This window comes from Syngnathus floridae, chromosome 15, assembly GCF_059516105.1.
Source record: "Syngnathus floridae isolate MCC-2025c chromosome 15, RoL_Sflo_1.0, whole genome shotgun sequence".
NCBI classification, from domain to species: Eukaryota; Metazoa; Chordata; class Actinopteri; order Syngnathiformes; family Syngnathidae; genus Syngnathus; species Syngnathus floridae.
This window is the reverse complement of record NC_142427.1, coordinates 1,544,646-1,615,061: the sequence shown is the minus strand read 5'-3', so window position 1 is coordinate 1,615,061 and position 70,416 is coordinate 1,544,646. Positions and strand designations below refer to the sequence as shown.

General features: G+C 49.4%; 1 protein-coding gene, 3 long non-coding RNA genes and 1 pseudogene across 6 annotated transcripts; 1 reads left to right on the top strand and 4 right to left on the bottom strand.

Annotated features, from left to right (window-relative positions):
• Window positions 1-13,319: 13,319 nt before the first annotated feature.
• LOC148385869 (uncharacterized) lies at window positions 13,320-15,122 on the top strand. 3 transcript variants are annotated; one of them, XR_015863177.1, is made up of 5 exons: window positions 13,320-13,362; window positions 14,408-14,478; window positions 14,615-14,719; window positions 14,864-14,974; window positions 15,040-15,122. It is a non-coding gene; the product is annotated as an uncharacterized LOC148385869 (long non-coding RNA). The 3 variants fall into 3 exon arrangements; XR_015863176.1 differs by lacking the exon at window positions 13,320-13,362 and adding an exon at window positions 13,408-14,323; XR_015863178.1 differs by lacking the exon at window positions 13,320-13,362 and adding an exon at window positions 13,467-13,533.
• Window positions 15,123-26,718: 11,596 nt separating this feature from the next.
• On the bottom strand, window positions 26,719-29,057 carry LOC148385868 (uncharacterized). The gene is made up of 3 exons (XR_015862890.1): window positions 28,892-29,057; window positions 28,691-28,768; window positions 26,719-26,868 (listed from the first exon to the last, which is right to left on the bottom strand). It is a non-coding gene; the product is annotated as an uncharacterized LOC148385868 (long non-coding RNA).
• Window positions 29,058-36,111: 7,054 nt separating this feature from the next.
• Window positions 36,112-36,668, bottom strand: LOC148385867 (janus kinase and microtubule-interacting protein 3-like). The gene is made up of 3 exons (XM_088399092.1): window positions 36,609-36,668; window positions 36,326-36,388; window positions 36,112-36,239 (listed from the first exon to the last, which is right to left on the bottom strand). Exons 1-3 carry the CDS (start codon window positions 36,666-36,668, stop codon window positions 36,114-36,116), a joined length of 249 nt encoding a protein of 82 aa, XP_088255218.1. The 3' UTR covers window positions 36,112-36,113.
• An 11,885-nt stretch (window positions 36,669-48,553) lies between these two features.
• LOC148385866 (uncharacterized) lies at window positions 48,554-50,914 on the bottom strand. Its single transcript, XR_015862896.1, has 3 exons — window positions 50,749-50,914; window positions 50,548-50,625; window positions 48,554-48,703 (listed from the first exon to the last, which is right to left on the bottom strand). It is a non-coding gene; the product is annotated as an uncharacterized LOC148385866 (long non-coding RNA).
• A 5,806-nt stretch (window positions 50,915-56,720) lies between these two features.
• On the bottom strand, window positions 56,721-65,002 carry LOC148385865 (janus kinase and microtubule-interacting protein 3-like; annotated as a pseudogene).
• Between the last annotated feature and the right edge of the window lie 5,414 nt (window positions 65,003-70,416).

Genomic DNA, 70,416 nt, shown 5'->3' with positions numbered 1-70,416 from the left:
TCCAGCGGCCAGCACACTCGCACACGCCGCCCGATTCCACCTTGAGGCCGTGCGCACGAGCCAAGTGGCCGAAATAAGCTCCCATCTAGCGGATTGGCTGTTTATAAGCACCGCGGAGGAGATCCCAGAGCCTCATTGCACTTCCAGCGGCCAGCACACTCGCGCACACCGCCCGGCTCCACCGGGAGACCGTGCGCACGCGCCGTGGCCGAAATAAGCTCCCGCCTAGCGGATCGGCTGTTTATAAGCACCGCGGAGGAGATCGCGGAGCCTCATTGCACTTCCAGCGGCAAGCACACTCGCGCACGCCGCCCGGAACAACCGGGAGGACGTGCGCATGCGCCAAGTGGCCGAAATAAGCTCCCGCCTCTCGGAGCGGCTGTTTATAAGCACCGCGGAGGAGTTCGCGGAGCCTGATTGCACTTCCAGCGGCAGGCACACTCGCGCACGCTTCCTGGTTCCACCGGGAGGCCGTGCGCACGTGCCAAGTGGCCGAAATAAGCTCCCGCCTAGCGGACCGGCTGTTTATAAGCACCGCGGAGGAGACCGCAGAGCCTCATTGCACTTCCAGCGGCAAGCATACTCGCGCACGCCGCCCGGAACAACCGGGAGGCCGTACGCATGCGCTAAGTGGCCGAAATAAGATCCCGCCTAGCGGATCGGCTGTTTATAAGCACCGCGGAGGAGATAGCGGAGCCTCATTGCACTTCCAGCGGCCAGTACACTCGCGCACGCTTCCCGGTTCCACCGGGAGAACGTGCGCACGCACCAAGTGGCCGAAATAAGCTCCCGCCTAGCGGACCGGCTGTTTATAAGCACCGCGGAGGAGACCGCAGAGCCTCATTGCACTTCCAGCGGCAAGCATACTCGCGCACGCCGCCCGGAACAACCGGGAGGCCGTACGCATGCGCTAAGTGGCCGAAATAAGATCCCGCCTAGCGGATCGGCTGTTTATAAGCACCGCGGAGGAGATAGCGGAGCCTCATTGAGCTTCCAGCGGCCAGCACACTCGTGCACGCTTCCCGGTTCCACCGGGAGGCCGTGCGCACGCACCAAGTGGCCGAAATAAGCTCCCGCCTAGCGGACCGGCTGTTTATAAGCACCGCGGAGGAGACCGCAGAGCCTCATTGCACTTCCAGCGGCCAGCACACTCGCACACGCCGCCCGATTCCACCTTGAGGCCGTGCGCACGAGCCAAGTGGCCGAAATAAGCTCCCGCCTAGCGGATCGGCTGTTTACAAGCACCGCGGAGGAGATTGCGGAGCCTCATTGCACTTCCAGCGGCCAGCACACTCGCGCACGCTTCCCGGTTCCACCGGGAGGCCGTGCGCACGCGCCAGGTGGCCGAAATAAGCTCCCTTCTAGCGGATTGGCTGTTTATAAGCACCGCGGAGGAGACCGCAGAGCCTCATTGCACTTCCAGCGGCCAGCACACTCGCACACGCCGCCCGATTCCACCTTGAGGCCGTGCGCACGAGCCAAGTGGCCGAAATAAGCTCCCATCTAGCGGATTGGCTGTTTATAAGCACCGCGGAGGAGATCGCAGAGCCTCATTGCACTTCCAGCGGCCAGCACACTCGCGCACACCGCCCGGCTCCACCGGGAGACCGTGCGCACGCGCCGTGGCCGAAATAAGCTCCCGCCTAGCGGATCGGCTGTTTATAAGCACCGCGGAGGAGATCGCGGAGCCTCATTGCACTTCCAGCGGCAAGCACACTCGCGCACGCCGCCCGGAACAACCGGGAGGACATGCGCATGCGCCAAGTGGCCGAAATAAGCTCCCGCCTCTCGGAGCGGCTGTTTATAAGCACCGCGGAGGAGTTCGCGGAGCCTGATTGCACTTCCAGCGGCAGGCACACTCGCGCACGCTTCCTGGTTCCACCGGGAGGCCGTGCGCACGCGCCAAGTGGCCGAAATAAGCTCCCGCCTAGCGGACCGGCTGTTTATAAGCACCGCGGAGGAGACCGCAGAGCCTCATTGCACTTCCAGCGGCAAGCATACTCGCGCACGCCGCCCGGAACAACCGGGAGGCCGTACGCATGCGCTAAGTGGCTGAAATAAGATCCCGCCTAGCGGATCGGCTGTTTATAAGCACCGCGGAGGAGATAGCGGAGCCTCATTGCACTTCCAGCGGCCAGCACACTCGTGCACGCTTCCCGGTTCCACCGGGAGGCCGTGCGCACGCACCAAGTGGCCGAAATAAGCTCCCGCCTAGCGGACCGGCTGTTTATAAGCACCGCGGAGGAGACCGCAGAGCCTCATTGCACTTCCAGCGGCCAGCACACTCGCACACGCCGCCCGATTCCACCTTGAGGCCGTGCGCACGAGCCAAGTGGCCGAAATAAGCTCCCGCCTAGCGGATCGGCTGTTTACAAGCACCGCGGAGGAGATTGCGGAGCCTCATTGCACTTCCAGCGGCCAGCACACTCGCGCACGCTTCCCGGTTCCACCGGGAGGCCGTGCGCACGCGCCAGGTGGCCGAAATAAGCTCCCTTCTAGCGGATTGGCTGTTTATAAGCACCGCGGAGGAGACCGCAGAGCCTCATTGCACTTCCAGCGGCCAGCAAACTCGCACACGCCGCCCGATTCCACCTTGAGGCCGTGCGCACGAGCCAAGTGGCCGAAATAAGCTCCCATCTAGCGGATTGGCTGTTTATAAGCACCGCGGAGGAGATCGCGGAGCCTTATTTCACTTCCAGCGGCAAACACACTCGCACACGCCGCCCGGAACAACCGGGAGGACGTGCGCATGCGCCAAGTGGCCGAAATAAGCTCCCGCCTCTCAAAGCGGCTGTTTATAAGCACCGCGGAGGAGATCGCAGAGCTTCATTGCACTTCCAGCGGCCAGCACACTCGCGCACGCCGCCCGGAAAAACCGGGAGGTCGTGCGCATGCGCCAAGTGGCCGAAATAAGCTCCCGCCTAGCGGATTGGCTGTTTATAAGCACCGCGGAGGAGATCGCGGAGCCTTATTTCACTTCCAGCGGCCAGCACACTCGCGCACGCCGCCCGGAACAACCGGGAGGCGGTGCGCACGCGCAAAGTGGCCGAAATAAGCTCCCGCCTAGCGGATCGGCTGTTTATAAGTACTGCGGAGGAGATCTCGGAGCCTCATTGCACTTCCAGCGGCCAGCACACTCGCGCACGCCACCCGGTTCCACCGGGAGGCCGTGCGCACGCGCCAAGTGGCCGAAATAAGCTCCCGCCTAGCGAATCGGCTGTTTATGAGCTCCGCGGAGGAGACTGCAGAGCCTCATTGCACTTCCAGCGGCCAGCACACTCAAGGACACCACCCGGTTCCACCGGGAGGCCGTGCACACGCGCCAAATGGCCGAAATAAGCTCCCGCCGAGCGGATCGGCTGTTTATAAGCACCGCGGAGGAGATCGCGGAGCCTCATTGCACTTCCAGCGGCCAGCACACTCGCACACGCCGCCCGAGTCCACCTTGAGGCCGTGCGCACGAGCCAAGTGGCCGAAATAAGCTCCCGCCTAGCGGATCGGCTGTTTATAAGCACCGCGGAGGAGATTGCGGAGCCTCATTGCACTTCCAGCGGCCAGCACACTCGCGCACGCTTCCCGGTTCCACCGGGAGGCCGTGCGCACGCGTCAAGTGGCCGAAATAAGCTCCCGCCTAGCGGATGGGCTGTTTATGAGCTCCGCGGAGGAGACTGCAGAGCCTCATTGCACTTCCAGCGGCCAGCACACTCGCGCACACCAGCCGGTTCCACCGGGAGGCCGTGCACACGCGCCAAGTGGCCGAAATAAGCTCCCGCCGAGCGGATCGGCTGTTTATAAGCACCGCGGAGGAGATCGCGGAGCCTCATTGCACTTCCAGCGGCCAGCACACTCGCGCACGCTTCCCGGTTCCACCGGGAGGCCGTGCGCATGCGCCAGGTGGCCGAAATAAGATCCCGCCTAGCGGATTGGCTGTTTATAAGCACCGCGGAGGAGATCGCAGAGCCTCATTGCACTTCCAGCGGCCAGCACACTCGCGCACACCGCCCGGCTCCACCGGGAGGCCGTGCGCACGCGCCAGGTGGCCGAAATAAGCTCCCGCCTAGCGGAGCCGCTGTTTATAAGCACCGCGGAGGAGATCGCGGAGCCTCATTGCACTTCCAGCGGCCAGCACACTCGCACACGCCGCCCGATTCCACCTTGAGGCCGTGCGCACGAGCCAAGTGGCCGAAATAAGCTCCCGCCTAGCGGATCGGCTGTTTATAAGCACCGCGGAGGAGATTGCGGAGCCTCATTGCACTTCCAGCGGCCAGCACACTCGCGCACGCTTCCCGGTTCCACCGGGAGGCCGTGCGCACGCGCCAAGTGGCCGAAATAAGCTCCCGCCTAGCGGATGGGCTGTTTATGAGCTCCGCGGAGGAGACTGCAGAGCCTCATTGCACTTCCAGCGGCCAGCACACTCGCGCACACCACCCGGTTCCACCGGGAGGCCGTGCACACGCGCCAAGTGGCCGAAATAAGCTCCCGCCGAGCGGATCGGCTGTTTATAAGCACCGCGGAGGAGATCGCGGAGCCTCATTGCACTTCCAGCGGCCAGCACACTCGCGCACGCTTCCCGGTTCCACCGGGAGGCCGTGCGCATGCGCCAGGTGGCCGAAATAAGATCCCGCCTAGCGGATTGGCTGTTTATAAGCACCGCGGAGGAGATCGCAGAGCCTCATTGCACTTCCAGCGGCCAGCACACTCGCGCACACCGCCCGGCTCCACCGGGAGGCCGTGCGCACGCGCCAGGTGGCCGAAATAAGCTCCCGCCTAGCGGAGCCGCTGTTTATAAGCACCGCGGAGGAGATCGCGGAGCCTCATTGCACTTCCAGCGGCAAGCACACTCGCACACGCCGCCCAACTCCACCGGAAGGCCGTGCGCACGCGCCAAGTGGCCGAAATAAATTCCTGCCTAGCGGATCGGCAATTATAAGCACCACGGAGGAGATCGCGGAGCCTCATTGCAATTCCAGCGGCCAGCACACTCGCGCACACCACCCGGTTCCAACGGGAGGCCGTGCACACGCGCCAAGTGGCCGAAATAAGCTCCCGCCGAGCGGATCGGCTGTTTACAAGCACCGCGGAGGAGATCGCGGAGCCTCATTGCACTTCCAGCGGCCAGCACACTCGCACACGCCGCCCGATTCCACCTTGAGGCCGTGCGCACGCGCCAGGTGGCCGAAATAAGCTCCCGCCTAGCGGATCGGCTGTTTATAAGCACCGCGGAGGAGACCGCAGAGCCTCATTGCACTTCCAGCGGCAAGCATACTCGCGCACGCCGCCCGGAACAACCGGGAGGCCGTGCGCATGCGCTAAGTGGCCGAAATAAGAACCCTTCTAGCGGATTGGCTGTTTATAAGCACCGCGGAGGAGATCGCAGAGCCTCATTGCACTTCCAGCGGCCAGCACACTCACGCACACCGCCCGGCTCCACCGGGAGGCCGTGCGCACGCGCCGTGGCCGAAATAAGCTCCCGCCTAGCGGATCGGCTGTTTATAAGCACCGCGGAGGAGATCGCGGAGCCTCATTGCACTTCCAGCGGCCAGCACACTCGCGCACGCCGCCCGGAACAACCGGGAGGCGGTGTGCACGCGCAAAGTGGCCGAAATAAGCTCCCGCCTAGCGGATCGGGTGTTCATAAGTACTGCGGAGGAGACTGCAGAGCCTCATTGCACTTCCAGCGGCCAGCACACTCGCGCACGCCGCCCGGAACAACCGGGAGGCGGTGTGCACGCGCAAAGTTGCCGAAATAAGCTCCCGCCTAGCGGATCGGCTGTTTATAAGTACTGCGGAGGAGACTGCAGAGCCTCATTGCACTTCCAGCGGCCAGCACACTCGCGCACACCACCCGGTTCCACCAGGAGGCCGTGCGCACGCGCCAAGTGGCCGAAATAAGCTCCCGCCGAGCAGATCGGCTGTTTATAAGCACCGCAGAGGAGATCGCGGAGCCTCATTGCACTTCCAGCGGCAAGCATACTCGCGCACGCCGCCCGGAACAACCGGGAGGCCGTGCGCATGCGCTAAGTGGCCGAAATAAGATCCCGCCTAGCGGATCGACTGTTTATAAGCACTGCGGAGGAGATAGCGGAGCCTCATTGCACTTCCAGCGGCCAGCACACTCGTGCACGCTTCCCGGTTCCACCGGGAGGCCGTGCGCACGCACCAAGTGGCCGAAATAAGCTCCCGCCTAGCGGACCGGCTGTTTATAAGCACCGCGGAGGAGACCGCAGAGCCTCATTGCACTTCCAGCGGCCAGCACACTCGCACACGCCGCCCGATTCCACCTTGAGGCCGTGCGCACGAGCCAAGTGGCCGAAATAAGCTCCCGCCTAGCGGATCGGCTGTTTACAAGCACCGCGGAGGAGATTGCGGAGCCTCATTGCACTTCCAGCGGCCAGCACACTCGCGCACGCTTCCCGGTTCCACCGGGAGGCCGTGCGCACGCGCCAGGTGGCCGAAATAAGCTCCCTTCTAGCGGATTGGCTGTTTATAAGCACCGCGGAGGAGACCGCAGAGCCTCATTGCACTTCCAGCGGCCAGCACACTCGCACACGCTTCCCGGTTCCACCGGGAGGCCGTGCGCACGCACCAAGTGGCCGAAATAAGCTCCCGCCTAGCGGACCGGCTGTTTATAAGCACCGCGGAGGAGATCCCAGAGCCTCATTGCACTTCCAGCGGCCAGCACACTCGCGCACACCGCCCGGCTCCACCGGGAGACCGTGCGCACGCGCCGTGGCCGAAATAAGCTCCCGCCTAGCGGATCGGCTGTTTATAAGCACCGCGGAGGAGATCGCGGAGCCTCATTGCACTTCCAGCGGCCAGCACACTCGCACACGCCGCCCGATTCCACCTTGAGGACGTGCGCATGCGCCAAGTGGCCGAAATAAGCTCCCGCCTCTCGGAGCGGCTGTTTATAAGCACCGCGGAGGAGTTCGCGGAGCCTGATTGCACTTCCAGCGGCAGGCACACTCGCGCACGCTTCCTGGTTCCACCGGGAGGCCGTGGGCACGCGCCAAGTGGCCGAAATAAGCTCCCGCCGAGCGGATCGGCTGTTTATAAGCACCGCGGAGGAGATCGCGGAGCCTCATTGCACTTCCAACGGCAAGCATACTCGCGCACGCCGCCCGGAACAACCGGGAGGCCGTGTGCATGCGCTAAGTGGCCGAAATAAGATCCCGCCTAGCGGATCGGCTGTTTATAAGCACCGCGGAGGAGATAGCAGAGCCTCATTGCACTTCCAGCGGCCAGCACACTCGCGCACGCTTCCCGGTTCCACCGGGAGGCCTTGCGCACGCACCAAGTGGCCGAAATAAGCTCCCGCCTAGCGGACCGGCTGTTTATAAGCACCGCGGAGGAGACCGCAGAGCCTCATTGCACTTTCAGCGGCCAGCACACTCGCACACGCCGCCCGATTCCACCTTGAGGCCGTGCGCACGAGCCAAGTGGCCGAAATAAGCTCCCGCCTAGCGGATCGGCTGTTTATAAGCACCGCGGAGGAGACCGCAGAGCCTCATTGCACTTCCAGCGGCCAGCACACTCGCGCACGCTTCCCGGTTCCACCGGGAGGCCGTGCGCACGCGCCAGGTGGCCGAAATAAGCTCCCTTCTAGCGGATTGGCTGTTTATAAGCACCGCGGAGGAGATCGCAGAGCCTCATTGCACTTCCAGCGGCCAGCACACTCACGCACACCGCCCGGCTCCACCGGGAGGCCGTGCGCACGCGCCGTGGCCGAAATAAGCTCCCGCCTAGCGGATCGGCTGTTTATAAGCACCGCGGAGGAGATCGCGGAGCCTCATTGCACTTCCAGCGGCAAGCACACTCGCGCACGCCGCCCGGAACAACCGGGAGGACGTGCGCATGCGCCAAGTGGCCGAAATAAGCTCCCGCCTAGCGGAGCGGCTGTTTATAAGCACCGCGGAGGAGATCGCGGAGCCTCATTGCACTTTCAGCGGCAAGCACACTCGCACACGCCGCCCAACTCCACCGGAAGGCCGTGCGCACGCGCCAAGTGGCCGAAATAAATTCCTGCCTAGCGGATCGGCAATTATAAGCCCCGCGGAGGAGATCGCGGAGCCTCATTGCACTTCCAGCGGCAAGCACACTCGCGCACGCCGCCCGGAACAACCGGGAGGCCGTGTACATGCGCCAAGTGGCCGAAATAAGCTCCCGCCTAGCGGATCGGCTGTTTATGAGCACCGCGGAGGAGACTGCAGAGCCTCATTGCACTTCCAGCGGCCAGCACACTCGCGCGCACCACCCGGTTCCAGCGGGAGGCCGTGCACACGCACCAAGTGGCCGAAATAAGGGTTAGGGTTAGGGTTAGGGTTAGGATTGGATTGTGAAGTCCAACCCCTACCAGGGACGGGGAACTGATGTCCCCCCCTAGCAGAAGAGGACAACGCACGGTCCATCCATCCGTGGCCATACCTCGCCACCCGCTCCCGCCCCCGGGTTGCAGGCTGGCGCTGTCGCCCCCTACGGACAACTGTCCATTCCCCGTTGTAATTAATTGACATATTAATTTTTGGACTTCAAATTTTTATTGTTATGTCTAAATGTATATTTTTAATTTTCAAATTTCAAAGATATAATGAGTGGGTAAAACTTGAATTTTAGACTTTTTATTCTAAAACAAATTATCAAATGTCTATTTTTCAAAAAGATTTTTAGTGTCCAAACTGTCCGAATTTAGGAACGTAATTTATTGCAATGAAATAAATGATTTGTAAATAACTGTAAATAAAATCAACAATAGTAAATTATTAAATCGACTGTAAATAGGAAATTATTAAATTGAATGTAAATAGTAGTGTGCCTTAACAACGTTTCGGCTATACTAAGCCTTCTTCAGGTCTGGCACACCCGTATTGAATGAAATATTTTTGTTTCTCATAGGATTAAGTAGGGAGTTCCTCCCCCGAAGGAGAGGAGCAAAGGCACGGTCCTCCCATCCACGCCCACGTCCCACAACCAGCCCCAGAGCACACCGCCCGTCGTGGCTGCGCCAGGATTAAGTAGGGAGTTCCTCCCCCGAAGGAGAGGAGCAAAGGCACGGTCCTACCATCCACGCCCACGTCCCACAACCAGCCCCAGAGCACACCGCCCGTCGTGGCTGCGCCAGCCATGCTGGTCAGGCCAAATTGGGCTTAATAAACATGTATTTGCTTTGTAGTTGTTGTTTGTTTTTGTGTTTGTACTTTGCCTATCCGGTCGCCTTTGTTATATATGAAATAAATGAGTCTCGACTTGGCATGATAGATTGACAGCTGCATTTGCGGTCAAATTAGTCGTACCTCGCACTTAATTCATCGACTCCCCTATCTGGGTGGAGCGAGAGCATTTTGCTCTGTGCGGCATCCATGCGCTCTCCTATCTGGGTAGAGCGTGGGTAAATTATAATTTTGCGTCTAATTGTTTTCCTATCGGCGCTAGTTTGCGCTCCCTTTTATTTCCTCCGTGTGGCCATCGACAACGTTTCGGCATCTTTTGTGCCTTCCTCAGGTCTGGCACACGGGAATTGCAGCTAAATTTAGTTTCATTGCATGTGGAGCTGTTTCCTCCTTCATGGCCGCATCGAGACTGAGTTTCCTGCTTTGAGCGGTCCTTATATAGTTTCATGTCAGCAATTTGCGTTTCGTTCCGGATAATTTCCCATCTACTTATTTTAGCTTATTAACTTGTTGTTTTCGCTCTTGTGAATTTCTGTTTCTTTTCTTGCAGGCACCGATTGGGCGTGAATATGTGATCTCGGCATAGGTAAGTATAACTGTGTTTCCTTTTTTCAGGTTTGTATCAGGTAAGTATTGTTTTTTGATAATGTAAATATTTACTTCCAACCATTTTTTAGTTTATATTCAATTTTGTGTTTATGTTTCCTTTTTTCAGGTTTGTATTGACTCCGCCGATGTGTCTAAGATCCTGAGGAGAGTCCCCCCATAAGGCCCCTGGCCCCGACAACATTCCTGGGCGGGTGTTCAGGGAATGTGCAAGTCATCTGGCTGGGGTCATCACAGACATTTTTAACACCTCGCTGGGCCAAGCCACAGTGCCGGCGTGCTTTAAGACTGCCTCCATCATTCCGGTGCCGAAGAAACCTCAAATCACCTCATTTAATGATTACCGGCCTGTTGCACTGACTCCGGTTATGATGAAGTGCTTCGAAAGGCTGCTTAAAGGTCACATCGTTTCCAGACTCCCCCTATTATTTGACCCGTTCCAGTTTGCCGACCGGCAAAACCGCTCCACTCAGGACGCCATCTCCTCCGTTCTTCACCTGAGCCTGGCTCACCTGGAGGAGAAGAACACCCATGTGCGGATGCTGTTCCTGGACTTCAGCTCAGCGTTTAACACCATCATCCCACAGCATCTGGTAGGAAAATTGGAACACCTGGGCTTCAACACCCCCCTTCGCAACTGGCTGCTAGACTTCCTCACCAACAGACCTCAGTCAGTCCGGGTCGGACAGAACACCTCTGATGTCATCACCCTCAGCACAGGCTCCCCTCAGGGCTGCGTCCTGAGCCCCCTGCTGTTCACCCTGATGACACACGACTGCGTCCTCAGGTTCACCACCAATTACATCGTGAAGTCAGCAGACGACACAACGGTGGTGGGGCTCATCAGAGACAACAACGACCTGGACTACAGAGAGGAGGTGGAGCAGCTGGTGGGCTGGTGCAGAGAAAACAGCCTGATCCTGAATGAGGAGAAGATGAAGGAGATCATCGTCGACTTCAGGAAAAAACAGCCTCACCACGCTCCACTGATCATCAACAGCTCAGCTGTGGAGGTGGTCAGCAGCACCAAATTCCTGGGGGTCCACATCACAGAAGACCTCACCTGGACTATGAACACTACGGCACTGGTCAAGAGGGCACAGAAGCGCTTGTACTTCCTGCGGAGGATGAGGAAAGCCCACCTGCCCCCACCCATCATGAGGACGTTCTACAGGAGCACCATAGAGAGCATTCTGACAAGCTGTCTCTCTGTGTGGTGTGGAGGCTGCACCGCCTCCGATTGGAAGAACGTGAGGAGAGTGGTGAGGACAGCAGAGAGGATCATAGGGGCTCCTCTTCCCTCCATTCAGGACATTTCATCTCAGCGCTGCATATCCCGTGCCCGTAACATCATCAATGACCCATCACACCCCCACCATGGACTGTTCTCCCTGCTGCCCTCTGGGAAGAGGTTTCGCAGCATCCGCTGCAGGTCCACCAGGTTCTGCAACAGCTTTTTCCCTGCTGTCATCAGACTGTTGAACACTAGAACTGTTGAGCTCTAAACTGAACTCTGCATCACACATTCACAGAACTGTACTTTATGACACTACGGACCTCTATCTTGCACTATCTCGCACTACCAACTTTACTGAACTTGTATAAACCCTTTAAATAGAAGTTTAATACATTGTTTAGCATTCCTCTGCACACTCTTGAATACTGTTTTGCCTACTTGCACTATTGCATAATTATCACTGCTGCACTTTATACTTATTTTTAATATATATATATATATATATAGTATATGTATATATATATATTTTCATAGGATATGTTACTTCTATTCAACTGCAATATCACTACTTTGTTGTAAGACGTATGCAACGGAATTTGGTTTTGTATGCACCATGTGCAGAAAAGATGACAATAAAGTTTGTCTAAGTCTAAGTCTAAGTCATGTCAGGTCAGCTGTCTGGAGAGAGAGAGAAGTCAGGACCTGCGGGCGGAGCACCACCGTGCCACCGCCGCCATGACGGAACTCAAAAGCAAACTCCATGAGGAGAAGCAGAAAGAGTTAGCCATTACCAGGGAGACATTACTGCGGCAGCATGAAATGGAGCTGATGAGAGTGATCAAAATCAAAGATGGAGAGATCCAGCGACTGAATGCCTTGGTCCTCAGCCTGAGGGACGGCTCCATGGACAAGGTGATCCGCTCTATCCGTGTCTGACTATCCGCACGCCACGTCGGGCTTCGGTGCGGCCGCTACCGTATTGTGTAGCTTGTCCCCAGTAAGCGTCGCGGCGCTCCGTTGCGGTCTCAACGGCCCGGTGTGGCGCAATGTCCGCTCAGGTGAGGAGGGGGGGCGCTTTGCTGGCGGAGGTGGAGGAGACGCGGCGGTGTCGGGAGACCGAGCGGTGTCGCCTCCACCAGGAGCGCGGAAGAAGCCCTGGCAGCGGCCCAGCAGGCCTGGCAGTCACGAGCGGCCGAGCTCCGATCGGCTCATCACCAGCATCGGGAGGAGCTGAGCCGAACCAAGAGAGACTGCGAGAGGGAGATCCGCCGACTGGTAGGACTGATCAGATGCGCGGTGCGTGGCTATGTTCCCAATTTTGTTGTATACCTGCAGTGCAATGACACCTAAGGCATTCTATTCTATTCTATTTCACAAGAAGAAAATGTCCGGTTGCTCGCTTCGCTTTTGTCACAGCAAAGGTGTTCTAGTCGATTCAAGAAAAAAATTGGCCGGTTGCTCTCTTTGTTTTTGTCACAAATCTGGCAAATGAGTTTGCCCGCCTGCCTGAGCGCTCCCCGTTTGTACATCCAGACGGATGAGATCAAGCTGAAAGACAGAGCGGTTAGTGTTTTGGATAAAGCCCTGGGGCCGGCCACGTCCACCGCCTTCAGCTGCAGACTCAGGCTGCCGAGCAGCAGATCGCTGCCCTGAGGGATTCCCAAAGGGTGGGCCTAAACTACCCTAGAAGTGGGGTCAACGCCGCTACTAGCAATCCTCTTCATTGCGTAAGCCACCTCATCACACACTTGCAGTACGCATGACTTAGTTCGTTGCTGGAGGAAGGTAGCACAAAAACAGTTTTGAACTTTGAACGAGTGCTTGTGTGTGTGTGTTGCGGGGCGTTTTCAGTCTCAGGAGGATCGGGACACGCGACGGTTTCATCTGAAAATCGCTGAGCTCAGCGCAGTCATCAGGAAACTGGAGGATCGAAACGCCCTGCTTTCTGAAGAGCGCAATGAACTGGTAATTTATTGACGGCACGCTTGAAGGTTTGCGCTACGTTTGATGCGCGCCATCCAGCGAGGCACCCATTGCGCTTGCTTATTAGTTGAGCGGCGCGGCGAGTCGGTTGCCTGGTAGATGTCTTTTATTGGGAGCCAAAGCCACGATTCCGTTCAAACCGATGCAAAAGGAATGGATACGTTCTGGCCCGCGTGTTGTGCGTCTTTCACATCCCGCACTTCATGCTTGCAGCTAAAGCGACTGAGAGAAACAGAAAGCCAGTTTCTGCCACTCCTGTACAAAAACAAACGCCTGAGCAGGAAGAATGAAGAACTCTCGCTGGTGCTGTGTCGCCTTGAAAACAAAGTGCGCTTTGTCACCCAGGAGAACGAGGAGATGGCAAGCTTGGTAAGTCGACGCGGACAACGGCGGCGTGCCAACAGAGTCCACTGCATTTGTGTTCCACAGAGAAGGCCTAGTTCGCTCAATGACCTGGACCGCGGTTGCGGCCAGCAGGACGGTGAAATGGAGTTCCTTCAAGTTGTGGAGCAGCGGCACATCATCGACGACTTGTCCAAGGTCTTCAGGCAGGCGACTCGGTGCACGTACGGCAGCGCCGCGCTCGCTCGCTGTCGCCAGGAAACCTTTTCCGTCCAAAGCTTGGCCGGCGGCCGCCATCCAAAAAATTGGCCCCTTAAATTCCGACCTTTCAAGCAGGAGCATTGTGCGCACGCGTTTGAACACGCTTTAGACTTGTTTTGCCGTTTTCAGCAGCTCAAAGCTCCCGTTTTGTCAGCGCCTTTGCCACTCGCTGTGCGCTGAAAACGACGGACTTGCCCGGCTGCTCAGCCCGTCAACCATGAGCCGCGAGCGCGACGTCGTTGTCCGTAGGCAGCTAGTGGCAAAATGCACCCTGTTAGAGTTGCGCTCGCTCCAACTTATTTTGCAAGAACCACACGGGAGACAAGTAAGTTCTTTTGGACACCTGCAGGTGGAGAGTCCATCCGTTGTACGAATGAAGTCTGACTCTCGGCTCCTGCACGAGCATTTTAATTAAGAGAAACAGGGTGGGTGTAAGAGTGGATTGAATAGAGGAAGCCCTTGACCTCTAGTCAAAACATAGCAAGGGGTGTTTTACGACTTTGTGTCGGAAGGGATAAGCGATAGGGATAAATAAGGGATAAATAATATTATTTATTACAGGTCGCAGTCAAAGTCAAAGCAACACAATGATACGATAAAGATAATCTGGAAAACCCTGACACACCCTGTAGTTGTCACTTTTGGAAAAGACGAGCGTCCCTCCAATCATCGCCGGTGACGTGCTTTTCAGGCTCTGGAGACAGGAGCTCATGTCAGAAATGTCATTGTGAATCGCTTTTGTTTCTGCGCCGGAGCCGTTCGTTCCCTTTGCATCCAAAGAATCTCAAAGGCGGATTATTTGTGTCGAGAGGAGAGAGATTTGCTGCTACGATACCGACGTCGAGAATCTCTGAGGAGGAACAAAGCGTGAGGTCCTGCAAGGTGAGTCTGTTTGTTTGCGGCTGCTTGGTGTTGCGCAAGATGAAATGGCCTTTTTCTCGCTATCGTTCCTCTCGTCGATTCATCGTGAGGTGTCGCTTCAGTTTGTTCAGAGAGATGTTTGCTTCCGCGCCCGCAGGTCATCGAAACATTTTACGGCTACGACGAAGACGTGTTGGTGGACTCGGACGGATCGTCCTTGTCTTTTCACACCGACAGAACCCCCGACACGGAACCCGAAGAGGTAGCCCGCCATTTCTGCCAGCGTATTGGCACCAAACATTCCTCTTCAGCCTGGAATCGGACTCGTCTTTGCGTCGCGGGTGCTTTGTCGCCGGTCTGACTGATTCTGGTACTAGTGCTGTGTTGCATTGGTGTGTGCATGAAGAGGCGGAGCTTCGCTACCGCCAGCTGACGCAAGAATATCAAGCGCTGCAACGAGCCTACGCTCTGCTAGCCCAGACCAGCGAAGGGGACTACGACGCCAAGAGCGTACACGGTAAGTAACACTCGTTGTGTTTAAGGAGATTTACGTTTAATTAATGTTTAATTTCATTCCTTTAGGTTCCACGGTGTTTGTTGGCTGCAAGTTTTCCACTGCAAGAAGAGGCTCGTATCATTGACCAGGAGCGAGCTACAATGGTGAGTAGCCATAACATTTATGTTAAACACTTCCTATTTCATGTCTAACAGTACTTGATTTAACAAATAACCATAAATAAATACAGTGTGGGCACTGAAGTTAACATATGTGATTATACTGCCTAATCTGTCACCGAGTAGATTGTTGCAAAGTAATATAAGATCCAAAGTTGTAATTCAGAATAGTTTTCAAAAGAAGGCCATTAGAATTATATACAAGTCTGATTACCCTGAACATAACAACAAGCTATTAATTAAATCACAAATTCTTCAATTCAAAGATTTGGTAGATTATCAGACAAATAATGTCTAACAGTAATTTGAGATTCTTTGGATGCAAAGGGAACGAACGGCTCCGGCGCAGAAACAAACGCGACTCACAATGACATTTCTGACATGAGCTCCTGTCTCCAGAGCCTGAAAAACACGTCACCGGCGATGATTGGAGGGACGCTCGTCTTTTCCAAAAGTGACAACTACAGGGTGTGTCAGGGTTTTCCAGATTATCTTTATCGTATCATTGTGTTGCTTTGACTTTGACTGCGACCTGTAATAAATAATATTATTTATCCCTTATTTATCCCTATCGCTTATCCCTTCCTACACAAAGTCGTAAAACACCCCTTGCTATGTTTTGACTAGAGGTCAAGGGCTTCCTCTATTCAATCCACTCTTACACCCACCCTGTTTCTCTTAATTAAAATGCTCGTGCAGGAGCCGAGAGTCAGACTTCATTCGTACAACGGATGGACTCTCCACCTGCAGGTGTCCAAAAGAACTTACTTGTCTCCCGTGTGGTTCTTGCAAAATAAGTTGGAGCGAGCGCAACTCTAACAGGGTGCATTTTGCCACTAGCTGCCTACGGACAATGACGTCGCGCTCGCGGCTCATGGTTGACGGGCTGAGCAGCCGGGCAAGTCCGTCGTTTTCAGCGCACAGCGAGTGGCAAAGGCGCTGACAAAACGGGAGCTTTGAGCTGCTGAAAACGGCAAAACAAGTCTAAAGCGTGTTCAAACGCGTGCGCACAATGCTCCTGCTTGAAAGGTCGGAATTTAAGGGGCCAATTTTTTGGATGGCGGCCGCCGGCCAAGCTTTGGACGGAAAAGGTTTCCTGGCGACAGCGAGCGAGCGCGGCGCTGCCGTACGTGCACCGAGTCGCCTGCCTGAAGACCTTGGACAAGTCGTCGATGATGTGCCGCTGCTCCACAACTTGAAGGAACTCCATTTCACCGTCCTGCTGGCCGCAACCGCGGTCCAGGTCATTGAGCGAACTAGGCCTTCTCTGTGGAACACAAATGCAGTGGACTCTGTTGGCACGCCGCCGTTGTCCGCGTCGACTTACCAAGCTTGCCATCTCCTCGTTCTCCTGGGTGACAAAGCGCACTTTGTTTTCAAGGCGACACAGCACCAGCGAGAGTTCTTCATTCTTCCTGCTCAGGCGTTTGTTTTTGTACAGGAGTGGCAGAAACTGGCTTTCTGTTTCTCTCAGTCGCTTTAGCTGCAAGCATGAAATGCGGGATGTGAAAGACGCACAACACGCGGGCCAGAACGTATCCATTCCTTTTGCATCGGTTTGAACGGAATCGTGGCTTTGGCTCCCAATAAAAGACATCTACCAGGCAACCGACTCGCCGCGCCGCTCAACTAATAAGCAAGCGCAATGGGTGCCTCGCTGGATGGCGCGCATCAAACGTAGCGCAAACCTTCAAGCGTGCCGTCAATAAATTACCAGTTCATTGCGCTCTTCAGAAAGCAGGGCGTTTCGATCCTCCAGTTTCCTGATGACTGCGCTGAGCTCAGCGATTTTCAGATGAAACCGTCGCGTGTCCCGATCCTCCTGAGACTGAAAACGCCCCGCAACACACACACACAAGCACTCGTTCAAAGTTCAAAACTGTTTTTGTGCTACCTTCCTCCAGCAACGAACTAAGTCATGCGTACTGCAAGTGTGTGATGAGGTGGCTTACGCAATGAAGAGGATTGCTAGTAGCGGCGTTGACCCCACTTCCAGGGTAGTTTAGGCCCGCCCTTTGGGAATCCCTCAGGGCAGCGATCTGCTGCTCGGCAGCCTGAGTCTGCAGCTGAAGGCGGTGGACGTGGCCGGCCCCAGGGCTTCATCCAAAACACTAACCGCTCTGTCTTTCAGCTTGATCTCATCCGTCTGGATGTACAAACGGGGAGCGCTCAGGCAGGCGGGCAAACTCATTTGCCAGAATTGTGACAAAAACAAAGAGAGCAACCGGCCAATTTTTTTCTTGAATCGACTAGAACACCTTTGCTGTGACAAAAGCGAAGCGAGCAACCGGACATTTTCTTCTTGTGAAATAGAATAGAATAGAATGCCTTAGGTGTCATTGCACTGCAGGTATACAACGAAATTGGGAACATAGCCACGCACCGCGCATCTGATCAGTCCTACCAGTCGGCGGATCTCCCTCTCGCAGTCTCTCTTGGTTCGGCTCAGCTCCTCCCGATGCTGGTGATGAGCCGATCGGAGCTCGGCCGCTCGGGACTGCCAGGCCTGCTGGGCCGCTGCCAGGGCTTCTTCCGCGCTCCTGGTGGAGGCGACACCGCTCGGTCTCCCGACACCGCCGCGTCTCCTCCACCTCCGCCAGCAAAGCGCCCCCCCTCCTCACCTGAGCAGACATTGCGCCACACCGGGCCGTTGAGACCGCAACGGAGCGCCGCGACGCTTACTGGGGACAAGCTACACAATACGGTAGCGGCCGCATCGAAGCCCGACGTGGCGTGCGGATAGTCAGACACGGATAGAGCGGATCACCTTGTCCATGGAGCCGTCCCTCAGGCTGAGGACCAAGGCATTCAGTCGCTGGATCTCTCCATCTTTGATTTTGATCACTCTCATCAGCTCCATTTCATGCTGCCGCAGTAATGTCTCCCTGGTAATGGCTAACTCTTTCTGCTTCTCCTCATGGAGTTTGCTTTTGAGTTCCGTCATGGCGGCGGTGGCACGGTGGTGCTCCGCCCGCAGGTCCTGACTTCTCTCTCTCTCCAGACAGCTGACCTGACATGACTTAGACTTAGACTTAGACAAACTTTATTGTCATCTTGTCTGCACATGGTGCATACAAAACGAAATTCCGTTGCATACGTCTTACAACAAAGTAGTGATATTGCAGTTGAATAGAAGTAACATATCCTATGAAAATATATATATATACATATACTATATATATATATATATATATTAAAAATAAGTATAAAGTGCAGCAGTGATAATTATGCAATAGTGCAAGTACAGTATTCAAGAGTGTGCAGAGGAATGCTAAACCATGTATTAAACTTCTATTTAAAGGGTTTATACAAGTTCAGTAAAGTTGGTAGTGCGAGATAGTGCAAGATAGAGGTCCGTAGTGTCATAAAGTACAGTTCTGTGAATGTGTGATGCAGAGTTCAGTTTAGAGCTCAACAGTTCTAGTGTTCAACAGTCTGATGACAGCAGGGAAAAAGCTGTTGCAGAACCTGGTGGACCTGCAGCGGATGCTGCAAACCTCTTCCCAGAGGGCAGCAGGGAGAACAGTCCATGGTGGGGGTGTGATGGGTCATTGATGATGTTACGGGCACGGGACATGCAGTGCTGAGATGAAATGTCCTGAATGGAGGGAAGAGGAGCCCCTATGATCCTCTCTGCTGTCCTCACCACTCTCCTCACGTTCTTCCAATCGGAGGCGGTGCAGCCTCCACACCACACAGAGAGACAGCTTGTCAGAATGCTCTCTATGGTGCTCCTGTAGAACGTCCTCATGATGGGTGGGGGCAGGTGGGCTCTCCTCATCCTCCGCAGGAAGTACAAGCGCTTCTGTGCCCTCTTGACCAGTGCCGTAGTGTTCATAGTCCAGGTGAGGTCTTCTGTGATGTGGACCCCCAGGAATTTGGTGGTGCTGACCACCTCCACAGCTGAGCTGTTGATGATCAGTGGAGCGTGGTGAGGCTGTTTTTTCCTGAAGTCGACGATGATCTCCTTCATCTTCTCCTCATTCAGGATCAGGCTGTTTTCTCTGCACCAGCCCACCAGCTGCTCCACCTCCTCTCTGTAGTCCAGGTCGTTGTTGTCTCTGATGAGCCCCACCACCGTTGTGTCGTCTGCTGACTTCACGATGTGATTGGTGGTGAACCTGAGGACGCAGTCGTGTGTCATCAGGGTGCACAGCAGGGGGCTCAGGACGCAGCCCTGAAGGGAGCCTGTGCTGAGGGTGATGACATCAGAGGTGTTCTGTCCGACCCGGACTGACTGAGGTCTGTTGGTGAGGAAGTCTAGCAGCCAGTTGCGAAGGGGGGTGTTGAAGCCCAGGTGTTCCAATTTTCCTACCAGATGCTGTGGGATGATGGTGTTAAACGCTGAGCTGAAGTCCAGGAACAGCCTCCGCACATGGGTGTTCTTCTCCTCCAGGTGAGCCAGGCTCAGGTGAAGAACGGAGGAGATGGCGTCCTGAGTGGAGCGGTTTTGCCGGTCGGCAAACTGGAACGGGTCAAATAATAGGGGGAGTCTGGAAACGATGTGACCTTTAAGCAGCCTTTCGAAGCACTTCATCATAACCGGAGTCAGTGCAACAGGCCGGTAATCATTAAATGAGGTGATTTGAGGTTTCTTCGGCACCGGAATGATGGAGGCAGTCTTAAAGCACGCCGGCACTGTGGCTTGGCCCAGCGAGGTGTTAAAAATGTCTGTGATGACCCCAGCCAGATGACTTGCACATTCCCTGAACACACGCCCAGGAATGTTGTCGGGGCCAGGGGCCTTACAGGGGTTGACTCTCCTCAGGGTCTTCAACACATCGGCGGAGTCAAGGCAGAGTACCTCCTCTTCCTGATGGGGGACAGTTTTAACTGCTGGAGTGCCGTTTAGTGCCTCGAACCTCCCAAAGAAGTTATTTAGACCATTTAGAAAGTCAGCATCAACTACACCCACCGGGGGGGGGGAGGGTGAGTTGTAGTCTGTAATCGCCCGTATGCCTTGCCACATACTCCTGATGTTTTTGACGTCGTGGAAACGATCCTGAAATTTTCGACTGCGGTCTCGCTTCGCTATCCTGATGGCACGGTTCAAGTTGGCTCTCGCTGTCCTCAGTGTCTCCTTGTCGCCAGACTTGAAGGCAGAGTTCCGCGCTCGTAGCGTTTGACGTACCTCCTCAGTCATCCAGGGTCGTTGGTTGCCCCGGGTGATGATATTCTTAGTGGTGCTGACGTCCTCGGTGCATTTGTTGATGTAGGCTGACACAGTCATGGCACACGCATGTCTAATCTACATCGGGAAAACTGGGAGGGAGGGAGGCAGGCAGGGAGGCAGGCAGGGAGGCAGGCAGGGAGGCAGGCAGTGTCTGTCTGTTGAGGTTTTCACCTTGTTCTTCTCCTGCTGAAGTTCTAACTGGACGTCCATCAGTTTGGTTCTCAGCTCGTCATTGGCGGCCTGAAGGGCGTCCGTTCGCTCCGCCTTGGCCCGCCCAGCCGGAGCTCGTTTGGACATCTCTTACTCGAGTCTCGCCCGGTCGTCAGTCAGAGATCACAACATTTGTACCTGGAGAGCACAAACGCAGCGCTGTTTTCCACTGGCTTCGAACTCAACTTCAATCGGTACCGTAACTTACAACATCATAAACATAGAACTAGCTTGACTTATTCATTGAATAAATGCATTTGGTTCTTCAAAACTGCATCACGCAACATAGCGTGACCGAGACGGCCGTTATCCACCTGCGTGAAGTTATTTGGTGAAATGAATGAGATGTTTAAGACACCATCGTTCTGTCTCTATGTAGATGAAGGGAAATAATCGATTGCTGAAGGTCCAAAGGTGTTGTGATAAACAAATAAACATATTAGTGATTAGTGACATATTTGTGATAAACATATTAGGCAGGATAATCACATATATTAACGTGACTGCCCACACTGTATTTATTTATGGTTATTTGTTAAATCGAGTACTGTTAGACATGAAATAGGAAGTGTTTAACATAAATGGAAGACTCACCATTGTAGCTCCTGCTGGTCAATGATACGAGCCTCTTCTTGCAGTGGAAAACATACAGCCAACAAACACCGTGGAACCTAAAGGAATGAAATCAAACATTAACATTTAGCCTCAACCAACATTCACAGATACAACGCAACGCAAACTACACAAACGTAAATCTTTTTAAACACAATGAGTTGTACTTACCGTGTACGCTCTAGACGGTCCACTTGCAAGCAGAAAATAAAGATATTTCTGTTGATAATCGTCGTGTTTGTATCCGGTGTCTCGCTCAAGGCCATTGCGCCCACAGATTTGAATTTTGGCGAGAGTTCAGCCTATTGACGTCATTTCCGCGGTGTAATACCCGCATATCTGAAACGGCAAAGTTAAGAGTAGAGTTAAATAAAGTTTTTAGTCAACGCAATAATTTACAACCGTTGACCAGTCGAAATAATCGTCGAAATTTGGCGTCTGTGGCTGGAAGCAGACGCCGAGTTCGACATTCCTCCCAAACGCCACACTCCCTCGCTTTTCAGGGCTAAAAAAAAACAGTTGTAATTACCTTGTACGCTCTAGACGGTCAAGTTGCAAGCTGAAAACAAAAAATATTTGCCTTGTTAGTCATCGTGTTACTAACCGCTGTGTCTTGTTTGCCAGAACTGCCGCTTTCCTACTTCCTGTTGCAAGCCACGCCCACGGATTATAATTTTGCCGTGAGTTCCGCCTATTGACGTCATGTCCGCGTCACATGACTGCGACGTAATATTATCTAAAACTGTTTGTGCGGTATTGTGTTGTTCTGTGCGGTATTGTGTTATTCTGTGCGGCGTCGTGTTGTTCTGTGCGGCGTCGTGTTGTTCAGTGCGACGTCGTGTTGTTCAGTGCGGCATGGTGTTGTTCAGTGCGGCATGGTGTTGTTCAGTGCGGCATAATGTTGTTCAGTGCGGCATAATGTTGTTCAGTGCGGCATGGTGTTGTTCAGTGCGGCATGGTGTTGTTCAGTGCGGCATGGTGTTGTTCAATGCGGGATCGTGTTGTTCAGTGCGGGGTGGTGTTGTTCAGTGCGGGATCGTGTTGTTCAGTGCGGCATAATGTTGTTCAGTGCAGCATGGTGTTGTTCAGTGCGGCATGGTGTTGTTCAGTGCGACATAATGTTGTTTAGTGCGGCATAATGTTGTTCAGTGCGGCATAATGTTGTTCAGTGCGGCATGGTGTTGTTCAGTGCGGCATGGTGTTGTTCAGTGCGGCATGGTGTTGTTCAGTGCAGGATGGTGTTGTTCAGTGCGGCATGGTGTTGTTTAATGCGGCATGGTGTTGTTCAGTGCGGGATGGTGTTGTTCAGTGCAGGATGGTGTTGTTCAGTGCGGCATGGTGTTGTTCAGTGCGGAATGGTGTTGTTCAGTGCGGCATGGTGTTGTTCAGTGCGGCATGGTGTTGTTCAGTGCAGGATGGTGTTGTTCAATGCGGGATCGTGTTGTTCAGTGCGGCATGGTGTTGTTCAGTGCGGCATGGTGTTGTTCAGTGCGGCATGGTGTTGTTCAGTGCGGCATGGTGTTGTTCAGTGCGGCATGGTGTTGTTCAGTGCGGCATGGTGTTGTTCAGTGCGGCATGGTGTTGTTCAGTGCGGCATAATGTTGTCCAGTGCGCCATAATGTTGTTCAGTGCGGCATGGTGTTGTTTAGTGCGGGATGGTGTTGTTCAGTGCAGGATGGTGTTGTTCAGTGCGGCATGGTGTTGTTCAATGCGGCATGGTGTTCAGTGCGGGATGGTGTTGTTCAGTGCGGCATGGTGTTGTTCAGTGCGGCATAATGTTGTTCAGTGCGGCATGGTGTTGTTCAGTGCGGCATGGTGTTGTTCAGTGCGGCATGGTGTTGTTCAGTGCGGCATGGTGTTGTTCAGTGCGGAATGGTGTTGTTCAGTGCGGCATGGTGTTGTTCAGTGCGGGATGGTGTTGTTCAATGCGGGATCGTGTTGTTCAGTGCGGGGTGGTGTTGTTCAGTGCAGGATGGTGTTGTTCAGTGCAGGATGGTGTTGTTCAGTGCGGCATGGTGTTGTTCAATGCAGCATAATGTTGTTCAGTGCAGCATAATGTTGTTCAGTGCGGCATGGTGTTGTTCAGTGCGGCATGGTGTTGTTCAGTGCGGGATGGTGTTGTTCAGTGCGGCATGGTGTTTTTCAGTGCGGCATAATGTTGTTCAGTGCGGCATGGTGTTGTTCAGTGCGGCATGGTGTTGTTCAGTGCGACATAATGTTGTTCAGTGCGGCATAGTGTTGTTCAGTGCGGCATGGTGTTGTTCAGTGCGGCATGGTGTTGTTCAGTGCGGCATGGTGTTGTTCAGTGCAGGATGGTGTTGTTCAGTGCAGGATGGTGTTGTTCAATGCGGCATGGTGTTGTTCAGTGCGGGATGGTGTTGTTCAGTGCAGGATGGTGTTGTTCAGTGCGGCATGGTGTTGTTCAGTGCGGAATGGTGTTGTTCAGTGCGGCATGGTGTTGTTCAGTGCGGCATGGTGTTGTTCAGTGCAGGATGGTGTTGTTCAATGCGGGATGGTGTTGTTCAGTGCGGGATGGTGTTGTTCAGTGCAGGATGGTGTTGTTCAGTGCGGCATGGTGTTGTTCAATGCGGCATGGTGTTGTTCAGTGCAGGATGGTGTTGTTCAGTGCGGCATGGTGTTGTTCAATGCGGCATGGTGTTGTTCAATGCGGCATGGTGTTGTTCAGTGCGGGATGGTGTTGTTCAGTGCGGCATGGTGTTGTTCAGTGCAGCGTAATGTTGTTCAGTGCGGCATGGTGTTGTTCAGTGCGGAATGGTGTTGTTCAGTGCGGCATGGTGTTGTTCAGTGCGGGATGGTGTTGTTCAGTGCGGCATGGTGTTGCTCAGTGCGGCATGGTGTTGTTCAGTGCGGGATGGTGTTGTTCATTGCGGCATGGTGTTGTTCAGTGCGGCATGGTGTTGTTCAGTGCGGCATGGTGTTGTTCAGTGCGGCATAATGTTGTTCAGTGCGGCATAATGTTGTTCAGTGCGGCATAATGTTGTTCAGTGCGGGATGGTGTTGTTCATTGCGGCATGGTGTTGTTCAGTGCGGCATGGTGTTGTTCAGTGCGGCATGGTGTTGTTCAGTGCGGGATGGTGTTGTTCAGTGCAGGATGGTGTTGTTCAGTGCGGCATGGTGTTGTTCAGTGCGGCATGGTGTTGTTCATTTCGGCATAATGTTGTTCAGTGCGGCATAATGTTGTTTAGTGCGGCATGGTGTTGTTCAGTGCGGGATGGTGTTGTTCAGTGCGTTATAATGTTGTTCAGTGCGGCATGGTGTTGTTCAGTGCGGCATGGTGTTGTTCAGTGCGGCATGGTGTTGTTCAGTGCGGCATAATGTTGTTCAGTGCGGCATAATGTTGTTCAGTGCGGCATGGTGTTGTTCAGTGCGGGATGGTGTCATAATGTTGTTCAGTGCGGCATAATGTTGTTCAGTGCGGGATGGTGTTGTTCATTGCGGCATGGTGTTGTTCAGTGCGGCATGGTGTTGTTCAGTGCGGCATGGTGTTGTTCAGTGCGGGATGGTGTTGTTCAGTGCAGGATGGTGTTGTTCAGTGCGGCATGGTGTTGTTCAGTGCGGCATGGTGTTGTTCATTTCGGCATAATGTTGTTCAGTGCGGCATAATGTTGTTTAGTGCGGCATGGTGTTGTTCAGTGCGGGATAGTGTTGTTCAGTGCGTTATAATGTTGTTCAGTGCGGCATGGTGTTGTTCAGTGCGGCATGGTGTTGTTCAGTGCGGCATGGTGTTGTTCAGTGCGGCATAATGTTGTTCAGTGCGGCATAATGTTGTTCAGTGCGGCATGGTGTTGTTCAGTGCGGGATGGTGTTGTTCAGTGCGGGATGGTGTTGTTCAGTGCGGCATGGTGTTCAATGCGGAATGGTGTTGTTCAGTGCAGGATGGTGTTGTTCAGTGCGGCATGGTGTTGTTCAGTGCGGCATAATGTTGTTTAGTGCGGCATGGTGTTGTTCAGTGCGGGATGGTGTTGTTCAGTGCGTTATAATGTTGTTCAGTGCGGCATGGTGTTGTTCAGTGCAGCGTAATGTTGTTCAGTGCGGCATGGTGTTGTTCAGTGCGGAATGGTGTTGTTCAGTGCGGCATGGTGTTGTTCAGTGCGGGATGGTGTTGTTCAGTGCGGCATGGTGTTGCTCAGTGCGGCATGGTGTTGTTCAGTGCGGGATGGTGTTGTTCATTGCGGCATGGTGTTGTTCAGTGCGGCATGGTGTTGTTCAGTGCGGCATAATGTTGTTCAGTGCGCCATAATGTTGTTCAGTGCGCCATAATGTTGTTCAGTGCGGCATGGTGTTGTTCAGTGCGGGATGGTGTTGTTCAGTGCAGGATGGTGTTGTTCAGTGCGGCATGGTGTTGTTCAATGCGGGATCGTGTTGTTCAGTGCGGCATGGTGTTGTTCAGTGCGGCATGGTGTTGTTCAGTGCGGCATGGTGTTGTTCAGTGCGGCATGGTGTTGTTCAGTGCGGCATAATGTTGTTCAGTGCGGCATAATGTTGTTCAGTGCGGCATAATGTTGTTCAGTGCGGCATAATGTTGTTCAGTGCGGCATAATGTTGTTCAGTGCGGGATGGTGTTGTTCATTGCGGCATGGTGTTGTTCAGTGCGGCATGGTGTTGTTCAGTGCGGCATGGTGTTGTTCAGTGCGGGATGGTGTTGTTCAGTGCGGGATGGTGTTGTTCAGTGCGGCATGGTGTTGTTCAGTGCGGCATGGTGTTGTTCATTTCGGCATAATGTTGTTCAGTGCGGCATGGTGTTGTTCAATGCGGGATCGTGTTGTTCAGTGCGGCATGGTGTTGTTCAGTGCGTTATAATGTTGTTCAGTGCGGCATGGTGTTGTTCAGTGCGGCATGGTGTTGTTCAGTGCGGCATGGTGTTGTTCAGTGCGGCATAATGTTGTTCAGTGCGGCATAATGTTGTTCAGTGCGGCATGGTGTTGTTCAGTGCGGGATGGTGTTGTTCAGTGCGGGATGGTGTTGTTCAGTGCGGCATGGTGTTCAATGCGGAATGGTGTTGTTCAGTGCAGGATGGTGTTGTTCAGTGCGGCATGGTGTTGTTCAGTGCGGCATAATGTTGTTCAGTGCGGCATGGTGTTGTTCAGTGCGGCATGGTGTTGTTCAGTGTGGCATGGTGTTGTTCAGTGCGGCATAATGTTGTTCAGTGCGGCATGGTGTTGTTCAGTGCGGCATGGTGTTGTTCAGTGCGGCATAATGTTCAGTGCGGCATAATGTTGTTCAGTGCGGCATGGTGTTGTTCAGTGCGGGATGGTGTTGTTCAGTGCAGGATGGTGTTGTTCAGTGCGGCATGGTGTTCAGTGCGGGATGGTGTCTTTCAGTGCGGCATGGTGTCGTTCAGTGCGGCATGGTGTCTTTCAGTGCGGCATGGTGTCGTTCAGTGAGGCATGGTGTTGTTCAGTGCGGGATGGTGTTGTTCAGTGTGGCATGGTGTTCAGTGCGGCATGGTGTTGTTCAGTGCGGTATCGTGTTGTTCAGTCCGGTATCGTGTTTCTCAGTGCGGTATCGTGTTGTTCAGTGCAGTATCGTTGTGTTGTTCGTATTGTGTTTAACACTTAGCCTCTAACACTTAGCCTCTAACACTTAGCCTCTAGCATCTAGAAGGTAAATAAATAGGAAGGAAGGACTCACCGGTGACGTCTTCGCCCACGTCCAAGCGTTGTACTTTGTATTTTCATCCTTCTGACAGTGGAAAACATAGCCAACAAACACCGTGGAACCTAAACGAATGAAAGAAAACTATCATTTGGCCACAACCAACATTCACAGATACAACACAATGTGACGTGCGGGGTTGAGGTTAAAGGTTGAGTGAAGGGCCCTCGTTTTAAACTACTTTTTTGAAAAGGATTGGGAACAAGTAAGACGTATTTAATTTATTTAATGGGAAGTAGTAAGAGCTATTGAATTTAATCTATGTATTATATTCTATTGTATTGTATTCTGTTGTGATCTTTTGGATTGTATTCACACTAACCCCACTAAAACTTCAGCCCACAAAAACTCGCCTCTGGCGCCTAGCCTCTGGCACTTAGCCTCTAACACTTAGCCTTTAACACTTAGCCTTTAACACTTAGCCTTTAACACTTAGCCTAGAAGGTGAATAAATAGGGTTAAAGGTTGAGTGAAGGGACCTCGTTTTAAACTACAAGTAAGACGTATTTAATTTATTTAATGGGAAGAAGTAAGACTTATTAAATTTATTTAATCTACTTTTCTTCCCAGGCAAAATTTGATGTGCTGCAATTCCAAATTTCCAAAGTGAATGAAGGAATGAAGTCCTTTAAATTATGATTTTGTATAAATACTAGGCATTAACACAAAATCGACGGCACAAAATGGGCAGACTTTACTTGTTTGAAAAGGACTGGTTACAAGACAGACTTTTTTAATTTATTTAATGGGAAGAAGACTTATTTAGTTTAATTGATCTATTTTTGTTCCCTGGCAAAATTCGATTTGCTGCAATTCCAAATTTCCAAAGTGAATGAAGGAAAGAAGTCGTTTAAATTATGATTTTGTTTAAATACTAGGCATAGACACAAAATCTACGGCACAAAATGGGCAGACTTTACTTGTTTGAAGAGGACTGGTTACAAGACAGACTTTTCTGATTTATTTAATGGGAAGAAGACTTATTTAGTTTATTTAATCTATTTTTGTTCCCTGGCAAAATTGGATTTGCTGAAATTGTATTTTGCCAAATCTTGCCTTGAGACCTGATAGGAAGTATTAAACGCTTAGTTAAATCAATACAAGTTGGTAATAAGAGCGAGTAATGTTGGTTGAACCGATGAATGAAGGTTGAAAGCAATTTAAATTATGACTTTGTATAAATACTAGATATTAACAGAACATCTACTGCGCGAAATGGGCAGAGTTTACTTGTTTGAGAAGGAGTGGCTTATTCAAAACTAAGATTTATTTAATCTGTTTGTTCCCAGGCAAAATTGGATGTGATGCAATTCCAAATTTCACCACATGATGGTGCCCAATTTTGACTTCATAGGACATATTAAACACTTAGCTTGTTATTATGTTCAAGGTAATCAGATTTGTTTATTATTCTAATGGCCTCTTCAAAACTATTCTGGATTACTACTTTGGATCTATTCTACATTACTTGGCAACAACATACTCTGTAACAGATTAGGCAGTATAATCATATCTGTTAACTTGAGAGTGCCCACACTCAATCTACTTATCGTGATGTGTTAAATCAATTACTGTTAGACATTATTTGTCTGATAATCTACCAAATCTTTGAATTGAAGAATTTGTGATTTAATTAATAGCTTGTTGTTATGTTAAGGGTAATCAGACTTGTATATAATTCTAATGGCCTTCTTTTGAAAACTATTCTGAATTACAACTTTGGATCTTATATTACTTTGCAACAATCTACTCCGTGACAGATTAGGCAGTATAATCACATATGTTAACTTCAGTGCCCACACTGTATTTATTTATGGTTATTTGTTAAATCAAGTACTGTTAGACATGAAATAGGAAGTGTTTAACATAAATGTTATGGCTACTCACCATTGTAGCTCGCTCCTGGTCAATGATACGAGCCTCTTCTTGCAGTGGAAAAGTTGCAGCCAACAAACACCGTGGAACCTAAAGGAATGAAATTAAACATTAACATTTCGCCTCGACCAATTTTCACACGTACAACGCAACGCGGCTACACTTCTGCTATTACAAACGTAAATCTCCTTAAACACAATGAGTGTTACTTACCGTGTACGCTCTAGACGGTCCAGTTGCAAGCAGAAAATAAAGATATTTCTGTTGATAATCGTCGCTGCTCAGTGGCTCACGGCCATCGCGCCAACAGATTTGAATTTTGGCGGAGGTTCGGGCAATTACGTCATATCCACGGCACATGACTGCGACGTAATACCCGCTTATCTGAAACGGCAGTTAAAAGTAGAGTTACATCAAGTTTTCTTGGAACCTAAACGAATGAAAGAAAACTATCATTTGGCCACAACCAACATTCACAGATACAACACAACGTGCGGGGTTGGGGTTAAAGATTGAGTGAAGGGCCCTCGTTTTAAACTACTGTTTTGAAAAGGAGTGGGAACAAGTAAGACGTATTTAATTTATTTAATGGGAAGTAGTAAGACTTATTAAATTTATTTAATCTACTTTTCTTCCCAGGCAAAATTTGATGTGCTGCAATTCCAAATTTCCAAAGTGAATGAAGGAATGAAGTCCTTTAAATTATGATTTTGTATAAATACTAGGCATTAACACAAAATCGACGGCACAAAATGGGCAGACTTTACTTGTTTGAAAAGGACTGGTTACAAGACAGACTTTTTTAATTTATTTAATGGGAAGAAGACTTATTTAGTTTAATTGATCTATTTTTGTTCCCTGGCAAAATTCGAATTGCTGCAATTCCAAATTTCCAAAGTGAATGAAGGAAAGAAGTCGTTTAAATTATGATTTTGTTTAAATACTAGGCATAGACACAAAATCTACGGCACAAAATGGGCAGACTTTACTTGTTTGAAGAGGACTGGTTACAAGACAGACTTTTCTGATTTATTTAATGGGAAGAGGACTTATTTAGTTTATTTAATCTATTTTTGTTCCCTGGCAAAATTGGATTTGCTGAAATTGTATTTTGCCAAATCTCGATTTGAGACCTGATAGGAAGTATTAAACGCTTAGTTAAATCAATACAAGTTGGTAATAAGAGCGAGTAATGTTGGTTGAACCGATGAATGAAGGTTGAAAGCAATTTAAATTATGACTTTGTATAAATACTAGATATTAACAGAACATCTACTGCGCAAAATGGGCAGAGTTTACTTGTTTGAGAAGGAGTGGCTTATTCAAAACTAAGATTTATGTAATCTGTTTGTTCCCAGGCAAAATTGGATGTGATGCAATTCCAAATTTCACCACATGATGGTGCCCAATTTTGACTTCATAGGACATATTAAACACTTAGCTTGTTATTATGTTCAAGGTAATCAGATTTGTTTATCATTCTAATGGCCTCTTCAAAACTATTCTGGATTACTACTTTGGATCTATTCTACATTACTTGGCAACAACATACTCTGTAACAGATTAGGCAGTATAATCACATATGTTAACTTGAGAGTGCCCACACTCAATCTACTTATCGTGATGTGTTAAATCAATTACTGTTAGACATTATTTGTCTGATAATCTACCAAATCTTTGAATTGAAGAATTTGTGATTTAATTAATAGCTTGTTCAGGGTAATCAGACTTGTATATAATTCTAATGGCCTTCTTTTGAAAACTATTCTGAATTACAACTTTGGATCTTATATTACTTTGCAACAATCTACTCCGTGACAGATTAGGCAGTATAATCACATATGTTAACTTCAGTGCCCACACTGTATTTATTTATGGTTATTTGTTAAATCAAGTACTGTTAGACATGAAATAGGAAGTGTTTAACATAAATGTTATGGCTACTCACCATTGTAGCTCGCTCCTGGTCAATGATACGAGCCTCTTCTTGCAGTGGAAAACTTGCAGCCAACAAACACCGTGGAACCTAAAGGAATGAAATTAAACATTAACATTTCGCCTCGACCAATTTTCACACGTACAACGCAACGCGGCTACACTTCTGCTATTACAAACGTAAATCTCCTTAAACACAATGAGTGTTACTTACCGTGTACGCTCTAGACGGTCCAGTTGCAAGCAGAAAATAAAGATATTTCTGTTGATAATCGTCGCTGCTCAGTGGCTCACGGCCATCGCGCCAACAGATTTGAATTTTGGCGGAGGTTCGGGCAATTACGTCATATCCGCGGCATTTGACTGCGACGTAATACCCGCTTATCTGAAACGGCAGTTAAAAGTAGAGTTACATCAAGTTTTCTTGGAACCTAAACGAATGAAAGAAAACTATCATTTGGCCACAACCAACATTCACAGATACAACACAACGTGCGGGGTTGAGGTTAAAGATTGAGTGAAGGGCCCTCGTTTTAAACTACTGTTTTGAAAAGGAGTGGGAACAAGTAAGACGTATTTAATTTATTTAATGGGAAGTAGTAAGACTTATTAAATTTATTTAATCTACTTTTCTTCCCAGGCAAAATTTGATGTGCTGCAATTCCAAATTTCCAAAGTGAATGAAGGAATGAAGTCCTTTAAATTATGATTTTGTATAAATACTAGGCATTAACACAAAATCGACGGCACAAAATGGGCAGACTTTACTTGTTTGAAAAGGACTGGTTACAAGACAGACTTTTTTAATTTATTTAATGGGAAGAAGACTTATTTAGTTTAATTGATCTATTTTTGTTCCCTGGCAAAATTCGATTTGCTGCAATTCCAAATTTCCAAAGTGAATGAAGGAAAGAAGTCGTTTAAATTATGATTTTGTTTAAATACTAGGCATAGACACAAAATCTACGGCACAAAATGGGCAGACTTTACTTGTTTGAAGAGGACTGGTTACAAGACAGACTTTTCTGATTTATTTAATGGGAAGAGGACTTATTTAGTTTATTTAATCTATTTTTGTTCCCTGGCAAAATTGGATTTGCTGAAATTGTATTTTGCCAAATCTCGATTTGAGACCTGATAGGAAGTATTAAACGCTTAGTTAAATCAATACAAGTTGGTAATAAGAGCGAGTAATGTTGGTTGAACCGATGAATGAAGGTTGAAAGCAATTTAAATTATGACTTTGTATAAATACTAGATATTAACAGAACATCTACTGCGCAAAATGGGCAGAGTTTACTTGTTTGAGAAGGAGTGGCTTATTCAAAACTAAGATTTATGTAATCTGTTTGTTCCCAGGCAAAATTGGATGTGATGCAATTCCAAATTTCACCACATGATGGTGCCCAATTTTGACTTCATAGGACATATTAAACACTTAGCTTGTTATTATGTTCAAGGTAATCAGATTTGTTTATCATTCTAATGGCCTCTTCAAAACTATTCTGGATTACTACTTTGGATCTATTCTACATTACTTGGCAACAACATACTCTGTAACAGATTAGGCAGTATAATCACATATGTTAACTTGAGAGTGCCCACACTCAATCTACTTATCGTGATGTGTTAAATCAATTACTGTTAGACATTATTTGTCTGATAATCTACCAAATCTTTGAATTGAAGAATTTGTGATTTAATTAATAGCTTGTTCAGGGTAATCAGACTTGTATATAATTCTAATGGCCTTCTTTTGAAAACTATTCTGAATTACAACTTTGGATCTTATATTACTTTGCAACAATCTACTCGGTGACAGATTAGGCAGTATAATCACATATGTTAACTTCAGTGCCCACACTGTATTTATTTATGGTTATTTGTTAAATCAAGTACTGTTAGACATGAAATAGGAAGTGTTTAACATAAATGTTATGGCTACTCACCATTGTAGCTCGCTCCTGGTCAATGATATGAGCCTCTTCTTGCAGTGGAAAACTTGCAGCCAACAAACACCGTGGAACCTAAAGGAATGAAATTAAACATTAACATTTCGCCCGGACCAACATTCACACGTACAACGCAACGCGGCTACACTTCTGCTATTACAAACGTAAATCTCCTTAAACACAACGAGTGTTACTTACCGTGTACGCTCTAGGCAAAATTGGATGTGATGCAATTCCAAATCTATCTGAAACGGCAGTTAAAAGTAGAGTTACATCAAGTTTTCTTTTTTAATCAACACAATCATTTACAACCGTTGACCAGAAAGAATCGTCGAAATTCGACGTCCCCCACAAACGCCACGCTCACTCGCTTTTCAGGGCAACAAAAGTACTTCTTTTTAAAAACGATGAGTTGTACTTACCGTGTACGCTCTGGACGGTCCAGTTGCAAGCAGAAAATAAAAATATTTCTCTTGTTAGTCGTATGTTACCATCCGCTGTGTCTTTGTCAACATCGCCGCCATTTTCCTACTTCCTGCTGCGAGCCACGCCCACGGATTTAAATTTGGGCGGAAGCTCTTTCCATTGGCGTCGTTTTCGCGTATAGCAAATCCGATTGGTTGGGAAGGGGGCACGGTTATGCAGCCGAGGGGTCCTGTGATCGGTGGGATGTAAAGTAGGCGTCGACGTCACGTCCGCGTCACGTGACCACGACGTGGCAGACGTCATATAGCAACCGCTGTTTTGTTTAGTAGACTTACAGTTGTTATGCATTGACATAATGGCGCACACACCAAATAGATTTAAATAAATTAAATAATTCTTCTGCCCACTCTCTTTTAAACAAGTTAACTCTCCCCGCGGATTTGAATTCCGGCGAAAGTTACGCCCATCGACGTCACGTATGTCACGTGACCACGACGTGGCAGATGTCATATAGCAACCGCTGTTTTGTTTAGTAGATTTACAGTTGTTATGCATTGGCATAATGGTGTGCACTCAAAATAGATTTAAATAAATTAAATATTTCTTCTGCCTACTCCCTTTTAAACAAGTTAACTCTGCCCACGTCCATTGACGTCTTGTCTGCGTCACGTGACCACGACGTAGCGACGTCATATAGTAACCGCTGTTTTGACCAGTAGACTTAGTTATTATGCGTTGACATAATGGCGCACTGGTTAGCATGGCCACCTCTTAAGCATGATGATGCGGGTTCGACGCCTGATCAATGTTAGCATGGAGTGAGCTGAAGTGCATGGCGCTGAAGATTTGAATCTTTGAAATGCGCTGAGGTCTGACATATCAGGCAGAATGGTTTGCCATCACGTTCAACAAAAAATAGAAACTTTCCCACTCTGATTAAAACGTCCTGTGTTCATCTACGTATTTTCGTTTTGCTGTGCATCTTTTCCCTGCCATTTCGAGAGCCCAATTGACACTCATAGTTTAAAGAAATGTGTTTGCCCATCCTACTTTGTGGAATTTCACCACATGCGCTTTTGACCAAAATACCAAATTGAACTCAAGTGAAGCCAACACGCACAACCCCCCCCCCCCACACACACACACACACACACAAACAAATGTTGATATGAACATAAAAGAGCCGCATGCGGTTCGGGAGTTGCGGCTTGGCCAAACCTGTACTATACAACTTTATTTGTATAAAATTTTCACAACAGCTGTCACACAAACAAAGCGGGAAAAACCGAAGACGTGCGTGTTCCGCCCACGCTGGATTTATTTGCACCTTTGAAAAGACACCGTATTGCCGCAGATGTGGCAAAGAGTACTTTTGGGCATCTGAGACGGAAGGATGTCCAAAGCATCACGTCACCTGCTCTGGTAGGCATGGTGGTGGGACGTTGAGGTCAACCGCTTTGGGGTTGGCTGAATCTTTGATCGCAGGATGCCACACACTTGAAGACAGAAGCAGAAAAGCAGAGCTAAATGCAAAATGTACTCACCGGTGACTCCAATTTTTTTCCCCCCTGAAGAAACAGCTGGACGGGTGGCCCCGGCTGGCCAGTGGGACTCTTGTTATTCTGACCCTTTTTAGTGCGCGTTTGGGGCAACAACCGTTTTTTGTGGCGCTCTCTTCTGGTTCAAAAGTGCCCTGCATGTGAATTTGCTTTTCCTGCCTTCTGATTGGATGAGCGCCGGTGTGACGCGGTGCCTCTGTCACCGTGGCGGGGGGTATACGTTGGCATCGGAGCGTCTGCCAACGTCTGAGACCGGCTGGCAGTGTATCGGAGGTGTCGAGTGCGGTGCCGCTGGAGCTCACTCACCAGCTGGTGTTAGGGCCACAGAATGAAGGCCAAGGAGAAGAATAGAAAGAGAAACAGAAACTTCTCCTCCAATTGTTTGATTTGTCTCTTCTGAGCTTCGATGAATTCTTTCAGCTCTTTGTTCCTCTAGGACGGACAAATGGAAAGTGGCATTCAAAAGCCAGTAAGCGTGCAAGTAAGTGCCGGGCTGGCTTTGGGCCCTTACCTGTTGCGCGCTGTGCAGCAGATCCATTCTCTCTTGGAGGATGCAAGCGTCGCGCTCCCTCAACTCGCACATCAGGGCTCGCTTCCATTGGTCCACGGCGCTCCTAAGCTCTTCTCTCTGATCCGCCGTCAGCACGTCATTCACGCCAGCGTGGCTGGCTTTTTCGCCGTCCGTGGCGGGGCAGTCCCGCTGCGGTAGCGCCTCGTACAACATGGCCTCCAGCTCCAGGATCCTCTGGGCCGCAATCCTCGTCCATCAGTGGTCCGGCGGGAGATTTGAGGGCGGCTTACCTTATGAGCCTGGTCCATGGAACACTTCCTGAAGTCCAACTCTTCATCCAGGTAGCCCTTCTGCTTGCAGAACATATCCTAGCACAGCTCAAGGTCAGAATTGTTGGGGCACATTGCCGGAGTTCCCCTTGGCTGATGTCGCGTGTCTGTCTACCTTCTCACTTTCAATGTCCAACATCTTCTGTTGAAGTGCTGACTTGGTCACTTTGATGTATTCTAACCACTGAGGAAAGGCTGCTGTCACATAAGCAGAATGCGAGAGCGTGCGTGGACGTGCGCGTTACCTTCTCGGCTAGGGTGAGAAGGGTCCTGGCGTGAATCACGACCACCTGCTCCTCGTTGGTGAGATTCTGCAAGAGCCCAAAGGCACAGCGTCAACAAGCTTCTTTCAGCGCAAAGCCTTCCAAAAGTCACATTTGAGCCGCCGAGTCTCGTGGAGTGCGAACATAAGGAGTTCGACATACACTTACGGCGTTATAGCCCAGGATGTCCAGCTTCTTCATCAGATCACTGATGACGATGTCCGGGGGAAAGGCGCAAGGAGCAATGTAAGGTGTTCTGGGACCTCGGGTTAAGGTTAGGGTTGCGAGGGACGCCTTACGTACGCTCACGCCCTCGGCCTCGCAGTAGATCTGCAAAGGGCTGAGGCCGTCTGGGAAACGGACTTGCAGAAACTTCAAGACGGGGGAGCGCCACTCCCTCTCCTGAAAGGCAGAGGCATGCATCCGTCCGTCCGTCCGTCCGTCCGTCACATCTCTGGCCTCAACACGCTTGTGCGAGTCTTCCCACCTCCAGCTCCAGGATGCGGAACTCAAGCAGTTCGTTTTGGTCTCGGATATCCTGGATGTGCTCTTTCAGACGCGCTTCTTCCGCCTCCATCCGCCTGACCTGAAAAGACAGTCAGACCTCATCTGCGGGGCTTCCCGACAGGTGTGACGCCAAGCGACTCCGCCCAGCGCCTTTCTTTCCGTCACCTTTTCGGCCAACTGCTGATTGCTCTGACGCAGCAGCTGCTTCTCCTCCACCCACTTGACATTCTAGAAGAGACAAACGAGTGGACAGCTTTGGAATGTTGTGTCATTTTCATCCACAAATTCTTTGGTTGACTGGAAAATGACATTTGCTTTTCTCCGCATTTTCCCAGCCACGTTCGGGGGGGGGGGGGGGGGGGGTTGGTCCAGTAATGCCAGACGGATGAGTGACTGAAGAATGTAGCTATTTTGTCTGAGAAAAAGGTGTGCTCATTGATGAGCTTACCTGTCCTTCTTGCTTCAGCGCTGACTCCAGATCTGCTACTCTGCTTTGATAGTGACCCATTTCTACCATCAGCTTTTCTCTGGTCTGAAAGGAGGAGGAGGGAGGCTCCTCCTCCTCCTTTCAGACCAGAGAACACCCGAGGCTGGGTGAGAACGGGGAGGCTGCGACCCGGCCGGGGGTTGCGGGAAGGGGCGCCACCTTGATCTCCTTCTCGGCGTCGTAGTCCCCTTTCGCTGGTCTGGGCTAGCAGAGCGTAGGCTCGTTGCAGCGCTTGATATTCTTGCGTCAGCTGGCGGTAGCGAAGCTCCGCCTCTTCATGCACACACCAATGCAACACAGCACTAGTACCAGAATCAGTCAGACCGGCGACAAAGCACCCGCGACGCAAAGACGAGTCCGATTCCAGGCTGAAGAGGAATGTTTGGTGCCAATACGCTGGCAGAAATGGCGGGCTACCTCTTCGGGTTCCGTGTCGGGGGTTCTGTCGGTGTGAAAAGACAAGGACGATCCGTCCGAGTCCACCAACACGTCTTCGTCGTAGCCGTAAAATGTTTCGATGACCTGCGGGCGCGGAAGCAAACATCTCTCTGAACAAACTGAAGCGACACCTCACGATGAATCGACGAGAGGAACGATAGCGAGAAAAAGGCCATTTCATCTTGCGCAACACCAAGCAGCCGCAAACAAACAGACTCACCTTGCAGGACCTCACGCTTTGTTCCTCCTCAGAGATTCTCGACGTCGGTATCGTAGCAGCAAATCTCTCTCCTGTCGACACAAATAATCCGCCTTTGAGATTCTTTGGATGCAAAGGGAACGAACGGCTCCGGCGCAGAAACAAACGCGACTCACAATGACATTTCTGACATGAGCTCCTGTCTCCAGAGCCTGAAAAACACGTCACCGGCGATGATTGGAGGGACGCTCGTCTTTTCCAAAAGTGACAACTACAGGGTGTGTCAGGGTTTTCCAGATTATCTTTATCGTATCATTGTGTTGCTTTGACTTTGACTGCGACCTGTAATAAATAATATTATTTATCCCTTATTTATCCCTATCGCTTATCCCTTCCTACACAAAGTCGTAAAACACCCCTTGCTATGTTTTGACTAGAGGTCAAGGGCTTCCTCTATTCAATCCACTCTTACACCCACCCTGTTTCTCTTAATTAAAATGCTCGTGCAGGAGCCGAGAGTCAGACTTCATTCGTACAACGGATGGACTCTCCACCTGCAGGTGTCCAAAAGAACTTACTTGTCTCCCGTGTGGTTCTTGCAAAATAAGTTGGAGCGAGCGCAACTCTAACAGGGTGCATTTTGCCACTAGCTGCCTACGGACAATGACGTCGCGCTCGCGGCTCATGGTTGACGGGCTGAGCAGCCGGGCAAGTCCGTCGTTTTCAGCGCACAGCGAGTGGCAAAGGCGCTGACAAAACGGGAGCTTTGAGCTGCTGAAAACGGCAAAACAAGTCTAAAGCGTGTTCAAACGCGTGCGCACAATGCTCCTGCTTGAAAGGTCGGAATTTAAGGGGCCAATTTTTTGGATGGCGGCCGCCGGCCAAGCTTTGGACGGAAAAGGTTTCCTGGCGACAGCGAGCGAGCGCGGCGCTGCCGTACGTGCACCGAGTCGCCTGCCTGAAGACCTTGGACAAGTCGTCGATGATGTGCCGCTGCTCCACAACTTGAAGGAACTCCATTTCACCGTCCTGCTGGCCGCAACCGCGGTCCAGGTCATTGAGCGAACTAGGCCTTCTCTGTGGAACACAAATGCAGTGGACTCTGTTGGCACGCCGCCGTTGTCCGCGTCGACTTACCAAGCTTGCCATCTCCTCGTTCTCCTGGGTGACAAAGCGCACTTTGTTTTCAAGGCGACACAGCACCAGCGAGAGTTCTTCATTCTTCCTGCTCAGGCGTTTGTTTTTGTACAGGAGTGGCAGAAACTGGCTTTCTGTTTCTCTCAGTCGCTTTAGCTGCAAGCATGAAGTGCGGGATGTGAAAGACGCACAACACGCGGGCCAGAACGTATCCATTCCTTTTGCATCGGTTTGAACGGAATCGTGGCTTTGGCTCCCAATAAAAGACATCTACCAGGCAACCGACTCGCCGCGCCGCTCAACTAATAAGCAAGCGCAATGGGTGCCTCGCTGGATGGCGCGCATCAAACGTAGCGCAAACCTTCAAGCGTGCCGTCAATAAATTACCAGTTCATTGCGCTCTTCAGAAAGCAGGGCGTTTCGATCCTCCAGTTTCCTGATGACTGCGCTGAGCTCAGCGATTTTCAGATGAAACCGTCGCGTGTCCCGATCCTCCTGAGACTGAAAACGCCCCGCAACACACACACACAAGCACTCGTTCAAAGTTCAAAACTGTTTTTGTGCTACCTTCCTCCAGCAACGAACTAAGTCATGCGTACTGCAAGTGTGTGATGAGGTGGCTTACGCAATGAAGAGGATTGCTAGTAGCGGCGTTGACCCCACTTCCAGGGTAGTTTAGGCCCGCCCTTTGGGAATCCCTCAGGGCAGCGATCTGCTGCTCGGCAGCCTGAGTCTGCAGCTGAAGGCGGTGGACGTGGCCGGCCCCAGGGCTTCATCCAAAACACTAACCGCTCTGTCTTTCAGCTTGATCTCATCCGTCTGGATGTACAAACGGGGAGCGCTCAGGCAGGCGGGCAAACTCATTTGCCAGAATTGTGACAAAAACAAAGAGAGCAACCGGCCAATTTTTTTCTTGAATCGACTAGAACACCTTTGCTGTGACAAAAGCGAAGCGAGCAACCGGACATTTTCTTCTTGTGAAATAGAATAGAATAGAATGCCTTAGGTGTCATTGCACTGCAGGTATACAACGAAATTGGGAACATAGCCACGCACCGCGCATCTGATCAGTCCTACCAGTCGGCGGATCTCCCTCTCGCAGTCTCTCTTGGTTCGGCTCAGCTCCTCCCGATGCTGGTGATGAGCCGATCGGAGCTCGGCCGCTCGGGACTGCCAGGCCTGCTGGGCCGCTGCCAGGGCTTCTTCCGCGCTCCTGGTGGAGGCGACACCGCTCGGTCTCCCGACACCGCCGCGTCTCCTCCACCTCCGCCAGCAAAGCGCCCCCCCTCCTCACCTGAGCAGACATTGCGCCACACCGGGCCGTTGAGACCGCAACGGAGCGCCGCGACGCTTACTGGGGACAAGCTACACAATACGGTAGCGGCCGCATCGAAGCCCGACGTGGCGTGCGGATAGTCAGACACGGATAGAGCGGATCACCTTGTCCATGGAGCCGTCCCTCAGGCTGAGGACCAAGGCATTCAGTCGCTGGATCTCTCCATCTTTGATTTTGATCACTCTCATCAGCTCCATTTCATGCTGCCGCAGTAATGTCTCCCTGGTAATGGCTAACTCTTTCTGCTTCTCCTCATGGAGTTTGCTTTTGAGTTCCGTCATGGCGGCGGTGGCACGGTGGTGCTCCGCCCGCAGGTCCTGACTTCTCTCTCTCTCCAGACAGCTGACCTGACATGACTTAGACTTAGACAAACTTTATTGTCATCTTGTCTGCACATGGTGCATACAAAACGAAATTCCGTTGCATACGTCTTACAACAAAGTAGTGATATTGCAGTTGAATAGAAGTAACATATCCTATGAAAATATATATATATACATATATACTATATATATATATATATATATATATATTAAAAATAAGTATAAAGTGCAGCAGTGATAATTATGCAATAGTGCAAGTAGGCAAAACAGTATTCAAGAGTGTGCAGAGGAATGCTAAACCATGTATTAAACTTCTATTTAAAGGGTTTATACAAGTTCAGTAAAGTTGGTAGTGCGAGATAGTGCAAGATAGAGGTCCGTAGTGTCATAAAGTACAGTTCTGTGAATGTGTGATGCAGAGTTCAGTTTAGAGCTCAACAGTTCTAGTGTTCAACAGTCTGATGACAGCAGGGAAAAAGCTGTTGCAGAACCTGGTGGACCTGCAGCGGATGCTGCAAACCTCTTCCCAGAGGGCAGCAGGGAGAACAGTCCATGGTGGGGGTGTGATGGGTCATTGATGATGTTACGGGCACGGGACATGCAGCGCTGAGATGAAATGTCCTGAATGGAGGGAAGAGGAGCCCCTATGATCCTCTCTGCTGTCCTCACCACTCTCCTCACGTTCTTCCAATCGGAGGCGGTGCAGCCTCCACACCACACAGAGAGACAGCTTGTCAGAATGCTCTCTATGGTGCTCCTGTAGAACGTCCTCATGATGGGTGGGGGCAGGTGGGCTCTCCTCATCCTCCGCAGGAAGTACAAGCGCTTCTGTGCCCTCTTGACCAGTGCCGTAGTGTTCATAGTCCAGGTGAGGTCTTCTGTGATGTGGACCCCCAGGAATTTGGTGGTGCTGACCACCTCCACAGCTGAGCTGTTGATGATCAGTGGAGCGTGGTGAGGCTGTTTTTTCCTGAAGTCGACGATGATCTCCTTCATCTTCTCCTCATTCAGGACCAGGCTGTTTTCTCTGCACCAGCCCACCAGCTGCTCCACCTCCTCTCTGTAGTCCAGGTCGTTGTTGTCTCTGATGAGCCCCACCACCGTTGTGTCGTCTGCTGACTTCACGATGTGATTGGTGGTGAACCTGAGGACGCAGTCGTGTGTCATCAGGGTGCACAGCAGGGGGCTCAGGACGCAGCCCTGAAGGGAGCCTGTGCTGAGGGTGATGACATCAGAGGTGTTCTGTCCGACCCGGACTGACTGAGGTCTGTTGGTGAGGAAGTCTAGCAGCCAGTTGCGAAGGGGGGTGTTGAAGCCCAGGTGTTCCAATTTTCCTACCAGATGCTGTGGGATGATGGTGTTAAACGCTGAGCTGAAGTCCAGGAACAGCCTCCGCACATGGGTGTTCTTCTCCTCCAGGTGAGCCAGGCTCAGGTGAAGAACGGAGGAGATGGCGTCCTGAGTGGAGCGGTTTTGCCGGTCGGCAAACTGGAACGGGTCAAATAATAGGGGGAGTCTGGAAACGATGTGACCTTTAAGCAGCCTTTCGAAGCACTTCATCATAACCGGAGTCAGTGCAACAGGCCGGTAATCATTAAATGAGGTGATTTGAGGTTTCTTCGGCACCGGAATGATGGAGGCAGTCTTAAAGCACGCCGGCACTGTGGCTTGGCCCAGCGAGGTGTTAAAAATGTCTGTGATGACCCCAGCCAGATGACTTGCACATTCCCTGAACACACGCCCAGGAATGTTGTCGGGGCCAGGGGCCTTACAGGGGTTGACTCTCCTCAGGGTCTTCAACACATCGGCGGAGTCAAGGCAGAGTACCTCCTCTTCCTGATGGGGGACAGTTTTAACTGCTGGAGTGCCGTTTAGTGCCTCGAACCTCCCAAAGAAGTTATTTAGACCATTTAGAAAGTCAGCATCAACTACACCCACCGGGGGGGGGGGGAGGGTGAGTTGTAGTCTGTAATCGCCCGTATGCCTTGCCACATACTCCTGATGTTTTTGACGTCGTGGAAACGATCCTGAAATTTTCGACTGCGGTCTCGCTTCGCTATCCTGATGGCACGGTTCAAGTTGGCTCTCGCTGTCCTCAGTGTCTCCTTGTCGCCAGACTTGAAGGCAGAGTTCCGCGCTCGTAGCGTTTGACGTACCTCCTCAGTCATCCAGGGTCGTTGGTTGCCCCGGGTGATGATATTCTTAGTGGTGCTGACGTCCTCGGTGCATTTGTTGATGTAGGCTGACACAGTCATGGCACACGCATGTCTAATCTACATCGGGAAAACTGGGAGGGAGGGAGGCAGGCAGGGAGGCAGGCAGGGAGGCAGGCAGGGAGGCAGGCAGTGTCTGTCTGTTGAGGTTTTCACCTTGTTCTTCTCCTGCTGAAGTTCCAACTGGACGTCCATCAGTTTGGTTCTCAGCTCGTCATTGGCGGCCTGAAGGGCGTCCGTTCGCTCCGCCTTGGCCCGCCCTGCCGGAGCTCGTTTGGACATCTCTTACTCGAGTCTCGCCCGGTCGTCAGTCAGAGATCACAACATTTGTACCTGGAGAGCACAAACGCAGCGCTGTTTTCCACTGGCTTCGAACTCAACTTCAATCGGTACCGTAACTTACAACATCATAAACATAGAACTAGCTTGACTTATTCATTGAATAAATGCATTTGGTTCTTCAAAACTGCATCACGCAACATAGCGTGACCGAGACGGCCGTTATCCACCTGCGTGAAGTTATTTGGTGAAATGAATGAGATGTTTAAGACACCATCGTTCTGTCTCTATGTAGATGAAGGGAAATAATCGATTGCTGAAGGTCCAAAGGTGTTGTGATAAACAAATAAACATATTAGTGATTAGTGACATATTTGTGATAAACATATTCGGCAGGATAATCACATATGTTAACGTGACTGCCCACACTGTATTTATTTATGGTTATTTGTTAAATCGAGTACTGTTAGACATGAAATAGGAAGTGTTTAACATAAATGGAAGACGAAAGGGGTACTCACCATTGTAGCTCCTGCTGGTCAATGATACGAGCCTCTTCTTGCAGTGGAAAACATACAGCCAACAAACACAGTGGAACCTAAAGGAATGAAATTAAACATTAACATTTAGCCTCAACCAACATTCACAGATACAACGCAACGCAAACTACACAAACGTAAATCTTTTTAAACACAATGAGTTGTACTTACCGTGTACGCTCTAGACGGTCCACTTGCAAGCAGAAAATAAAGATATTTCTGTTGATAATCGTCGTGTTTGTATCCGGTGTCTCGCTCAAGGCCATTGCGCCCACAGATTTGAATTTTGGCGAGATTTCAGCCTATTGACGTCATTTCCGCGGTGTAATACCCGCATATCTGAAACGGCAAAGTTAAGAGTAGAGTTAAATAAAGTTTTTAGTCAACGCAATAATGTACAACCGTTGACCAGTCGAAATAATCGTCGAAATTTGGCGTCTGTGGCTGGAAGCAGACGCCGAGTTCGACATTCCTCCCAAACGCCACACTCCCTCGCTTTTCAGGGCTAAAAAAAAACAGTTGTAATTACCTTGTACGCTCTAGACGGTCAAGTTGCAAGCTGAAAACAAAAACATTTGCCTTGTTAGTCATCGTGTTACTAACCGCTGTGTCTTGTTTGCCAGAACTGCCGCTTTCCTACTTCCTGTTGCAAGCCACGCCCACGGATTATAATTTTGCCGTGAGTTCCGCCTATTGACGTCATGTCCGCGTCACATGACTGCGACGTAATATTATCTAAAACTGTTTGTGCGGTATTGTGTTGTTCTGTGCGGTATTGTGTTATTCTGTGCGGCGTCGTGTTGTTCTGTGCGGCGTCGTGTTGTTCAGTGCGGCATGGTGTTGTTCAGTGCGGCATGGTGTTGTTCAATGCAGGATGGTGTTGTTCAGTGCGGCATGGTGTTGTTTAATGCGGCATGGGGTTGTTCAGTGCGGGATGGTGTTGTTCAGTGCAGGATGGTGTTGTTCAGTGCGGCATGGTGTTGTTCAGTGCGGAATGGTGTTGTTCAGTGCGGCATAATGTTGTTCAGTGCGGCATAATGTTGTTCAGTGCGGCATGGTGTTGTTCAGTGCGGCATGGTGTTGTTCAGTGCGGCATGGTGTTGTTCAATGCGGGATCGTGTTGTTCAGTGCGGGGTGGTGTTGTTCAGTGCGGGATCGTGTTGTTCAGTGCGGCATAATGTTGTTCAGTGCAGCATGGTGTTGTTCAGTGCGGCATGGTGTTGTTCAGTGCGACATAATGTTGTTTAGTGCGGCATAATGTTGTTCAGTGCGGCATAATGTTGTTCAGTGCGGCATGGTGTTGTTCAGTGCGGCATGGTGTTGTTCAGTGCGGCATGGTGTTGTTCAGTGCAGGATGGTGTTGTTCAGTGCGGCATGGTGTTGTTTAATGCGGCATGGTGTTGTTCAGTGCGGGATGGTGTTGTTCAGTGCAGGATGGTGTTGTTCAGTGCGGCATGGTGTTGTTCAGTGCGGAATGGTGTTGTTCAGTGCGGCATGGTGTTGTTCAGTGCGGCATGGTGTTGTTCAGTGCAGGATGGTGTTGTTCAATGCGGGATCGTGTTGTTCAGTGCGGCATGGTGTTGTTCAGTGCGGCATGGTGTTGTTCAGTGCGGCATGGTGTTGTTCAGTGCGGCATGGTGTTGTTCAGTGCGGCATGGTGTTGTTCAGTGCGGCATGGTGTTGTTCAGTGCGGCATAATGTTGTCCAGTGCGCCATAATGTTGTTCAGTGCGGCATGGTGTTGTTTAGTGCGGGATGGTGTTGTTCAGTGCAGGATGGTGTTGTTCAGTGCGGCATGGTGTTGTTCAATGCGGCATGGTGTTGTTCAGTGCGGGATGGTGTTGTTCAGTGCGGCATGGTGTTGTTCAGTGCGGCATAATGTTGTTCAGTGCGGCATGGTGTTGTTCAGTGCGGCATGGTGTTGTTCAGTGCGGCATGGTGTTGTTCAGTGCGGCATGGTGTTGTTCAGTGCGGAATGGTGTTGTTCAGTGCGGCATGGTGTTGTTCAGTGCGGGATGGTGTTGTTCAATGCGGGATCGTGTTGTTCAGTGCGGGGTGGTGTTGTTCAGTGCAGGATGGTGTTGTTCAGTGCAGGATGGTGTTGTTCAGTGCGGCATGGTGTTGTTCAATGCAGGATCGTGTTGTTCAGTGCAGCATAATGTTGTTCAGTGCAGCATGGTGTTGTTCAGTGCGGCATGGTGTTGTTCAATGCGGCATGGTGTTGTTCAGTGCGGGATGGTGTTGTTCAGTGCGGCATGGTGTTTTTCAGTGCGGCATAATGTTGTTCAGTGCGGCATGGTGTTGTTCAGTGCGGCATGGTGTTGTTCAGTGCGGCATGGTGTTGTTCAGTGCGGCATGGTGTTGTTCAGTGCGGAATGGTGTTGTTCAGTGCAGCATGGTGTTGTTCAGTGCGGGATGGTGTTGTTCAATGCGGGATCGTGTTGTTCAGTGCGGGGTGGTGTTGTTCAGTGCAGGATGGTGTTGTTCAGTGCAGGATGGTGTTGTTCAGTGCGGCATGGTGTTGTTCAATGCAGGATCGTGTTGTTCAGTGCAGCATAATGTTGTTCAGTGCAGCATGGTGTTGTTCAGTGCGGCATGGTGTTGTTCAATGCGGCATGGTGTTGTTCAGTGCGGGATGGTGTTGTTCAGTGCGGCATGGTGTTTTTCAGTGCGGCATAATGTTGTTCAGTGCGGCATGGTGTTGTTCAGTGCGGCATGGTGTTGTTCAGTGCGACATAATGTTGTTCAGTGCGGCATAGTGTTGTTCAGTGCGGCATGGTGTTGTTCAGTGCGGCATGGTGTTGTTCAGTGCGGCATGGTGTTGTTCAGTGCAGGATGGTGTTGTTCAGTGCAGGATGGTGTTGTTCAATGCGGCATGGTGTTGTTCAGTGCGGGATGGTGTTGTTCAGTGCAGGATGGTGTTGTTCAGTGCGGCATGGTGTTGTTCAGTGCGGAATGGTGTTGTTCAGTGCGGCATGGTGTTGTTCAGTGCGGCATGGTGTTGTTCAGTGCAGGATGGTGTTGTTCAATGCGGGATGGTGTTGTTCAGTGCGGGATGGTGTTGTTCAGTGCAGGATGGTGTTGTTCAGTGCGGCATGGTGGTGTTCAATGCGGCATGGTGTTGTTCAGTGCAGGATGGTGTTCAGTGCGGCATGGTGTTGTTCAATGCGGCATGGTGTTGTTCAATGCGGCATGGTGTTGTTCAGTGCGGCATGGTGTTGTTCAGTGCGGCATGGTGTTGTTCAGTGCAGCGTAATGTTGTTCAGTGCGGCATGGTGTTGTTCAGTGCGGAATGGTGTTGTTCAGTGCGGGATAGTGTTGTTCAGTGCGTTATAATGTTGTTCAGTGCGGCATGGTGTTGTTCAGTGCGGCATGGTGTTGTTCAGTGCAGGATGGTGTTGTTCAGTGCGGCATGGTGTTGTTCAGTGCGGCATGGTGTTGTTCATTTCGGCATAATGTTGTTCAGTGCGGCATAATGTTGTTTAGTGCGGCATGGTGTTGTTCAGTGCGGGATAGTGTTGTTCAGTGCGTTATAATGTTGTTCAGTGCGGCATGGTGTTGTTCAGTGCGGCATGGTGTTGTTCAGTGCGGCATGGTGTTGTTCAGTGCGGCATAATGTTGTTCAGTGCGGCATAATGTTGTTCAGTGCGGCATGGTGTTGTTCAGTGCGGGATGGTGTTGTTCAGTGCGGGATGGTGTTGTTCAGTGCGGCATGGTGTTCAATGCGGAATGGTGTTGTTCAGTGCAGGATGGTGTTGTTCAGTGCGGCATGGTGTTGTTCAGTGCGGCATAATGTTGTTTAGTGCGGCATGGTGTTGTTCAGTGCGGGATGGTGTTGTTCAGTGCGTTATAATGTTGTTCAGTGCGGCATGGTGTTGTTCAGTGCAGCGTAATGTTGTTCAGTGCGGCATGGTGTTGTTCAGTGCGGAATGGTGTTGTTCAGTGCGGCATGGTGTTGTTCAGTGCGGGATGGTGTTGTTCAGTGCGGCATGGTGTTGCTCAGTGCGGCATGGTGTTGTTCAGTGCGGGATGGTGTTGTTCATTGCGGCATGGTGTTGTTCAGTGCGGCATGGTGTTGTTCAGTGCGGCATAATGTTGTTCAGTGCGCCATAATGTTGTTCAGTGCGCCATAATGTTGTTCAGTGCGGCATGGTGTTGTTCAGTGCGGGATGGTGTTGTTCAGTGCAGGATGGTGTTGTTCAGTGCGGCATGGTGTTGTTCAATGCGGGATCGTGTTGTTCAGTGCGGCATGGTGTTGTTCAGTGCGGCATGGTGTTGTTCAGTGCGGCATGGTGTTGTTCAGTGCGGCATGGTGTTGTTCAGTGCGGCATAATGTTGTTCAGTGCGGCATAATGTTGTTCAGTGCGGCATAATGTTGTTCAGTGCGGCATAATGTTGTTCAGTGCGGCATAATGTTGTTCAGTGCGGGATGGTGTTGTTCATTGCGGCATGGTGTTGTTCAGTGCGGCATGGTGTTGTTCAGTGCGGCATGGTGTTGTTCAGTGCGGGATGGTGTTGTTCAGTGCGGGATGGTGTTGTTCAGTGCGGCATGGTGTTGTTCAGTGCGGCATGGTGTTGTTCATTTCGGCATAATGTTGTTCAGTGCGGCATGGTGTTGTTCAATGCGGGATCGTGTTGTTCAGTGCGGCATGGTGTTGTTCAGTGCGTTATAATGTTGTTCAGTGCGGCATGGTGTTGTTCAGTGCGGCATGGTGTTGTTCAGTGCGGCATGGTGTTGTTCAGTGCGGCATAATGTTGTTCAGTGCGGCATAATGTTGTTCAGTGCGGCATGGTGTTGTTCAGTGCGGGATGGTGTTGTTCAGTGCGGGATGGTGTTGTTCAGTGCGGCATGGTGTTCAATGCGGAATGGTGTTGTTCAGTGCAGGATGGTGTTGTTCAGTGCGGCATGGTGTTGTTCAGTGCGGCATAATGTTGTTCAGTGCGGCATGGTGTTGTTCAGTGCGGCATGGTGTTGTTCAGTGCGGCATGGTGTTGTTCAGTGCGGCATAATGTTGTTCAGTGCGGCATGGTGTTGTTCAGTGCGGCATGGTGTTGTTCAGTGCGGCATAATGTTCAGTGCGGCATAATGTTGTTCAGTGCGGCATGGTGTTGTTCAGTGCGGGATGGTGTTGTTCAGTGCAGGATGGTGTTGTTCAGTGCGGCATGGTGTTCAGTGCGGGATGGTGTCTTTCAGTGCGGCATGGTGTCGTTCAGTGCGGCATGGTGTCTTTCAGTGCGGCATGGTGTCGTTCAGTGAGGCATGGTGTTGTTCAGTGCGGGATGGTGTTGTTCAGTGTGGCATGGTGTTCAGTGCGGCATGGTGTTGTTCAGTGCGGTATCGTGTTGTTCAGTCCGGTATCGTGTTTCTCAGTGCGGTATCGTGTTGTTCAGTGCAGTATCGTTGTGTTGTTCGTATTGTGTTTAACACTTAGCCTCTAACACTTAGCCTCTAACACTTAGCCTCTAGCATCTAGAAGGTAAATAAATAGGAAGGAAGGACTCACCGGTGACGTCTTCGCCCACGTCCAAGCGTTGTACTTTGTATTTTCATCCTTCTGACAGTGGAAAACATAGCCAACAAACACCGTGGAACCTAAACGAATGAAAGAAAACTATCATTTGGCCACAACCAACATTCACAGATACAACACAATGTGACGTGCGGGGTTGAGGTTACAGGTTGAGTGAAGGGCCCTCGTTTTAAACTACTTTTTTGAAAAGGATTGGGAACAAGTAAGACGTATTTAATTTATTTAATGGGAAGTAGTAAGAGCTATTGAATTTAATCTATGTATTATATTCTATTGTATTGTATTCTGTTGTATTCTTTTGGATTGTATTCACACTAACCCCACTAAAACTTCAGCCCACAAAAACTCGCCTCTGGCGCCTAGCCTCTGGCACTTAGCCTCTAACACTTGGCCTTTAACACTTAGCCTTTAACACTTAGCCTTTAACACTTAGCCTAGAAGGTGAATAAATAGGGTTAAAGGTTGAGTGAAGGGACCTCGTTTTAAACTACTTTTTTGAAAAGGAGTGGGAACAAGTAAGACGTATTTAATTTATTTAATGGGAAGAAGTAAGACTTATTAAATTTATTTAATCTACTTTTCTTCCCAGGCAAAATTTGATGTGCTGCAATTCCAAATTTCCAAAGTGAATGAAGGAATGAAGTCCTTTAAATTATGATTTTGTATAAATACTAGGCATTAACACAAAATCGACGGCACAAAATGGGCAGACTTTACTTGTTTGAAAAGGACTGGTTACAAGACAGACTTTTTTAATTTATTTAATGGGAAGAAGACTTATTTAGTTTAATTGATCTATTTTCGTTCCCTGGCAAAATTCGATTTGCTGCAATTCCAAATTTCCAAAGTGAATGAAGGAAAGAAGTCGTTTAAATTATGATTTTGTTTAAATACTAGGCATAGACACAAAATCTACGGCACAAAATGGGCAGACTTTACTTGTTTGAAGAGGACTGGTTACAAGACAGACTTTTCTGATTTATTTAATGGGAAGAAGACTTATTTAGTTTATTTAATCTATTTTTGTTCCCTGGCAAAATTGGATTTGCTGAAATTGTATTTTGCCAAATCTTGCCTTGAGACCTGATAGGAAGTATTAAACGCTTAGTTAAATCAATACAAGTTGGTAATAAGAGCGAGTAATGTTGGTTGAACCGATGAATGAAGGTTGAAAGCAATTTAAATTATGACTTTGTATAAATACTAGATATTAACAGAACATCTACTGCGCGAAATGGGCAGAGTTTACTTGTTTGAGAAGGAGTGGCTTATTCAAAACTAAGATTTATTTAATCTGTTTGTTCCCAGGCAAAATTGGATGTGATGCAATTCCAAATTTCACCACATGATGGTGCCCAATTTTGACTTCATAGGACATATTAAACACTTAGCTTGTTATTATGTTCAAGGTAATCAGATTTGTTTATTATTCTAATGGCCTCTTCAAAACTATTCTGGATTACTACTTTGGATCTATTCTACATTACTTGGCAACAACATACTCTGTAACAGATTAGGCAGTATAATCATATCTGTTAACTTGAGAGTGCCCACACTCAATCTACTTATCGTGATGTGTTAAATCAATTACTGTTAGACATTATTTGTCTGATAATCTACCAAATCTTTGAATTGAAGAATTTGTGATTTAATTAATAGCTTGTTGTTATGTTAAGGGTAATCAGACTTGTATATAATTCTAATGGCCTTCTTTTGAAAACTATTCTGAATTACAACTTTGGATCTTATATTACTTTGCAACAATCTACTCCGTGACAGATTAGGCAGTATAATCACATATGTTAACTTCAGTGCCCACACTGTATTTATTTATGGTTATTTGTTAAATCAAGTACTGTTAGACATGAAATAGGAAGTGTTTAACATAAATGTTATGGCTACTCACCATTGTAGCTCGCTCCTGGTCAATGATACGAGCCTCTTCTTGCAGTGGAAAAGTTGCAGCCAACAAACACCGTGGAACCTAAAGGAATGAAATTAAACATTAACATTTCGCCTCGACCAATTTTCACACGTACAACGCAACGCGGCTACACTTCTGCTATTACAAACGTAAATCTCCTTAAACACAATGAGTGTTACTTACCGTGTACGCTCTAGACGGTCCAGTTGCAAGCAGAAAATAAAGATATTTCTGTTGATAATCGTCGCTGCTCAGTGGCTCACGGCCATCGCGCCAACAGATTTGAATTTTGGCGGAGGTTCGGGCAATTACGTCATATCCACGGCACATGACTGCGACGTAATACCCGCTTATCTGAAACGGCAGTTAAAAGTAGAGTTACATCAAGTTTTCTTGGAACCTAAACGAATGAAAGAAAACTATCATTTGGCCACAACCAACATTCACAGATACAACACAACGTGCGGGGTTGGGGTTAAAGATTGAGTGAAGGGCCCTCGTTTTAAACTACTGTTTTGAAAAGGAGTGGGAACAAGTAAGACGTATTTAATTTATTTAATGGGAAGTAGTAAGACTTATTAAATTTATTTAATCTACTTTTCTTCCCAGGCAAAATTTGATGTGCTGCAATTCCAAATTTCCAAAGTGAATGAAGGAATGAAGTCCTTTAAATTATGATTTTGTATAAATACTAGGCATTAACACAAAATTGACGGCACAAAATGGGCAGACTTTACTTGTTTGAAAAGGACTGGTTACAAGACAGACTTTTTTAATTTATTTAATGGGAAGAAGACTTATTTAGTTTAATTGATCTATTTTTGTTCCCTGCCAAAATTCGAATTGCTGCAATTCCAAATTTCCAAAGTGAATGAAGGAAAGAAGTCGTTTAAATTATGATTTTGTTTAAATACTAGGCATAGACACAAAATCTACGGCACAAAATGGGCAGACTTTACTTGTTTGAAGAGGACTGGTTACAAGACAGACTTTTCTGATTTATTTAATGGGAAGAGGACTTATTTAGTTTATTTAATCTATTTTTGTTCCCTGGCAAAATTGGATTTGCTGAAATTGTATTTTGCCAAATCTCGATTTGAGACCTGATAGGAAGTATTAAACGCTTAGTTAAATCAATACAAGTTGGTAATAAGAGCGAGTAATGTTGGTTGAACCGATGAATGAAGGTTGAAAGCAATTTAAATTATGACTTTGTATAAATACTAGATATTAACAGAACATCTACTGCGCAAAATGGGCAGAGTTTACTTTTTTGAGAAGGAGTGGCTTATTCAAAACTAAGATTTATGTAATCTGTTTGTTCCCAGGCAAAATTGGATGTGATGCAATTCCAAATTTCACCACATGATGGTGCCCAATTTTGACTTCATAGGACATATTAAACACTTAGCTTGTTATTATGTTCAAGGTAATCAGATTTGTTTATCATTCTAATGGCCTCTTCAAAACTATTCTGGATTACTACTTTGGATCTATTCTACATTACTTGGCAACAACATACTCTGTAACAGATTAGGCAGTATAATCACATATGTTAACTTGAGAGTGCCCACACTCAATCTACTTATCGTGATGTGTTAAATCAATTACTGTTAGACATTATTTGTCTGATAATCTACCAAATCTTTGAATTGAAGAATTTGTGATTTAATTAATAGCTTGTTCAGGGTAATCAGACTTGTATATAATTCTAATGGCCTTCTTTTGAAAACTATTCTGAATTACAACTTTGGATCTTATATTACTTTGCAACAATCTACTCCGTGACAGATTAGGCAGTATAATCACATATGTTAACTTCAGTGCCCACACTGTATTTATTTATGGTTATTTGTTAAATCAAGTACTGTTAGACATGAAATAGGAAGTGTTTAACATAAATGTTATGGCTACTCACCATTGTAGCTCGCTCCTGGTCAATGATACGAGCCTCTTCTTGCAGTGGAAAACTTGCAGCCAACAAACACCGTGGAACCTAAAGGAATGAAATTAAACATTAACATTTCGCCTCGACCAATTTTCACACGTACAACGCAACGCGGCTACACTTCTGCTATTACAAACGTAAATCTCCTTAAACACAATGAGTGTTACTTACCGTGTACGCTCTAGACGGTCCAGTTGCAAGCAGAAAATAAAGATATTTCTGTTGATAATCGTCGCTGCTCAGTGGCTCACGGCCATCGCGCCAACAGATTTGAATTTTGGCGGAGGTTCGGGCAATTACGTCATATCCGCGGCATTTGACTGCGACGTAATACCCGCTTATCTGAAACGGCAGTTAAAAGTAGAGTTACATCAAGTTTTCTTGGAACCTAAACGAATGAAAGAAAACTATCATTTGGCCACAACCAACATTCACAGATACAACACAACGTGCGGGGTTGAGGTTAAAGATTGAGTGAAGGGCCCTCGTTTTAAACTACTGTTTTGAAAAGGAGTGGGAACAAGTAAGACGTATTTAATTTATTTAATGGGAAGTAGTAAGACTTATTAAATTTATTTAATCTACTTTTCTTCCCAGGCAAAATTTGATGTGCTGCAATTCCAAATTTCCAAAGTGAATGAAGGAATGAAGTCCTTTAAATTATGATTTTGTATAAATACTAGGCATTAACACAAAATCGACGGCACAAAATGGGCAGACTTTACTTGTTTGAAAAGGACTGGTTACAAGACAGACTTTTTTAATTTATTTAATGGGAAGAAGACTTATTTAGTTTAATTGATCTATTTTTGTTCCCTGGCAAAATTCGATTTGCTGCAATTCCAAATTTCCAAAGTGAATGAAGGAAAGAAGTCGTTTAAATTATGATTTTGTTTAAATACTAGGCATAGACACAAAATCTACGGCACAAAATGGGCAGACTTTACTTGTTTGAAGAGGACTGGTTACAAGACAGACTTTTCTGATTTATTTAATGGGAAGAGGACTTATTTAGTTTATTTAATCTATTTTTGTTCCCTGGCAAAATTGGATTTGCTGAAATTGTATTTTGCCAAATCTCGATTTGAGACCTGATAGGAAGTATTAAACGCTTAGTTAAATCAATACAAGTTGGTAATAAGAGCGAGTAATGTTGGTTGAACCGATGAATGAAGGTTGAAAGCAATTTAAATTATGACTTTGTATAAATACTAGATATTAACAGAACATCTACTGCGCAAAATGGGCAGAGTTTACTTGTTTGAGAAGGAGTGGCTTATTCAAAACTAAGATTTATGTAATCTGTTTGTTCCCAGGCAAAATTGGATGTGATGCAATTCCAAATTTCACCACATGATGGTGCCCAATTTTGACTTCATAGGACATATTAAACACTTAGCTTGTTATTATGTTCAAGGTAATCAGATTTGTTTATCATTCTAATGGCCTCTTCAAAACTATTCTGGATTACTACTTTGGATCTATTCTACATTACTTGGCAACAACATACTCTGTAACAGATTAGGCAGTATAATCACATATGTTAACTTGAGAGTGCCCACACTCAATCTACTTATCGTGATGTGTTAAATCAATTACTGTTAGACATTATTTGTCTGATAATCTACCAAATCTTTGAATTGAAGAATTTGTGATTTAATTAATAGCTTGTTCAGGGTAATCAGACTTGTATATAATTCTAATGGCCTTCTTTTGAAAACTATTCTGAATTACAACTTTGGATCTTATATTACTTTGCAACAATCTACTCGGTGACAGATTAGGCAGTATAATCACATATGTTAACTTCAGTGCCCACACTGTATTTATTTATGGTTATTTGTTAAATCAAGTACTGTTAGACATGAAATAGGAAGTGTTTAACATAAATGTTATGGCTACTCACCATTGTAGCTCGCTCCTGGTCAATGATATGAGCCTCTTCTTGCAGTGGAAAACTTGCAGCCAACAAACACCGTGGAACCTAAAGGAATGAAATTAAACATTAACATTTCGCCCGGACCAACATTCACACGTACAACGCAACGCGGCTACACTTCTGCTATTACAAACGTAAATCTCCTTAAACACAACGAGTGTTACTTACCGTGTACGCTCTAGGCAAAATTGGATGTGATGCAATTCCAAATCTATCTGAAACGGCAGTTAAAAGTAGAGTTACATCAAGTTTTCTTTTTTAATCAACACAATCATTTACAACCGTTGACCAGAAAGAATCGTCGAAATTCGACGTCCCCCACAAACGCCACGCTCACTCGCTTTTCAGGGCAACAAAAGTACTTCTTTTTAAAAACGATGAGTTGTACTTACCGTGTACGCTCTGGACGGTCCAGTTGCAAGCAGAAAATAAAAATATTTCTCTTGTTAGTCGTATGTTACCATCCGCTGTGTCTTTGTCAACATCGCCGCCATTTTCCTACTTCCTGCTGCGAGCCACGCCCACGGATTTAAATTTGGGCGGAAGCTCTTTCCATTGGCGTCGTTTTCGCGTATAGCAAATCCGATTGGTTGGGAAGGGGGCACGGTTATGCAGCCGAGGGGTCCTGTGATCGGTGGGATGTAAAGTAGGCGTCGACGTCACGTCCGCGTCACGTGACCACGACGTGGCAGACGTCATATAGCAATCGCTGTTTTGTTTAGTAGACTTACAGTTGTTATGCATTGACATAATGGCGCACACACCAAATAGATTTAAATAAATTAAATAATTCTTCTGCCCACTCTCTTTTAAACAAGTTAACTCTCCCCGCGGATTTGAATTCCGGCGAAAGTTACGCCCATCGACGTCACGTATGTCACGTGACCACGACGTGGCAGATGTCATATAGCAACCGCTGTTTTGTTTAGTAGATTTACAGTTGTTATGCATTGGCATAATGGTGTGCACTCAAAATAGATTTAAATAAATTAAATATTTCTTCTGCCCACTCCCTTTTAAACAAGTTAACTCTGCCCACGTCCATTGACGTCTTGTCTGCGTCACGTGACCACGACGTAGCGACGTCATATAGTAACCGCTGTTTTGATTAGTAGACTTACAGTTATTATGCGTTGACATAATGGCGCACTGGTTAGCATGGCCACCTCTTAAGCATGATGTTGCGGGTTCGACGCCTGATCAATGTTAGCATGGAGTGACCTGAAGTGCATGGCGCTGAAGATTTGAATCTTTGAAATGCGCTGAGGTCTGACATATCAGGCAGAATGGTTTGCCATCACGTTCAACAAAAAATAGAAACTTTCCCACTCTGATTAAAACGTCCTGTGTTCATCTACGTATTTTCGTTTTGCTGTGCATCTTTTCCCTGCCATTTCGAGAGCCCAATTGACACTCATAGTTTAAAGAAATGTGTTTGCCCATCCTACTTTGTGGAATTTCACCACATGCGCTTTTGACCAAAATACCAAATTGAACTCAAGTGAAGCCAACACGCACAACCCCCCCCCCCCCCCACACACACACACACACACACACACACAAATGTTGATATGAACATAAAAGAGCCGAATGCGGTTCGGGAGTTGCGGCTTGGCCAAACCTGTACTATACAACTTTATTTGTATAAAATTTTCACAACAGCTGTCACACAAACAAAGCGGGAAAAACCGAAGTTCCGCCCACGCTGGATTTATTTGCACCTTTGAAAAGACACCGTATTGCCGCAGATGTGGCAAAGAGTACTTTTGGGCATCTGAGACGGAAGGATGTCCAAAGCATCACGTCACCTGCTCTGGTAGGCATGGTGGTGGGACGTTGAGGTCAACCGCTTTGGGGTTGGCTGAATCTTTGATCGCAGGATGCCACACACTTGAAGACAGAAGCAGAAAAGCAGAACTAAATGCAAAATGTACTCACCGGTGACTCCAATTTTTTTCCCCCCTGAAGAAACAGCTGGACGGGTGGCCCCGGCTGGCCAGTGGGACTCTTGTTATTCTGACCCTTTTTAGTGCGCGTTTGGGGCAACAACCGTTTTTTGTGGCGCTCTCTTCTGGTTCAAAAGTGCCCTGCATGTGAATTTGCTTTTCCTGCCTTCTGATTGGATGAGCGCCGGTGTGACGCGGTGCCTCTGTCACCGTGGCGGGGGGTATACGTTGGCATCGGAGCGTCTGCCAACGTCTGAGACCGGCTGGCAGTGTATCGGAGGTGTCGAGTGCGGTGCCGCTGGAGCTCACTCACCAGCTGGTGTTAGGGCCACAGAATGAAGGCTAAGGAGAAGAATAGAAAGAGAAACAGAAACTTCTCCTCCAATTGTTTGATTTGTCTCTTCTGAGCTTCGATGAATTCTTTCAGCTCTTTGTTCCTCTAGGACGGACAAATGGAAAGTGGCATTCAAAAGCCAGTAAGCGTGCAAGTAAGTGCCGGGCTGGCTTTGGGCCCTTACCTGTTGCGCGCTGTGCAGCAGATCCATTCTCTCTTGGAGGATGCAAGCGTCGCGCTCCCTCAACTCGCACATCAGGGCTCGCTTCCATTGGTCCACGGCGCTCCTAAGCTCTTCTCTCTGATCCGCCGTCAGCACGTCATTCACGCCAGCGTGGCTGGCTTTTTCGCCGTCCGTGGCGGGGCAGTCCCGCTGCGGTAGCGCCTCGTACAACATGGCCTCCAGCTCCAGGATCCTCTGGGCCGCAATCCTCGTCCATCAGTGGTCCGGCGGGAGATTTGAGGGCGGCTTACCTTATGAGCCTGGTCCATGGAACACTTCCTGAAGTCCAACTCTTCATCCAGGTAGCCCTTCTGCTTGCAGAACATATCCTAGCACAGCTCAAGGTCAGAATTGTTGGGGCACATTGCCGGAGTTCCCCTTGGCTGATGTCGCGTGTCTGTCTACCTTCTCACTTTCAATGTCTAACATCTTCTGTTGAAGTGCTGACTTGGTCACTTTGATGTATTCTAACCACTGAGGAAAGGCTGCTGTCACATAAGCAGAATGCGAGAGCGTGCGTGGACGTGCGCGTTACCTTCTCGGCTAGGGTGAGAAGGGTCCTGGCGTGAATCACGACCACCTGCTCCTCGTTGGTGAGATTCTGCAAGAGCCCAAAGGCACAGCGTCAACAAGCTTCTTTCAGCGCAAAGCCTTCCAAAAGTCACATTTGAGCCGCCGAGTCTCGTGGAGTGCGAACATAAGGAGTTCGACATACACTTACGGCGTTATAGCCCAGGATGTCCAGCTTCTTCATCAGATCACTGATGACGATGTCCGGGGGAAAGGCGCAAGGAGCAATGTAAGGTGTTCTGGGACCTCGGGTTAAGGTTAGGGTTGCGAGGGACGCCTTACGTACGCTCACGCCCTCGGCCTCGCAGTAGATCTGCAAAGGGCTGAGGCCGTCTGGGAAACGGACTTGCAGAAACTTCAAGACGGGGGAGCGCCACTCCCTCTCCTGAAAGGCAGAGGCATGCATCCGTCCGTCCGTCCGTCACATCTCTGGCCTCAACACGCTTGTGCGAGTCTTCCCACCTCCAGCTCCAGGATGCGGAACTCAAGCAGTTCGTTTTGGTCTCGGATATCCTGGATGTGCTCTTTCAGACGCGCTTCTTCCGCCTCCATCCGCCTGACCTGAAAAGACAGTCAGACCTCATCTGCGGGGCTTCCCGACAGGTGTGATGCCAAGCGACTCCGCCCAGCGCCTTTCTTTCCGTCACCTTTTCGGCCAACTGCTGATTGCTCTGACGCAGCAGCTGCTTCTCCTCCACCCACTTGACATTCTAGAAGAGACAAACGCGTGGACAGCTTTGGAATGTTGTGTCATTTTCATCCACAAATTCTTTGGTTGACTGGAAAATGACATTTGCTTTTCTCCGCATTTTCCCAGCCACGTTCGGGGGGGGGGTTGGTCCAGTAATGCCAGACGGATGAGTGACTGAAGAATGTAGCTATTTTGTCTGAGAAAAAGGTGTGCTCATTGATGAGCTTACCTGTCCTTGTTGCTTCAGCGCTGACTCCAGATCTGCTACTCTGCTTTGATAGTGACCCATTTCTACCATCAGCTTTTCTCTGGTCTGAAAGGAGGAGGAGGGAGGCTCCTCCTCCTCCTTTCAGACCAGAGAACACCCGAGGCTGGGTGAGAACGGGGAGGCTGCGACCCGGCCGGGGGTTGCGGGAAGGGGCGCCACCTTGATCTCCTTCTCGGCGTCGTAGTCCCCTTTCGCTGGTCTGGGCTAGCAGAGCGTAGGCTCGTTGCAGCGCTTGATATTCTTGCGTCAGCTGGCGGTAGCGAAGCTCCGCCTCTTCATGCACACACCAATGCAACACAGCACTAGTACCAGAATCAGTCAGACCGGCGACAAAGCACCCGCGACGCAAAGACGAGTCCGATTCCAGGCTGAAGAGGAATGTTTGGTGCCAATACGCTGGCAGAAATGGCGGGCTACCTCTTCGGGTTCCGTGTCGGGGGTTCTGTCGGTGTGAAAAGACAAGGACGATCCGTCCGAGTCCACCAACACGTCTTCGTCGTAGCCGTAAAATGTTTCGATGACCTGCGGGCGCGGAAGCAAACATCTCTCTGAACAAACTGAAGCGACACCTCACGATGAATCGACGAGAGGAACGATAGCGAGAAAAAGGCCATTTCATCTTGCGCAACACCAAGCAGCCGCAAACAAACAGACTCACCTTGCAGGACCTCACGCTTTGTTCCTCCTCAGAGATTCTCGACGTCGGTATCGTAGCAGCAAATCTCTCTCCTGTCGACACAAATAATCCGCCTTTGAGATTCTTTGGATGCAAAGGGAACGAACGGCTCCGGCGCAGAAACAAACGCGACTCACAATGACATTTCTGACATGAGCTCCTGTCTCCAGAGCCTGAAAAACACGTCACCGGCGATGATTGGAGGGACGCTCGTCTTTTCCAAAAGTGACAACTACAGGGTGTGTCAGGGTTTTCCAGATTATCTTTATCGTATCATTGTGTTGCTTTGACTTTGACTGCGACCTGTAATAAATAATATTATTTATCCCTTATTTATCCCTATCGCTTATCCCTTCCTACACAAAGTCGTAAAACACCCCTTGCTATGTTTTGACTAGAGGTCAAGGGCTTCCTCTATTCAATCCACTCTTACACCCACCCTGTTTCTCTTAATTAAAATGCTCGTGCAGGAGCCGAGAGTCAGACTTCATTCGTACAACGGATGGACTCTCCACCTGCAGGTGTCCAAAAGAACTTACTTGTCTCCCGTGTGGTTCTTGCAAAATAAGTTGGAGCGAGCGCAACTCTAACAGGGTGCATTTTGCCACTAGCTGCCTACGGACAATGACGTCGCGCTCGCGGCTCATGGTTGACGGGCTGAGCAGCCGGGCAAGTCCGTCGTTTTCAGCGCACAGCGAGTGGCAAAGGCGCTGACAAAACGGGAGCTTTGAGCTGCTGAAAACGGCAAAACAAGTCTAAAGCGTGTTCAAACGCGTGCGCACAATGCTCCTGCTTGAAAGGTCGGAATTTAAGGGGCCAATTTTTTGGATGGCGGCCGCCGGCCAAGCTTTGGACGGAAAAGGTTTCCTGGCGACAGCGAGCGAGCGCGGCGCTGCCGTACGTGCACCGAGTCGCCTGCCTGAAGACCTTGGACAAGTCGTCGATGATGTGCCGCTGCTCCACAACTTGAAGGAACTCCATTTCACCGTCCTGCTGGCCGCAACCGCGGTCCAGGTCATTGAGCGAACTAGGCCTTCTCTGTGGAACACAAATGCAGTGGACTCTGTTGGCACGCCGCCGTTGTCCGCGTCGACTTACCAAGCTTGCCATCTCCTCGTTCTCCTGGGTGACAAAGCGCACTTTGTTTTCAAGGCGACACAGCACCAGCGAGAGTTCTTCATTCTTCCTGCTCAGGCGTTTGTTTTTGTACAGGAGTGGCAGAAACTGGCTTTCTGTTTCTCTCAGTCGCTTTAGCTGCAAGCATGAAGTGCGGGATGTGAAAGACGCACAACACGCGGGCCAGAACGTATCCATTCCTTTTGCATCGGTTTGAACGGAATCGTGGCTTTGGCTCCCAATAAAAGACATCTACCAGGCAACCGACTCGCCGCGCCGCTCAACTAATAAGCAAGCGCAATGGGTGCCTCGCTGGATGGCGCGCATCAAACGTAGCGCAAACCTTCAAGCGTGCCGTCAATAAATTACCAGTTCATTGCGCTCTTCAGAAAGCAGGGCGTTTCGATCCTCCAGTTTCCTGATGACTGCGCTGAGCTCAGCGATTTTCAGATGAAACCGTCGCGTGTCCCGATCCTCCTGAGACTGAAAACGCCCCGCAACACACACACACACAAGCACTCGTTCAAAGTTCAAAACTGTTTTTGTGCTACCTTCCTCCAGCAACGAACTAAGTCATGCGTACTGCAAGTGTGTGATGAGGTGGCTTACGCAATGAAGAGGATTGCTAGTAGCGGCGTTGACCCCACTTCCAGGGTAGTTTAGGCCCGCCCTTTGGGAATCCCTCAGGGCAGCGATCTGCTGCTCGGCAGCCTGAGTCTGCAGCTGAAGGCGGTGGACGTGGCCGGCCCCAGGGCTTCATCCAAAACACTAACCGCTCTGTCTTTCAGCTTGATCTCATCCGTCTGGATGTACAAACGGGGAGCGCTCAGGCAGGCGGGCAAACTCATTTGCCAGAATTGTGACAAAAACAAAGAGAGCAACCGGCCAATTTTTTTCTTGAATCGACTAGAACACCTTTGCTGTGACAAAAGCGAAGCGAGCAACCGGACATTTTCTTCTTGTGAAATAGAATAGAATGCCTTAGGTGTCATTGCACTGCAGGTATACAACGAAATTGGGAACATAGCCACGCACCGCGCATCTGATCAGTCCTACCAGTCGGCGGATCTCCCTCTCGCAGTCTCTCTTGGTTCGGCTCAGCTCCTCCCGATGCTGGTGATGAGCCGATCGGAGCTCGGCCGCTCGGGACTGCCAGGCCTGCTGGGCCGCTGCCAGGGCTTCTTCCGCGCTCCTGGTGGAGGCGACACCGCTCGGTCTCCCGACACCGCCGCGTCTCCTCCACCTCCGCCAGCAAAGCGCCCCCCCTCCTCACCTGAGCAGACATTGCGCCACACCGGGCCGTTGAGACCGCAACGGAGCGCCGCGACGCTTACTGGGGACAAGCTACACAATACGGTAGCGGCCGCATCGAAGCCCGACGTGGCGTGCGGATAGTCAGACACGGATAGAGCGGATCACCTTGTCCATGGAGCCGTCCCTCAGGCTGAGGACCAAGGCATTCAGTCGCTGGATCTCTCCATCTTTGATTTTGATCACTCTCATCAGCTCCATTTCATGCTGCCGCAGTAATGTCTCCCTGGTAATGGCTAACTCTTTCTGCTTCTCCTCATGGAGTTTGCTTTTGAGTTCCGTCATGGCGGCGGTGGCACGGTGGTGCTCCGCCCGCAGGTCCTGACTTCTCTCTCTCTCCAGACAGCTGACCTGACATGACTTAGACTTAGACAAACTTTATTGTCATCTTGTCTGCACATGGTGCATACAAAACGGAATTCCGTTGCATACGTCTTACAACAAAGTAGTGATATTGCAGTTGAATAGAAGTAACATATCCTATGAAAATATATATATATACATATATACTATATATATATATATATATATATATATATATATTAAAAATAAGTATAAAGTGCAGCAGTGATAATTATGCAATAGTGCAAGTAGGCAAAACAGTATTCAAGAGTGTGCAGAGGAATGCTAAACCATGTATTAAACTTCTATTTAAAGGGTTTATACAAGTTCAGTAAAGTTGGTAGTGCGAGATAGTGCAAGATAGAGGTCCGTAGTGTCATAAAGTACAGTTCTGTGAATGTGTGATGCAGAGTTCAGTTTAGAGCTCAACAGTTCTAGTGTTCAACAGTCTGATGACAGCAGGGAAAAAGCTGTTGCAGAACCTGGTGGACCTGCAGCGGATGCTGCAAACCTCTTCCCAGAGGGCAGCAGGGAGAACAGTCCATGGTGGGGGTGTGATGGGTCATTGATGATGTTACGGGCACGGGACATGCAGCGCTGAGATGAAATGTCCTGAATGGAGGGAAGAGGAGCCCCTATGATCCTCTCTGCTGTCCTCACCACTCTCCTCACGTTCTTCCAATCGGAGGCGGTGCAGCCTCCACACCACACAGAGAGACAGCTTGTCAGAATGCTCTCTATGGTGCTCCTGTAGAACGTCCTCATGATGGGTGGGGGCAGGTGGGCTCTCCTCATCCTCCGCAGGAAGTACAAGCGCTTCTGTGCCCTCTTGACCAGTGCCGTAGTGTTCATAGTCCAGGTGAGGTCTTCTGTGATGTGGACCCCCAGGAATTTGGTGGTGCTGACCACCTCCACAGCTGAGCTGTTGATGATCAGTGGAGCGTGGTGAGGCTGTTTTTTCCTGAAGTCGACGATGATCTCCTTCATCTTCTCCTCATTCAGGACCAGGCTGTTTTCTCTGCACCAGCCCACCAGCTGCTCCACCTCCTCTCTGTAGTCCAGGTCGTTGTTGTCTCTGATGAGCCCCACCACCGTTGTGTCGTCTGCTGACTTCACGATGTGATTGGTGGTGAACCTGAGGACGCAGTCGTGTGTCATCAGGGTGCACAGCAGGGGGCTCAGGACGCAGCCCTGAAGGGAGCCTGTGCTGAGGGTGATGACATCAGAGGTGTTCTGTCCGACCCGGACTGACTGAGGTCTGTTGGTGAGGAAGTCTAGCAGCCAGTTGCGAAGGGGGGTGTTGAAGCCCAGGTGTTCCAATTTTCCTACCAGATGCTGTGGGATGATGGTGTTAAACGCTGAGCTGAAGTCCAGGAACAGCCTCCGCACATGGGTGTTCTTCTCCTCCAGGTGAGCCAGGCTCAGGTGAAGAACGGAGGAGATGGCGTCCTGAGTGGAGCGGTTTTGCCGGTCGGCAAACTGGAACGGGTCAAATAATAGGGGGAGTCTGGAAACGATGTGACCTTTAAGCAGCCTTTCGAAGCACTTCATCATAACCGGAGTCAGTGCAACAGGCCGGTAATCATTAAATGAGGTGATTTGAGGTTTCTTCGGCACCGGAATGATGGAGGCAGTCTTAAAGCACGCCGGCACTGTGGCTTGGCCCAGCGAGGTGTTAAAAATGTCTGTGATGACCCCAGCCAGATGACTTGCACATTCCCTGAACACACGCCCAGGAATGTTGTCGGGGCCAGGGGCCTTACAGGGGTTGACTCTCCTCAGGGTCTTCAACACATCGGCGGAGTCAAGGCAGAGTACCTCCTCTTCCTGATGGGGGACAGTTTTAACTGCTGGAGTGCCGTTTAGTGCCTCGAACCTCCCAAAGAAGTTATTTAGACCATTTAGAAAGTCAGCATCAACTACACCCACCGGGGGGGGGGGAGGGTGAGTTGTAGTCTGTAATCGCCCGTATGCCTTGCCACATACTCCTGATGTTTTTGACGTCGTGGAAACGATCCTGAAATTTTCGACTGCGGTCTCGCTTCGCTATCCTGATGGCACGGTTCAAGTTGGCTCTCGCTGTCCTCAGTGTCTCCTTGTCGCCAGACTTGAAGGCAGAGTTCCGCGCTCGTAGCGTTTGACGTACCTCCTCAGTCATCCAGGGTCGTTGGTTGCCCCGGGTGATGATATTCTTAGTGGTGCTGACGTCCTCGGTGCATTTGTTGATGTAGGCTGACACAGTCATGGCACACGCATGTCTAATCTACATCGGGAAAACTGGGAGGGAGGGAGGCAGGCAGGGAGGCAGGCAGGGAGGCAGGCAGGGAGGCAGGCAGTGTCTGTCTGTTGAGGTTTTCACCTTGTTCTTCTCCTGCTGAAGTTCTAACTGGACGTCCATCAGTTTGGTTCTCAGCTCGTCATTGGCGGCCTGAAGGGCGTCCGTTCGCTCCGCCTTGGCCCGCCCTGCCGGAGCTCGTTTGGACATCTCTTACTCGAGTCTCGCCCGGTCGTCAGTCAGAGATCACAACATTTGTACCTGGAGAGCACAAACGCAGCGCTGTTTTCCACTGGCTTCGAACTCAACTTCAATCGGTACCGTAACTTACAACATCATAAACATAGAACTAGCTTGACTTATTCATTGAATAAATGCATTTGGTTCTTCAAAACTGCATCACGCAACATAGCGTGACCGAGACGGCCGTTATCCACCTGCGTGAAGTTATTTGGTGAAATGAATGAGATGTTTAAGACACCATCGTTCTGTCTCTATGTAGATGAAGGGAAATAATCGATTGCTGAAGGTCCAAAGGTGTTGTGATAAACAAATAAACATATTAGTGATTAGTGACATATTTGTGATAAACATATTAGGCAGGATAATCACATATGTTAACGTGACTGCCCACACTGTATTTATTTATGGTTATTTTTTAAATCGAGTACTGTTAGACATGAAATAGGAAGTGTTTAACATAAATGGAAGACGAAAGGGGTACTCACCATTGTAGCTCCTGCTGGTCAATGATACGAGCCTCTTCTTGCAGTGGAAAACATACAGCCAACAAACACCGTGGAACCTAAAGGAATGAAATTAAACATTAACATTTAGCCTCAACCAACATTCACAGATACAACGCAACGCAAACTACACAAACGTAAATCTTTTTAAACACAATGAGTTGTACTTACCGTGTACGCTCTAGACGGTCCACTTGCAAGCAGAAAATAAAGATATTTCTGTTGATAATCGTCGTGTTTGTATCCGGTGTCTCGCTCAAGGCCATTGCGCCCACAGATTTGAATTTTGGCGAGAGTTCAGCCTATTGACGTCATTTCCGCGGTGTAATACCCGCATATCTGAAACGGCAAAGTTAAGAGTAGAGTTAAATAAAGTTTTTAGTCAACGCAATAATTTACAACCGTTGACCAGTCGAAATAATCGTCGAAATTTGGCGTCTGTGGCTGGAAGCAGACGCCGAGTTCGACATTCCTCCCAAACGCCACACTCCCTCGCTTTTCAGGGCTAAAAAAAAACAGTTGTAATTACCTTGTACGCTCTAGACGGTCAAGTTGCAAGCTGAAAACAAAAACATTTGCCTTGTTAGTCATCGTGTTACTAACCGCTGTGTCTTGTTTGCCAGAATTGCCGCTTTCCTACTTCCTGTTGCAAGCCACGCCCACGGATTATAATTTTGCCGTGAGTTCCGCCTATTGACGTCATGTCCGCGTCACATGACTGCGACGTAATTTTATCTAAAACGGTTTGTGCGGTATTGTGTTGTTCTGTGCGGTATTGTGTTATTCTGTGCGGCGTCGTGTTGTTCTGTGCGGCGTCGTGTTGTTCAGTGCGACGTCGTGTTGTTCAGTGCGGCATGGTGTTGTTCAGTGCGGCATGGTGTTGTTCAGTGCGGCATAATGTTGTTCAGTGCGGCATAATGTTGTTCAGTGCGGCATGGTGTTGTTCAGTGCGGCATGGTGTTGTTCAGTGCGGCATGGTGTTGTTCAATGCGGGATCGTGTTGTTCAGTGTGGGGTGGTGTTGTTCAGTGCGGGATCGTGTTGTTCAGTGCGGCATAATGTTGTTCAGTGCAGCATGGTGTTGTTCAGTGCGGCATGGTGTTGTTCAGTGCGACATAATGTTGTTTAGTGCGGCATAATGTTGTTCAGTGCGGCATAATGTTGTTCAGTGCGGCATGGTGTTGTTCAGTGCGGCATGGTGTTGTTCAGTGCGGCATGGTGTTGTTCAGTGCAGGATGGTGTTGTTCAGTGCGGCATGGTGTTGTTTAATGCGGCATGGTGTTGTTCAGTGCGGGATGGTGTTGTTCAGTGCAGGATGGTGTTGTTCAGTGCGGCATGGTGTTGTTCAGTGCAGAATGGTGTTGTTCAGTGCGGCATGGTGTTGTTCAGTGCGGCATGGTGTTGTTCAGTGCAGGATGGTGTTGTTCAATGCGGGATCGTGTTGTTCAGTGCGGCATGGTGTTGTTCAGTGCGGCATGGTGTTGTTCAGTGCGGCATGGTGTTGTTCAGTGCGGCATGGTGTTGTTCAGTGCGGCATGGTGTTGTTCAGTGCGGCATGGTGTTGTTCAGTGCGGCATGGTGTTGTTCAGTGCGGCATAATGTTGTCCAGTGCGCCATAATGTTGTTCAGTGCGGCATGGTGTTGTTAAGTGCGGGATGGTGTTGTTCAGTGCAGGATGGTGTTGTTCAGTGCGGCATGGTGTTGTTCAATGCGGCATGGTGTTGTTCAGTGCGGGATGGTGTTGTTCAGTGCGGCATGGTGTTGTTCAGTGCGGCATAATGTTGTTCAGTGCGGCATGGTGTTGTTCAGTGCGGCATGGTGTTGTTCAGTGCGGCATGGTGTTGTTCAGTGCGGCATGGTGTTGTTCAGTGCGGAATGGTGTTGTTCAGTGCGGCATGGTGTTGTTCAGTGCGGGATGGTGTTGTTCAATGCGGGATCGTGTTGTTCAGTGCGGGGTGGTGTTGTTCAGTGCAGGATGGTGTTGTTCAGTGCAGGATGGTGTTGTTCAGTGCGGCATGGTGTTGTTCAATGCAGGATCGTGTTGTTCAGTGCAGCATAATGTTGTTCAGTGCAGCATGGTGTTGTTCAGTGCGGCATGGTGTTGTTCAATGCGGCATGGTGTTGTTCAGTGCGGGATGGTGTTGTTCAGTGCGGCATGGTGTTTTTCAGTGCGGCATAATGTTGTTCAGTGCGGCATGGTGTTGTTCAGTGCGGCATGGTGTTGTTCAGTGCGACATAATGTTGTTCAGTGCGGCATAGTGTTGTTCAGTGCAGGATGGTGTTGTTCAATGCGGGATGGTGTTGTTCAGTGCGGGATGGTGTTGTTCAGTGCAGGATGGTGTTGTTCAGTGCGGCATGGTGTTGTTCAATGCGGCATGGTGTTGTTCAGTGCAGGATGGTGTTGTTCAGTGCGGCATGGTGTTGTTCAATGCGGCATGGTGTTGTTCAATGCGGCATGGTGTTGTTCAGTGCGGCATGGTGTTGTTCAGTGCGGCATGGTGTTGTTCAGTGCAGCGTAATGTTGTTCAGTGCGGCATGGTGTTGTTCAGTGCGGAATGGTGTTGTTCAGTGCGGCATGGTGTTGTTCAGTGCGGGATGGTGTTGTTCAGTGCGGCATGGTGTTGCTCAGTGCGGCATGGTGTTGTTCAGTGCGGGATGGTGTTGTTCATTGCGGCATGGTGTTGTTCAGTGCGGCATGGTGTTGTTCAGTGCGGCATGGTGTTGTTCAGTGCGGCATAATGTTGTTCAGTGCGCCATAATGTTGTTCAGTGCGGCATGGTGTTGTTCAGTGCGGGATGGTGTTGTTCAGTGCAGGATGGTGTTGTTCAGTGCGGCATGGTGTTGTTCAATGCGGGATCGTGTTGTTCAGTGCGGCATGGTGTTGTTCGGTGCGGCATGGTGTTGTTCAGTGCGGCATGGTGTTGTTCAGTGCGGCATGGTGTTGTTCAGTGCGGCATAATGTTGTTCAGTGCGGCATAATGTTGTTCAGTGCGGCATAATGTTGTTCAGTGCGGCATAATGTTGTTCAGTGCGGCATAATGTTGTTCAGTGCGGGATGGTGTTGTTCATTGCGGCATGGTGTTGTTCAGTGCGGCATGGTGTTGTTCAGTGCGGCATGGTGTTGTTCAGTGCGGGATGGTGTTGTTCAGTGCAGGATGGTGTTGTTCAGTGCGGCATGGTGTTGTTCAGTGCGGCATGGTGTTGTTCATTTCGGCATAATGTTGTTCAGTGCGGCATAATGTTGTTTAGTGCGGCATGGTGTTGTTCAGTGCGGGATGGTGTTGTTCAGTGCGTTATAATGTTGTTCAGTGCGGCATGGTGTTGTTCAGTGCGGCATGGTGTTGTTCAGTGCGGCATGGTGTTGTTCAGTGCGGCATAATGTTGTTCAGTGCGGCATAATGTTGTTCAGTGCGGCATGGTGTTGTTCAGTGCAGGATGGTGTTGTTCAGTGCGGGATGGTGTTGTTCAGTGCGGCATGGTGTTCAATGCGGAATGGTGTTGTTCAGTGCAGGATGGTGTTGTTCAGTGCGGCATGGTGTTGTTCAGTGCGGCATAATGTTGTTTAGTGCGGCATGGTGTTGTTCAGTGCGGAATGGTGTTGTTCAGTGCGGCATGGTGTTGTTCAGTGCGGGATGGTGTTGTTCAGTGCGTTATAATGTTGTTCAGTGCGGCATGGTGTTGTTCAGTGCAGCGTAATGTTGTTCAGTGCGGCATGGTGTTGTTCAGTGCGGAATGGTGTTGTTCAGTGCGGGATCGTGTTGTTCAGTGCGGGATGGTGTTGTTCAGTGCGGCATGGTGTTGCTCAGTGCGGCATGGTGTTGTTCAGTGCGGGATGGTGTTGCTCATTGCGGCATGGTGTTGTTCAGTGCGGCATGGTGTTGTTCAGTGCGGCATGGTGTTGTTCAGTGCGGCATAATGTTGTTCAGTGCGCCATAATGTTGTTCAGTGCGGCATGGTGTTGTTCAGTGCGGGATGGTGTTGTTCAGTGCAGGATGGTGTTGTTCAGTGCGGCATGGTGTTGTTCAATGCGGGATCGTGTTGTTCAGTGCGGCATGGTGTTGTTCGGTGCGGCATGGTGTTGTTCAGTGCGGCATGGTGTTGTTCAGTGCGGCATGGTGTTGTTCAGTGCGGCATAATGTTGTTCAGTGCGGCATAATGTTGTTCAGTGCGGCATAATGTTGTTCAGTGCGGCATAATGTTGTTCAGTGCGGCATAATGTTGTTCAGTGCGGGATGGTGTTGTTCATTGCGGCATGGTGTTGTTCAGTGCGGCATGGTGTTGTTCAGTGCGGCATGGTGTTGTTCAGTGCGGGATGGTGTTGTTCAGTGCAGGATGGTGTTGTTCAGTGCGGCATGGTGTTGTTCAGTGCGGCATGGTGTTGTTCATTTCGGCATAATGTTGTTCAGTGCGGCATAATGCTGTTTAGTGCGGCATGGTGTTGTTCAGTGCGGGATGGTGTTGTTCAGTGCGTTATAATGTTGTTCAGTGCGGCATGGTGTTGTTCAGTGCGGCATGGTGTTGTTCAGTGCGGCATGGTGTTGTTCAGTGCGGCATAATGTTGTTCAGTGCGGCATAATGTTGTTCAGTGCGGCATGGTGTTGTTCAGTGCGGGATGGTGTTGTTCAGTGCGGGATGGTGTTGTTCAGTGCGGCATGGTGTTCAATGCGGAATGGTGTTGTTCAGTGCAGGATGGTGTTGTTCAGTGCGGCATGGTGTTGTTCAGTGCGGCATAATGTTGTTCAGTGCGGCATGGTGTTGTTCAGTGCGGCATGGTGTTGTTCAGTGCGGCATGGTGTTGTTCAGTGCGGCATAATGTTGTTCAGTGCGGCATGGTGTTGTTCAGTGCGGCATGGTGTTGTTCAGTGCGGCATAATGTTCAGTGCGGCATAATGTTGTTCAGTGCGGCATGGTGTTGTTCAGTGCGGGATGGTGTTGTTCAGTGCAGGATGGTGTTGTTCAGTGCGGCATGGTGTTCAGTGCGGGATGGTGTCTTTCAGTGCGGCATGGTGTCGTTCAGTGCGGCATGGTGTCTTTCAGTGCGGCATGGTGTCGTTCAGTGAGGCATGGTGTTGTTCAGTGCGGCATGGTGTTGTTTAGTGCGGCATGGTGTTGTTCAGTGTGGGATGGTGTTGTTCAGTGTGGCATGGTGTTCAGTGCGGCATGGTGTTGTTCAGTGCGGTATCGTGTTGTTCAGTGCGGTATCGTGTTTCTCAGTGCGGTATCGTGTTGTTCAGTGCAGTATCGTTGTGTTGTTCGTATTGTGTTTAACACTTAGCCTCTAACACTTAGCCTCTAGCATCTAGAAGGTAAATAAATAGGAAGGAAGGACTCACCGGTGACGTCTTCGCCCACGTCCAAGCGTTGTACTTTGTATTTTCATCCTTCTGACAGTGGAAAACATAGCCAACAAACACCGTGGAACCTAAACGAATGAAAGAAAACTATCATTTGGCCACAACCAACATTC

Excerpts from the sequence above, each read along its gene's own strand:
- LOC148385867 (XM_088399092.1), bottom strand. The coding sequence starts at position 36,668 with ATGGGTCACTATCAAAGCAGAGTAGCAGATCTGGAGTCAGCGCTGAAG. Across the intron at positions 36,389-36,608 it reads CGCTGAAGCAAGAAGGACAG|AATGTCAAGTGGGTGGAGGA; the intron begins GTAAGCTCATCA and ends TGTCTCTTCTAG. Across the intron at positions 36,240-36,325 it reads ATCAGCAGTTGGCCGAAAAG|GTCAGGCGGATGGAGGCGGA; the intron begins GTGACGGAAAGA and ends CTGTCTTTTCAG.